This window comes from Mus caroli, unplaced genomic scaffold (genome assembly GCF_978045245.1).
Source record: "Mus caroli unplaced genomic scaffold, Mus_caroli_1 scaffold_16, whole genome shotgun sequence".
Classification (NCBI taxonomy): Eukaryota; Metazoa; Chordata; class Mammalia; order Rodentia; family Muridae; genus Mus; species Mus caroli.
This window is the reverse complement of record NW_028227271.1, coordinates 90754372-90826460: the sequence shown is the minus strand read 5'-3', so window position 1 is coordinate 90826460 and position 72089 is coordinate 90754372.

Genomic DNA, 72089 nt, shown 5'->3' with positions numbered 1-72089 from the left:
CAAGGGGGACAGTGATGGTAAAGAGGATAATGGGAGAGAAAAAGAGAGGAAGACAGGGGGAAGGAGAGAATAAGGGAGATAGAAATATAGAGTGGTAGATTTCTTACATTACGATGGGAATGAATAATATATGTTTGAAAAACATTGTGGGGTAAGACTATATGTTACACTTGTAGGAAACTAATCATGGAATTCAGAGAAGATCTTTTGTTAAAGTTAATATTGATGGAAGTGATGTTTTCCTAACTACTCTTGACTAGGCAGTAGATTAAAGTGTGAATGCATCAGCCCATTTATTCCTTAACAGAATGTAGAGACAGGTAATGTCAGTATTTGCAATATATTCCTGAATAACATATTCCTTATTAGAACGCATATTCGACTCTACAGTTGATAGTTTTTAGGTTCTAGGAGCTATGGTAAGCAGAGTACTGAAAATAGATGACATCTGTTTAATTTTTTACTAAAAATGGTACTTCTAAGTGTACACAGCAGTGAGTTCTCGCAAAAGGAGATTGAGGCTAGAATGTCACTGCATATTTATTTTTAAAAACAAGTAACATTATACAAACTGTCCGTTTATATATTTAGAGTTATATATGTCTGCACACACACACACACACACACACACACACACACACACACATATATATATTTCAACAATTAATGAAAAAGAGACTGCAAATTTGAGAGAGAGAGAGAGAGAGAGAGAGAGGAAGGGTATATGAGGGAGTTGGGAGGGAAGAAAGGGAAACAGAAAATGGTGTAATTATGTTATAATCTCAAAAAGAAATTCAAAATTAAAAGAAGAAAATAAGGAAGAGTTGGAATTGCTTATAGCCCATTGGCAGAGTGCTTGCCTCCCATATCAAACCCCCACACAAGAACCCTCAAACCACCTGGGCTCAATCTCCAGCGATTCAAAATAAAGAAAAACCTAGCAGTCCAATTGCCTTGTAAATAAAGAATATTAATAAGAAAGTCATAGGCATCACCTACAACAGTGTGATGAATGCTGTCAAAAAGAATCCGTCTTACCCAAACCTGTCTCTGTGGTTTCCCACCTTATAGCCTCGAGGGATTAGCTAAGCATCTCTGTTAATCTTATTCTCTTCTTGTAAATTATAAATAGTAACAATGGCATTTAACACTTAGGAGAATCAACCAAAACCTGATATGTAAAGCACGCTGGGTGCCATGCATGTGTGAGTCCTTTCACGAATGTAAGCCTTTCTTGTGTGATGGATCTCTTGCACAGTAAGAGAGTAACTCTAAACACCGACAATGGCAAGTTCTAAATGACTGAGTTCTAAGAGTAAATAGTCAAGTTGCAGATGATAGACACAAAACAATATTTATGAGAGCTATATTCTCACAGAAACATTTATTGTGTGGATACACATAGCTAGCAGGATAGCTTCTCTTCCATGTCATGAAGTGGGGAGGGTTCATGGTCAAAGTTAAGACACTTTGTTTTGATGCAAGCATGTGAATATATGAATAAACTTACTCCTTTGTAAAAGCGAGAAAATACCAAGTTCTGTTGTTCCATTGAGAACAGAAATACATTCTGGAAAGTTTTCAACCATATTCCTGCCAAAAATGGCTTTCATCTTTTTTTCCAAACAAACACCGATGCAGAGTACTACTAAGATCTTTAAAAAAATAAAATGAAGTATAAATATTGTCCTATCACTAACACGATGTGCTTCTTTGGAAGAGTCTTAGGATTTCTCAAGCTCTTTTGTGTTTTCATACGAGTAAAATGGGTATTTTGGGGATAACAGGATATAACAGGGCACTGTCTTTAAATTCCTTCACCTGTGAGAGCAGATGGCTGCAATAAATAACTCCTGGATGAAGAGAGATTCATTCTTTTTTGAGAATATGACCACTGGTAGTTTTCTCATGGCCCAGTGAATGGCCCTCCAGCCATGTTTATATGGATGACACAAAGTGGATTTAAATAAAGGAGACATGAAGTCAAGAGAGGGCATGAATAAGGTGGGAGTTGAAGGGGTAGGGATAGTTAAATTTATTGAATATATGAATAAAATTCTCAAATGTAAAGGAAAAGATATGGAGACATATCCACAGGTATATATAGATGCTTACAATTTGTCGTTTATTTTTCATTGTTTACTATTTACAAATATTTTTCTATTAGTAATATAAGATGTAGTTACACATTTTTCTTAGATATCATAGTTGGATTATTTTACTTGAGATTTTTGTAACATAAATTTGGAAATAGACAATGGTAAAATAGAAAGGAGAAGGTGAATTTCCTGAGAAAGTAACAGTTTATAACAAGGCATAGAGAAAATTGGTTAGGCTTGAGGGAAGACAGTAAGGATGGCATCTTGGATTGTTGGGAATTGGAAGCAATGAGAATGATGTCATGGTTGGCTAAATAAATATTGGAGACTACAGGGGACCTGCTATCTGAGGAGAAATAAAATTACCTCATTGGGAAAAAGTGCTTTTAAAATTAGAGTAATAACATCAAGTAATTTGCTTTCTTTAAAGTATATAGAAAAAATAAAGTTCTGAAAACAAAGTTTTAGAACAGAGAGGAACAGTGAGAGAGGGGCCAGTCAAGGAGGTTGAACAGTTCATAGATAAGTACTTCGCCAGGATGAAAGAAACTCGGTAAGGCTGCCTAACGCAGAAGAAAACCAGACAACAGAAATCATAAAGTTTCCCTAGTGTTATGAGTTTAGAGAGTTGGTGATGTCTAGATGAATATAACTGATCCTCTTCTCAGGTCAATTTATGTAATAACGATTTTGTAATTAATTTCAACCAATCAGTCATTCTTTTAGTTAATCTTGGGTGTAGAAAACCCTCCATAGACTCAAGTGCTGGCACATGTAGTCTCCTCTGTTGTCGCTGTTCTGTGAGGTTTTAGAAGGTTTGGGACTGTGGTCTAGTTAACATATTCAGGTTGCTGGTGGCTGGCTAGAATTCCAGAGGACATTTTGCTTTAAGGTTCTCTACATTATTGCCTGTTCCCATGAAGTGATCACCTCTAGAACTTCTCACCATGCGGCTCCTGTCTGTAAGCATAACAGAGCATCATTAATAGGTCAGGGATTGGTGCTTACCCATAGGATGGGTCTCAAAGTGGATCTGTTATTGGTTGGTTATTTTCTTATTCTGTTCTCCATCCCCGATCCCTGCATTTTTTTTTTTTTTTGTAGACAGGATACATTTTGGGTCAAAAGTATTGTAAATGGGCTAGTGTCCCTTGTACTTCACTAGGATTCCTGCCTGGCTACAGGAGATGGTCTCTTCAGGTTCCATATCCTATACCTGTAATTCTACTAGCCTGGTGTTTCATTGTTCACACTTGCTTTCACCTTTAGAGACTGTTTCAGTATCTTTTCTTGTTGCTGAGAGAAAATGTTCTGATAAAAGTAACGTAAGGAACGGTTTATTTTAGACTACATTTGGAAGGTATTTGTTTGTTTTTTTTTTTTTGATTACTTATCTATTTATTTATTTGTTGTCAGTGCAGTCAGAGTGGCAAAAGATTGAGGCAGCTGGTCACATTATGTCTGCAGCCAGGAAGCAGAGAGTGAGGAATGCTTGTGCTTAGCTCAATTATTTAATAGAGAGTCTAGAATCCCAGACCACGGATGAGTGACCATGGGAATGCCTGAAGACTTATCTCCCACTTTATTATAGATCTTAGGGAGTGAACAATGGAGATTATCACATTGTCACATAGACTAAGCAGGGTATAGAGTAGTTATCTACAAAAAACATGAAACATGAAAGAGTTCTCTTGGTGTCATTTCAACTGAAGGGCCTTAGAATCCAAAAATATTTCTTAAGTGTTATATGTGATCTCAAACAAGGATTCTGTGAGAGGAGCCTTAGTGGTCACAAAGCAACTGAAAACGAATGTTGTAGTTCACACAGGATTCAATTTAATTCTGGAAAAAATTGCATTGAGAAGAGGAAAGTTTTATTCTTGATAAATCTGTTCTCTTTATAAAGGATTCAGAGGAAATTAACTCATCACGCTATTAACTAAAGATCTTCATCTCTTTTGTCAGGCTGTGCCTATCCAACTGAAAAGATCTGACTCCATTATTAGGTGCTGTATTAATGCCAATATTGATGCCAGCATGGCTTTCTCCATGGTCAATTAGATCATTTATTTGGAGATGGGCCATTATTATAAAATAGTAAGAGGCAAATGGAATCGATTGCTCTGTATTGACAAGGTATACTATCTTTTTTGTTATCATTTGAACAGACAGATATCAATTTCACCCAGAAGAGAACTTTGTTTAGGAAAGGCTTTATGCTCTACACTCTCCTTTCAGAAGCATTTATATTTTTCAGAGCATAATTTTGAGTAATGTGGAGATACTATTACATGTAATGGAGTAAGAGGTAAAAATGAAAAAGAAAACTTGAAATTAAAATGCTTTAGGTTATTAAAGGAAAATCTCAAATTACTTAAATTTTAATTAATTTTTAATATTTAGGGTTTGTTATGTCTAGACATTTAGGACTGAAAACTGGGAGCTTGTACTTAAAGGGAATTAAAACTGCTTTATCATATTCTGCAAAAAAAATGCAGGCACAGATAAGATCAATAATGGCAAGAATTGCTGCACAGATGAATTTTTAAAAAGAACAAAAAGATAATGCAGAAAATTAAAGAGAAGACTGACAGTTATCAGAAGTTTGTTCAGAAGACATTGGCACCAATACAAGATCATTTGAACAGTAACTGGTTTAAGGAAAATAATTTAGTATTTTATTTATGATTATTTTAAAACCAAAACATCTGTTTTTTTAAATTTTTATTAGGTATTTTCCTCATTTACATTTCCAATGCTATCCAAAAAGTCCCCCATATCCACCCCCCACTCCCCTACCCACCCACTCCCCCTTTTTGGCCCTGGTGTTCCCCTGTACTGGGGCATATAAAGTTTGCATGTCCAATGGGCCTCTCTTTCCAGTGATGGCCGACTAGGCCATCTTTTGATACATATGCAGCTAGAGTCAAGAGCTCCGGGGTACTGGTTAGTTAATAATGTTGTTCCACCTATAGGGTTGCAGTTCCCTTTAGTTCCTTGGGTACTTTCTCTAGCTCCTCCATTGGGGGCCCTGTGATCCATCCAATAGCTGACAGTGAGCATCCACTTCTGTGTTTGCTAGGCCCCGGCATAGTCTCACAAGAGACAGCTATATCTGTTTTTAAAATTTAAAAAAATCTGTAGCCATCATAACCTGCACATGCCATACTCCAACAACAGCAACCTTCAAGCCTGTGTTCTCACACCCACACCACAACAACTGTAGCTTCCTAACATGTGTCCCTAAATAACAACATCTACAGCCTTCTCACAAGAAGTCCTCACAACCCAACTCCAACCTTCCTAATCTGTGCCCTTTACATCCCAACAGTTATACCCCCTAAACTGTTCTCCCCAAATCTCAACAACTGCAGCCCCCTCACCTGTACTCTCTGTACCCCAACAACCATAACCCTTGTAGCATACACATTCAACACCCCAATAACTGCAGTCTCCTAACCTACACTTCCCATCAGACCTAATTTATGTATCATCATCAGGGAAACAATTTAGCTTAGAATGATAAATGACTCATGCAGTGGTTATGAAATGTCTTTGGAAAATTTTTTTAAGAATTCAAAGATCTAGTAAAACTGTAGAAGAGGCTGTAGAAAAGGAGAATAGAGTGAGTTTTATAAAAACAGATGCATAACAAAATAAAAGACTAGTAACTTTAAAGAACTCAGACCACAAATATTGCCACATTCTTTTTCTTTATTGTTGATGTACCTAAGAACTTTAATTCAGAAATTTAATGAACAGTCACAGGGGGGATTTATGTTTCCAAATATAAAGGAAATTCTTACTAGATTCTACTGTAGAGGCTATGGGATACCAAGGTGCTTAGCCCAGTACTGGGAGGAGAGACACTTGGAAGGGCAACTCTTCCTTAGGAGTCAGTTGTCACCAATATGTTCTTTGGAATACTAGCACTTGCATTCAGTTTCTTTTTCCCTGCCCCCACTTCATAAAATTCAGACCTTCGTTAAGACCTGTTAGCCTTTCTGGAATCTTTCAGCTCCTTATCCAGTTTGTACCTGTGTTTTTTCCCAAATGAAAGCTTACATATCTACTTCTATTGTATTATTATCATCATCACCAAATGCTACTGAGATTCATCAGAATTCAAATGTGAAGATTAGAGATTTTGAGTGAGCTTATGCACAGATTGTGGGTGCTGAGATGAGAGAGTTACACTTAGTCACTCATGGTAAACATTATTGCTGAAAGTTGTACTTGTGATCAAGAAAGTGTCTGGTGATGAATGGTTTGCTAGAGTATGAAGAGCTGGGAACTTTTGGTTTCACAATGCCTATTGTAGCATTCGTGTTTTCTGGTAAGTTATTCTCCAGCACCCTCCCTTATAAAGAGAGGTCACTTCCTCTATAATTGAAGACTTTGCAGAAGCTACACCTGTATAAAGAAACTAGGCATTGATCCTTTTACAAAGTGCTCATTTGTCTGCACTGCCCGAAGTCAGATAATTAGCCCAAGTTGAAGAATAATCATCTTTTATTAGTGAAGAAGAGAAGAAAGTTATATTATGTGGTAGGAAGCTGAAATAATTAACTGGCTTTGCTACATGGAGCCAGAGAATTATTTAAGCCATGGGATTTTGATGGCCAAATCCTGTATAATTCTATAAGGAAATATTCTTAGATTGAGATACTTAACTCTCTTGGGACAAGACATATACTAAAAGATGGACCATACCTACTTTAGAGGTTCTTTTCGATGAGCAAGCAAGATAATGGTAAGCATAGAGTGAAGTAGAAATGTCTGAGTTGCCTAGTTACATATTAGAGGCAAGAATAATGAGGATGGAATGGATACAGGATGAGAAACTGAAGGACTCATTAGATGATGAGATGATGATGTTTGCAAGATCAAACAGGAGATGTCACTCACTGTGGTCATCATCATTTTACTGGGAAGGGGACTTCTAAAATCACACACACACACACACACACACACACACACACACACACACACACACACACACACAATCAACTGGTCCTTACAATTTTCAGTGCAGTCTATTAGAGAGAGCGAGAGAGAGGCAGATGAGTATTCAGAAGACACATAAATGAATTGAACCATGAGATAGGATCTCAGGGGTATTCTAAAGAGTGCTTCGATGAAATCAACAGCTAAGGAAGCTTGGATCATACAGAGCTGTGAATGCATGCAACATGTGAGAAATCCCAAAGGCACAAAAAGGAAGAAGGTAAAGAATAAAAGGATTAGTTCAAAGGAGTAGAGTGTCAGGATGGCTGAGTTATACCTGTCTGCTTTGTTGTTTAGTCTCCCATCAAGATGTTTCATATTTAAAAGTCATTGACATGATTTCTTCATTTGAACAACACTGCATACAGAATCCATTTTCTAACTAAGAATCCAACCATAATAATGGCAGGTAAGTATTAAGATGATTTCTCTCATTTCCTCCTTCAGGGCTTTAGCAGCACTTATTTGGGCTATTACATGCAGAGGAAAAAGAAATAACAAGCCCATTCAAAATCTACCACATACAAGTTAGTAATGACACTTGCAAAACACCCAGTCTCCTTCCAGTCCCCCATGTTAAAGCAGATTGCTATGGAAAGCATCCTTAAAGGATTCTGTTAGATGGAGTCATATGGGGGCTAGCTTGTGAATGTGTATCCTGAAAGTCTGTGTTACCGTTGTACCTCTGTAACAGAATACCTTGGATAAGCAGTTCCTAAGTAGGAAAGGCTTATTTTAGCTTATAGATCTTCATATTGCTGGGCTTTCTTACTTCTGTGCCTGTGGCAGCATTCCTGTAGGGAATGACTGGCAGCAGCAGAACAGTTTACTTCATGGTTGCTGTGCACAGAAGAGTGTGTGTGTGTGTGTGTGTGTGTGTGTGTGTATGGGTGCCTGTGCATTTGAATGTCTGTGTCTTTGATACTATTCAATATCACTCCCCAATGACCTACTGAAGCTCCAACTTCTCAAGGATAATCACCGCTCAAAAGTTCTACAGCCTCACAACTAAACCTCCAACACACAACCTTTAGGGCACATTTTAGAGTCAATTTCACAACTTAAATCAATATTCAGAGTTGATAATCTTGGAAGCTGTGCTTAGGACTTTATTTTGGGGGTTTATTTTTTTTAGAGAAAATAACCTAAGATACAGTGAAAATATTCAACAAGCTAATTTTCACAAAAAGACTCACTGACAGGGGATAATGCTATAATAGTGAATACAGAGGCTTTCATTTAATTAATGCATAAGAAAATGCTAAAATATTTTGGCCATTCTTAGACCAGACATGAAGCACCTTTCAATGTCATACACTAAACTCCCACACATTAAATATAATTTAGTTCCAACAACTCTCACTGTTAAATCCATGGCATGATGGGATCAGATTTAAGTGTCATGACTGATGGATTCTGGGTTTTTGTTGTTTGTTTGTTTTCAGTATTTTCAGGTTTGCTTAATGCCCATTTTTAAGATTTTACCTATTGGGTGCATTCCACAGCCTGATCAATTCAATAGATGATATGCACACTAGAAAGGAAGCTGTACATGATAACTATACTGGAAATCATTTTTTTAGAAGAATTTCATGGAGCCTGCTGTGTAACCAACTATAATAGTGAACTTTGGATCCTTCTACCTCCATCTCACAAATGCTGGAAATAAAGGTGTATGCATATACAACTGAGAAAATACCCTGAGCTTCCTGTAAGTTAGGGAAGTATTATACCAATGTGGGGAAGTTATGAAGTTTTTATAAAATTATAAATTATAAAAGCTTCAGAGGATATAATATATTTCTATGAAAACTCAAAGAGTTGCACACCAGCATCTGCATGGTCCAAAGATGTGTTAAAATATAAGGGTACACTATGGGGCTTATGGTAGGCTTGGATGGATGCTGTCCACCAGACTGCGATTCAGAGGCATGACTATGGTATGTGAATTAGGAGAAAATGTTCTCCCAAGAGCATCTCATGTGGTGTGCAACAACAGAAGAGACATAACACTGCGTCACAGAACAATAAGTTATATTATTCCTTGTCTGAGCATCATACACAGAGTTCATTGGGTATAACCATTATAAAGCTTCCAGTGCCCTTAATTGGAGGCAACTATGCCAGGATAAAATATTTTGTGATCAGATGTCCTGGGATCAAAGAGGACCAGCAGACTACAAAAAGGTATGTTTAGTCTTCATGTTGCTCACTACATCTTGGCCTCACTTATAATGCTATAATTAGGTCTGTGTTGACTGTTGAAATGGGTGAAATGGTCAGATTGATTGATATTTGTGTCTTCACACTTTCTAGTTGAAAACCAAAAGTGGATTGTGATACATTCCACACACTGAAAAACTGGAGGGAAAAGAAGCCTTCCCAATTTGGGAAACTAAGTGGAATATCTATTTATCTATCTATCTATCTATCTATCTATCTATCTATCTATCTATCTATCTATCTTCTATGCTATATTTACATTTTTCATAGAGTAGCACATGATCTTACCATTTGGCTGGAGTATAGAAAGGAAATTAGTGAATATTAGTGAGAAGGGTTAGAGAAATGGCTCAGTGGTTAAGAATGCTTGCTGGGCCTGCAGAGGGCTGGGGTCAGTTCCTAGATTCTACGTTGGGTGGCTCATAACTGCCTGCAACTACTACCCCGGCAGATTCACAGGCATCCACAGACAAATGTATGTGTGCCTGTATATGTACATGCACTTACATACACATATGAACACCATAAACACACAAAATTTAAAAATAACATTCTTTAAAAAGAAACAAGGATATTTAGAGCCTTATGGTTGAACATATGGAATGAGATTGCACACACATTTGTCAAGGCTATTTGTTTTATACATAATGCAAAATATAAAACATATGTAGCATTGATGGGTCACTAAACAACCAAGTAGACAAAAATAACTCAGCCACTTGGTGCCAACCTGCTTCCATTGTCAACTCTCTAAAATTTGGCATGGCCACAATAGTAGAGACAGAGTCCAGGTCTCAAGAGTAGGTTAAATATTACAGTTTACTAAAGATAGTTAAGCTACAACTATTTCTCCCAAATCCCTAAACTTCAAGAATACACCACAACTTTCAACAATAAAAGGATTCTGGGGAATTACCATCCCTAATCTCAAGTTTTACAACAGACCAATAGTGATAAAAACTGCATGGTATTGGTATAGTGACAGACAGGTCGATCAACGGAATAAACTTTAAGATCCAGAAATAAAACCACACATTTATGGACACTTGATCTTTGACAAGGAAGCCAAAAATATACAATGAACAAAAGAATGCATCTTTAATAAATTGTGCTGGTGTAACTGGCGCTTTGTATGTAGAAAACTGAAAATAGATCCAAATCTATCACCTTACACAAAGCTCAAGTCCAAGTGGATCAAGGACCTCAACATAAAACCAGATGCACTTGAATGCAATAGAAGAGAAAGTGGGAAAGAGCCTTCAACTCGGGTTTGTCACAAGGGGGATTTTCCAGAACAGAAATCCAATGGCTCATGCTCTAAGATCAAAAATTGATAAACGGAACCTCATGAAACTGTGAAACTTCTGTAGACAAAAGAAAATTTTGTCAATAAGACAAATCAACAACCTACAGGTTGGTAAAAAATCTTCCTAAGCCCAAATCCAAAATATATAAGGAAATCAAGAAATTAACTTCAAAAAACCAAACAACACAATTTAAAAATAGGGTACTGAGCTAAACAGAGAATTCCCAAGAGAAGAATCTCAACTGGCTGAAAAGCACTTAAAAAGATGCTCAAAGCCCTTATCCGTGAGAGAATTGCAAATCAAAACTACCCTGAGATTCCACATTACACCATCCAGAAGGGCGAAGATCAAAAATTCAAGTGAAAGCACATGATGTGGAGGATGTGGAGAAAGAAGAACACTCTTCCATTGCTGGTGGAATTGAAAACTAGTACAACCACTCTGGAAATCAATCTGGAAGTTCCTCAGAAAATTGGAAATAGATCTACCTGAAGACCCAGCTATATCACTCTTGGGCATATACCCAAAAGATGGCCCATCATCCCACAAGGGCACATGATCCAATGTATTCATAGCAGCCTTATTTGTGATAGCCAGAAGCTGGAAATAATCTGGATGCCCATCAACTGAAGAATGGATATAGAAAATGTGGTTCATTTACACAATGGAATACTCTTCAGCTATTAAGAAAGAGGATATCATGAGTTTTGCAGGCAAATGGATGAAACTAAAAAAATATCCTGTGTTAGGTAACCCAGACTCAAAAGTACATAGTACATATTCACTAATATGTGGATATTAGCCAAAAATACAGAATACCTAGGATACAACCCACAGACTGCAAGAAGGTTAACAAACAGAAAGGCCCAAGTGAGGATGCTTCGATCCTACTTAGACAGGGGAAGAAAATAATCAGGGGAGGCAGGGGGAGGGAGGGGTTACCAACCCACATTCAAAATTTCTGACCCAGAATTACTCCTATCTAAAAGAACTTCAGGGACAAAATTGAAGAAGAGACTGAAGGAAATGCAGTCCAGTGTCTGCCCCAACTTAGGATCCATCTTATGGGTGCGGGACACTAAGGCCTGACACTCTTATTGATGTTATGGTGTGCTAAAAGACATGAACCCAGCGTTTCTGTCTTCTGAGACAGATGTGGATACTTACACCCCACCATTGGACTGAAGTTGGGAATCCTTACGTTTGAATTAGGAAAAGGATTAAAGAAGCTGAAAGGAAGGGTGACTCCATAGAAAGACCAGCAGTCTCAACTAATGAAGATCCTTTGGAGCTCCCAGAAACTGAGCCATCAACCAGGTACCTTACATGGGCTTGTCTAAGGCCCCCAGCATATATATATATATATATATAGCAAAGGACTGCCTGGTCTGGCCTTAGTGGGAAAAGACATGCCTAATCCTTGAGAGACTTGAGACCTCTGGGAAGGATTGCAGGGGTGTGGTGGGGGAGAGGCTGACGGTGATGAGAGTATCCCATTGAAGACGGGAGGAGGAAATAGACAAGGAGCTGTGTGAGGGGGACCACGAAGGGGGCAACAGCTGGATTGTAAAAAATATATAAAAATAAATAAAAATTCTAGTGTGACATCATTTCATAAAGAGATCAAAGAGCACTTTCAAGTCAAGTGACTACAATGAGCTCTTTTCAGGGACAGTAGTAACTTATTATCAAAGTCAGATATCTATTCTATAATACATTTAAATTTTTTCCTTCATGGTCTTAGTTAATATCATAATGGTGGGTCCCTAATGGGAATTATTTGCCTTCATTTTTAAGAGCTTTTCTTCACTATTCTCTGCAACTCTTGATTTTCCCCCTAGAAGTAGAGTTACTAGACAGAAGTGTTCCAACAAAATACATGTTACCATATTTTGTCTAGTCATTCTAGACCTCTTGAGACAAGAGATCAGCAGGACAGAGGACATGTATATGACATACATAATATTTCACTATGCTGCAAAAATTACTGGCTAACTAGTGAGATGCTAACATGCTAACCTCATGCAGTAGGATTGGGGCAGGACATGTGTGGAATTCCAGTGATGCATGTGAGCATCTAAAGTCATGCACTTGTTCCCTTGTCAATATGAAAGCATGTGTATGAATATGAATACCTCTGCTTGGAGATGGCATGATTACCAAATATACAGTCGACTCCACTGAGAATGAAGACTTTCATCATCCCACAGGATGTACCAATAAACTTCTCAGGTGTTCACCTGATCAGAAGAGAATTTTCAAATGCATATGAGAGGAGATAGTTAATATATCAATTGTGGCCCTTAGTTCAATTGCAATAAAACTACTCCTTCTAACTCACTAGTCAGAAAGAGAGGCTCTTTCGTAGGAAAAAGGTTTCATCCTAGTATCTGTGATGAGAAGATATATATAACGCATGATGCATGAGATGGCCATAAAATTGTTCCTCGAAGAGTTACAACTGTTGAACAAGTGATCAATGACATAATGTTTTGAGCATAGAAATCTATCTCCATAATGATGCTAAGGCTGCCATTTCTAATGCTTTTCCTTGGAAAGTTGATCATTCCTACAAGGCATATGAGATGCAATATCGCTATACAGTATGCAGAGAGAGAAAGCGATTGTAGTCTTACAGTCCATTTGAAGTCATGATGTCAATGATCTAAAGAAAGTTCCACACAGAGCCTCACATTAGTTCTGCTGTGGTGATAGAACCTTTAACACACAGATCTCTATGGGTCACTCCCCATATTTAAGCCATAGCTCAATTAATTTTAATCTTGGCTTATGTACCTCTAAGAACTTGCAGTGACTTGCATTGGGTGAAAACACAAATTAGTGTGTAGAGTTAATGTGAATAGACTGTATAGTGAACCAAGATTGATTTGTAATTTTCATGACTCTACAAGTAGTTTTGCTTCTTGTATACAACAGTTGACAGACTGGCTCTCTTCCATCTACTAATGATAACTGACTATGTTTTTCATGCACTCAGTAACTTTCCAATTTTTTCTTGCTCTAAATAAGCCAGTATGACTTAACCATGAAGAGAATGGGATGTATAATTTCCCTACAAAACCATAAACATAGCTCCAAACATATGCCTAATGGTGGAATAGTTCTGAGCCAAGGGAATACATCAGAAAGTGAAAGAGGAATATGTAGAGAAATAAAGACAATGAAAGTCAGAAGTCCCACCTATTTTAACATCCTGAAATGCTTAATTTGCTTAGTCTTTTAATTGTGTTTAAATCTAAAAATAAAGTAACTCCAGAAAATGGTTTTTGCATGGATATTAGCGAAGCAATTACAGAGTACCTCATCCAAAAGTTTGTTGAAGAAATGGAGGAGAGATATTCTTCATAATGCATCTCATAATGCATAGACTTATACATTCATGTTTATACTATCAGCATCCTTATTTGATTAAATATTCCATAGCATCTATTATATCTGCTTTCAGATAAATGATGCCCAGAAATATTGGTAGATCTGAAATGAAAAGACATTTGAAGAGAGTGTGTGTACAGAAGCATGGGACAGAAGTGTACCTGACACAGCAAACTAGTATTATAAAGACACAGGACCAAATACCTAAAGCTAAGGCCTTCTGGTTCTGTGTCTGTTAGAACAACATCATTTCACAAGTGGTTTTGCTGATCGCATTACTACAAATAGCCAAATGGCCCAAATGAATATCACACTTTGTTGTCATAATACTGTAGATCATTCAGGGAACAGAAGCCTGTTTCTGTATTTCAGTAGAAACTCAGGAGGCTCTCTGATATTCTGTTTGATCACAGCTTCTAGTGAGGTACAAGGCAAATTCCTGGCCTTTGTATATTTTTGACACACAGAGAAAGAAACGTCTCTCTGAGTTTATCCCATTCACTAGTCCTCATGCACATGTGCCTTACAGGGGCTGGAAAAGGATGTTAGTTGTCAGAATTCCTATTAAATATAGGAATAGATAAAGTATAAAGGGGAAATGATGACATATGCCAAAATTAAGGGGACAAGAATCTTTTCAGAATGTGTTCCAAAGAATCCAAACAGTTTTGTGACATTTTAGACAGGAAAACTCATTTTTATACTGAAGTAATGTAGGGTTCTGCAAACCTTCATATCAGTTGATAAAGAAAAATATTACTTTCATAGGTTCACACAAGAAGTTCAAGTATTTCATCTCGGCTTCGATTTTTTAAGCCATTTTCCTGCAAACTGGCAAATTTCTGCCTCCAGCAAACTGATGAAAATTCATGGGTGTTTTCATTCCTCCAGTTTAGGGCAGAATAGTAAAACTTTTGCCTTAGATCAAACTTCTGAATATTTGAGGGGAGGAAAAAACCCCACATCACTTCTCAAATGTGAATACCCAAAGTGAAATGTGGCTGTTTCTTACATTTTTAGATTCCTGGAAGTTTTCCACCAACTTCTATAACAGTCACTCTGCAGGCTTCCGCTATAAATGTTGCAGGAACTATCTGGGGAAATATTCTATTGAGAGGCAAGGCAGGATTATCTAGCAGATAGAGCGTGGAATTTGGACTTAGACAACCATCTGAGACCTGCACCTGCCTCCTTCAGTGCCTTATGGTACAGCTCTGTATAAATGATTCAGATTCACTTTGCTTATATTTTTCCCTGTGGCAATAGAGGAAAATGGGCTAAACGTTAGTCCCTTCTTGTCTCTCAGAGTATTCTAGGAAGGTAAACATAACACTGTTTATAAAAAAAGAATGAGATGGGCCAGATCAACATTGTAGAATCCTGGGACTGAGCCCTGTGCAGCAAGCCCCTCACATCTGCATGCTTACAGGTATACCTAGGACACAAAGTCAGTAATAGGAACTATAAATACTAATTCTAGCATATATCTTTTCTTCAGCACCTGGGCATATTAATGTCTTTCTCACAAATTCAGTGAAGGGAGACAACAATCCATGACAACCAGTCAGCTGACATCTATCAACATCTATCATAAGCAAATTGCATCAAGTGCTGTAGGCTTAGATTTTTCAAAACCTACTTCAAAAGTTCTATTTTTAAAATTAGATATTTTCTTTATTTACATTTCAAATATTATCCCCTTTCCTAGTTTCCCCTCTGAAAATTCCCCCTCCCCCCTGCTCCCCAACCCACCCACTCCTACTTCCTGGCCCAGGCATTCCCCTATACTGGGACATAGAACCTTCACAGGACCAAGGGCCTCTCCTCCCATTGAGCACCTACTAGGCCATAATCAGCTACATATGCAGCTAGAGCCATGAGTCTTTGGTGTGTTTTCTTTGATTGGTGGTTTAGTCTCAGGGAGCTTTAGGGTTACTGGTTAGTTCATATTGTTGTTCCTCCTAAGGGGCTGCAAACCCCTTCAGCTCTTTGGTTACTTTCTCTAGCTCCTTCATTGGGGACTCTGTGCTCCATCTAATGGATGACTGTGAACATCCACTTCTGTATTAGTCAGGCATGAGCAGAGCCTCTCAGAAGGCAGCTATATCAGTCTCCTATCAGCAAGCCCTTGTTGGTATCTGCAATAGTGTCTGGGTTTGGTGGTTGTTTATGGGATGGATCCCCAGGTGGGGCAGTTTCTGGATGGTCATGCCTCCAGTCTCTGCTCTGAACTTTGTCTCTGTAACTCCTTCCATGGTTATTTTGTTCTATGGTTCTTAAATGCTTTACCCTCTCATCTAGCCTACCACCCACAAGAGGTAGTGGAAAGGAAAGGTTAATAGAGCAAAGGAGGATGTGGATCTGATTAAAAAATAGTTCTTTGGAGCAAATCCAATCTATATTGTCAGCATATCAGTACTTTACTTCACACAAATAAGTAGGCGCAGCTTGATCCACTTGCAAACACCATTCACAAATCAGCAATGGCAGTTAGATCCAGAAGAAACGGAGAGGCTCTATCAATCATCCTGAGTGCCTGGAAGTGGCAAGAAGCCACTGGAATACCATCAGAAGTTTTGTGGTGCATTTCTTGCTATAAAGTCATGACGAATGAAGACCAGCAAAGAATTGTAAAGTGTATCAACACCATAAAGCATCATCAGTGAAGACCAGTGACAGCAAAGCCCAACAATGACCATCAAAGAATGGTAAGGTGCACCATCATACTCTGTCTGTTGGGTTATATTTATACTCTTTGCAAACATCATGTGTTCCCCCTCAAGCAGCTGCCCTAGCAAAACATCACATGCTCCCTTTCCAGATTGCTTCCAGTAAAAAAACACCACATGTCTGTTCTGAGGAAAACATCCTACCACATGTCTGCTTCAGCAAAAAAACATCACCTTATAATACAGTTTCCAGAAAACATCACATGGCATAACTGGTTCCCCAAAGAAACCAGAAATTTCATCTTCATGATGCATGTCAGTCATCTTTTGAGAACCTACTGGAAGTGTAGTGATTAATTTAATAAAGCACACTTGCTGTTCTCTAAAACACTCATGCATGTGTATTGATCATGTAATTATGCAGGAGATGTGCATGAATAGCAAAAGATCATATATTAGTCATACATGACAGGGGACAGATAATAATTATGAGTTTAAAGGAAGACATCTGTGACTGAGGACTAAAGAATGTTTGTTACATTTTTGTGGAATTAGAACACACACACACACAACCCCAATACAAAAGGCAAAAGGAACACACACACACACACACACACACACACACACACACACACACACACAGCACGTGTGAGTGATGCAAGCTTTAAACTATAAAGTCATATCTGTTTAGTCCATTTTCTCTATATAAGAAAATACTTGATGCTAGAGATCTTACTGGTTGGAAAATCCTAGTAGGCATCGCTGGTGATTATTCCTTACCTCCATCACAGTAATGCAGAATGGTGGAGACAAAATATGCCCTGTGTAGAAGAGACCAGGTTTCAGGAAAACATATCTTTATAACAAATCACTCTCTTTAAAGAAATAGGATCCATCCCATAATCAGCCTCCAAACACTGACACCATTGCACACACTAGCTAGATTTTGCTGAAAGGACCCTGAAATAGCTGTCTCTTGTGAGGCTATGCCGGGGCCTAGCAAACACAGAAGTGGATGCTCACAGTCAGCTATTGGATGGATCACAGGGCCCCCAACGGAGGAGCTAGAGAAAGTACCCAAGGAGCTAAAGGGGTCTGCAACCCTATAGGTGGAACAACAATATGAACTAACCAGTACCCCCCGAAGCTCAGGTCTCTAGCTGCATATGTATCAGAAGATGGTCTAGATGGCCATCAGTGGAAAGAGAGACCCATTGGTCTTGCAAACTTTATATGCCTCAGTACAGAGGAATGCCAGGGCCAAGAAGTGGGAGTGGGTGGATAGGGGAGTGGCGGGGGAGGGTATGGGGGACTTTTGGGATAGCATTGGAAATGTAAATGAAGAAAATACCTAATTAAAAATAAAATAAAAAATACAAAAATAAAAAAAATTTGACCATATTTATCATTTAAAAATATTTATCATAAAAATATGATAAAAATCTAAAGATGGTATTGCATGTAGTGTTGAGGAGTGAAACTACTGGAGGTAGACAAATATGCTGATACCATAATGGGACTCAAAGTTCCCCATTTAATTTTCCCTGAGCATCTTTTTCTTCATTACAAAGATAGAAGCTATGCAATTTTATTTTTAAATTCTCTTAAAAACTAGTACCCTTGAAAGTTATATATTTTCTATTGCTAGAGGAGGCAGCCTCATGCTCTTGGATTTTGTCAGAATCCATGGTTATTTTTTGTCATTAAGCTCAATATCTCAATTTTATGGACCTTGGATCCCTCAGTTTCAACAAACCAGATGGTGATATGATGCTTTCAAAATGAGCTCTAACTGTAATTCTCAATTTAATCATAGCTAAACCGGGCATTCCCAAGCTCTATTAAATTTAATACTCAACTTGACTTATGCCTATATACATTGCCTTAGATGAATATACTGGTTTGGGGTTTAGGAACTTGCACAACAGTAGTGAGCAATGTATTTATCAAATCTACAGAGGTGTGCTGCCAAAGGAGTACCAAAGGTGTCCTTTGGCTTACATGTGGTACTCCATCTCTTAAATAAGTATTTATTTATATATACAACCAAGCAGATTGACAAAATCAAATTGTCAGGTCAACTTATGGAACATATTTATTGATTTTTAATGAAGTGTCTAATATACTATTGGTTTATTCAAAAAATTCAAGTTCCTTTGAACAGTCATGTTTTAATATGTCTCAGAGACAGTATTCTGAATTGCAAGTGTGCTATATTTCATAAACGATGTGGTTGGTATTAGTATATCAAAAAGTAAAAGGTAACTATCTTGAAAGCAAGGATTTTTTTTAAAGTAAACTTGGTTTTAAGTAGCTAATATTATGGTAAAGATTAAATAATTATGGCAAGAACTAAATGTTTTAATATGATTGAATATATTCATTTTTTCAATTTGAAGAATTATATTGGATTTCTATAACATGTTTTTATGGTCTAATCAACACTATAACATGCAAATACTTAAGCTTTGTAGTTTGTATTCCACATATAATAGAAAAGATACAAGAATATCTTTAAAAATTCTGTTTAATGCTATACATACAAATATTTAATGTCAAACATGAGAGATACTTTATTCATTTTACTGATCTGTCAGCATTCAGTGTGTATTTAACTTACAATGAGACTAAAGTCCATCTGGCCACATTTACAGTGTGACATAGCCACACCTTGCTAATGGCTGAAGCAGTGTCTGTTTAGGAAGCATAAGTAAGAAACACAGATATGGCCACTGCCTTCATGGGGGTTTATACTCTAGTATATACAGCAAAAGTACAAAAATGTATGGCATAAATTTGAAATGTATTTTATAAAACTAATATTTATGAATAAGTTCCTTGCATTTAAATATTTTTATTTTATATATGCTTTATATAATATGGTTTTCTATGTGAGAAAAGTAAATACTTTTAAATATATATACTCTAAATTTATACAACTTTGTACTCTGTTTCCATTCCTTTATCTCTGTCCTTGCCATTAATACCACATCAGGATTATACTTTAAATTTGAAGTTGAGTATGTTCTAGGAGTATAATATTTTTTAAAAAATCAGTTTTACATTTGTTAAAAATTAAAATTGGCTTATATGAAAGAAAAGTTATCAAAGAAAATGTCTTTGGTTTAAAGGAAGTTGAATACTTTCCATGTGCCCTTTATAGTGTTATAATATTTGTTATTTCTTCTGACATATGTCTGCAAAGGCTTCTATATTGCACAGCAGACCTCCATTAGTTTTATTTTAGGACTTTATTTTTTCTGAACCCTTGCAATTATGCTTTATTTATCTAAAGAGGTGACTCGACTATAGTATATTGATTTGAAGAAGTAGAATAAAACAGGAAAGGAAGAGTGATAAAAGTTGGCAGATACATTACTTAGTTGATTCCATAGAGCTCAGATTTAATTGGTAATTTGCTGAGGGTGGCTATTTATTGAGATTTGAAATATGCAAGAAAGCATGGATGAAATAAAAGTTTAGTGATCATTCATTTAACAAGTTATGCCGGGCAGTGGTGGCACACACCTTTAATCCTAGCACTTGGGAGTTCGGGGCCAGCCTGGTCTACAGAGTGAGTTCCAGGACAGTCAGGGCTACACAAAGAAACCCTGTCTCGAAAAAAAAAAATGTAGGCCGGGCGTGGTGGCGCACGCCTTTAATCCCAGCACTCGGGAGGCAGAGGCAGGCGGATTTCTGAGTTCGAGGCCAACCTGGTCTACAAAGTGAGTGCCAGGACAGCCAGGGCTACACAGAGAAACCCTGTCCCGAAAAACCAAAAAAAAGAAAAAGAAAAAAAATGTTATACACCTCTCACTACATTCATTCTTAAAATAAGTTACCTTAGAATTTCAGACAAAGTTATATAGACTGAAGACTTGCTCTGAGAGAATCCACTCTATACTGGAAGTCTCTGTTTGAGTAGAGCTGGGCTGGGCTAGGAAACTCTTTTCATTTAGAAAAGCAACATAAGTAAAGAGAAGAGTGGACATTGGCAAGACATTGGGAGAAGAGAGCAAATAGCTTCAGTTGGAGGCCAAGTGGAAATGTAAGAAGCATGAGATAATGGAGTCTTAGAATATCAAACTTGATCAAAACGTGATATGGTGCCAATATTGTCAGCATCAGGGAAGTGACTCAATGAAAATGGCATCGTTGGATGTTTCATCTAGCAGAGGTGATGAGATTGATTTAAAGACACTGCAGGGAAATATCAAGGAAGTTGAGCTGAGAGACCAGATCCAATATTAGATTTGGAAGACTTAACAGGACTTCTTAAAATGGGAGACTCATGGACTTGTGGGTTTTTGTTTGTTTGTTTGTTTTTTGCTTGTTTTTGTTTTGTTTTGTTTTGTTTTGTTTTTTGCCACAGTGGATGCCAATGAGTAAGGGAACACTGAGGGAGAACAGAATAAATACATTACTAAGCTTGGGCTCAGGGATGTTTGTGGGAAGTGAGGTGGCAATAGAAGGGGAACATGAGGGTTCTTCCATGACACTGTATACAAAGCTGCGATACTACTGTGGTAGCGAGTTTTGTCAAGTTCTCTGTTGTCCAATATAAACTACACTGCAGTTTCATTTTATATTATTATTCTTAGAAGTCATTCCTCAAAGCAAAAGTAAATGGAAAGCTGGTTGAAAAATTACTATGTGAACTAGGGCAATGCTTCCATCTCCTTTCTGAGAGCTCCGGATTTGGGCCTGAATTATTTAGGAAGTGATGAAAGAAAACAGAATTTATGTTTACTTTATTTTGACATATGGTTTACATTCTGAAAACTTTGCCCTAGGATGGCGTTGCATGAAATTATGATGATAAAATTGGGCATTGCCCAAGGAAAAGCACAAAATTCGGAACAGTAATAGACTTTATAAATCATGTAATTACATGAATAGAAAAACAATAGTTTTCCTGAGTTACTATCAGGTTCTAAGTCTGTTGAGAACATTGGATATATATATATATATATATATATATATATATATATATATATATATATATAAACTGTTATATATATTACATATATATAAACTGTTCTTGTAGATAAGTTAGGTGTTCAGTTGGGAACATGATCATCAAGTAAAGGCACACATATGCATATGCAATTATTAATTATGTAACTCATTGTTACTGGTTGTGTTTTGTCCCGTAAACATTCATATATTCAAGTCTCATTTTCTAATGTCTCAAGGCATGATATATTAAATCGGCTTATGGTGAATGTGAAGAGTTCAAAGGGTCATACTGGAGTAATTGCACCCCAACTTGCCACAGCTCATCTCCTTATGAAATGGAGACGTTTGAACATACAAAGGCAAGTGCCATCAGAGATGAAGGCAGATACCACAGTGATGTTTCTGTTAGAAAAATGATGACCAAAATTTCCAGTAAAGGAGCAGAAACTAAACATATTTTTCCTCATGAACCTCAGAAGAAATCTCCCCTGCTAACCTCTGGACCTCAGAGTGTTAACCCCCCACAAAGGTTAGACAGTGCATTCTGTTGTTTAAATTTCACACACAGTGATATTTGTTGTAGAAATTCTAGCAAACTACTGAAGTAATAGAAAAGGAAGATTATGGAAAATAGTGGAAGCAACTATAGTAATAAAGAATTATGTCATATCCACAAGAGCATTACGTTAGTCTGAAATATTCAGAATGAGAGAATAGAACCATGTGAGTTGTATAGGCTATGAAATGTAAAGAGTATATACGAAGGCCCCAAGCCAAGGATGGACTTGGCCTATATATGGTATGGAAAAGAGAAGGCACATGCTTTGGTGCATAGCCCATGAAGTAGAGGATGATCCTCTTAGATCTTGGAAAATAACTTCTCTTTTATCTTACATTTGAAAGCGTTATCTCTGCATTTTAAGCAGGGGTAATATAAATCAATTTACATTTGAGATGTATTGTAAGTACTAGGTAATGAATGGTGCATGGGAAAAAATAATTTCAAACCTTAGCCACAGTCCAGGTTATGGGACACAGCTAGATTGAGAAAAGTAGACTGCAGGTAAATTGAGAAAATATTTAATGTTGTAAGGTGGAAGAAATACATTGAGCTTTATAAAAATAGCCTTCTGCTTTAATCTAAAACTTCATGTGTGAGATACCACTTATTAGGAACGTAAGAAAAATACTATGAGAAAAAAATCAGAAAAATAATAAATGGCATTTTGACGGACAGATTAAATTTGACATGTGTGTGTGTTGACAATCAAGGATAGACACGCAATTAGGAAGTTATTGCTTCAAAGCAAGTTGTGAGGAAAGATGGAGCAATGAAAGTTAACTCCATATCCATCAGTAGCTATCAACACAGTTTAAGACTATAAGACTCCAGATCCTGCAGCCAGTGTTTCTGCAGGTTCTATCACCAAAGCCAATCTTGGATTAAAAGCTAAGGAAGTGCTGGCTTGAGTTGAACTGACAGTAACTTTGCAAGTGCCTTATCGCAAACAGCAAGGTAGAGACACAACAGTGACACCATGTCAAATGCACAGAACTATAGTTAAGAGACTTGGAGTCTATTTTAGCTTTGCCACTAATTAGCTCAATCATGTCTCAGGATAATGAGTGTGCAGTATCCAATGAACTCTAAGATACCTATTAGTTTCAAAGTTTGATGACTCTCTAGTAATTGGGCTTTGGGGGTACATAGTCTAATAACATTCTTTTCCATGGGCACAAGGAGGTACACATGAAGGTCCTTGTTAGAATCGTATACATCTTGTTGTGTAAACTCCTCTCATAGTTTTAGCTTTGCTCTTCAAGGTTCCAGGGGTATGTGATCAAGTTAGTTTCAAAGATATTAATGGAAATATCTAGAAATAACCCATAAATTTAAGTTGTCTTTCTGAATAATTCTGAGTAGACTGACTATTATTATTATTATTATTATTATTATTATTATTGCTGGTCTCTCATCTTTTTGTACAGTGTATCTATGATGAATGTGGAACCTGCCCTGTGACTAGAGGGGAGATGGGAGAGATAAGAAATGAGAGATATACCAAACCCATTTTCTAATCCTACCATTTTGTTTTGTAATTACACTTGTACCTTACACATTTTGTTATTTTCTTCTATATATTTATAAACTATTAGTATATCATAGGTATGTTTACTGAATATATACATATATACATGCATGCATACATACATAAATACATGTGTGTGTGTATGATTTCGGATTTACTGCTGGCCACAATTACCAGCTATCACTATGATCTTTGATCACATCCCCTGAAGATATGAGTGATGACTATATATACTCATATCATAAACATGAGATACTCTATGGCAAAAATTTACCCTTAAAATGTAGAATGAAGTTTAAAATAACACATCTTCTATAAATGTACATATGTGCAAAAACATCTAAAGAGAAGGAAGGATGAAATTTTGGTCAATTACTGGGAAAGAGAAGGAAACAGAAAAGAATGATTCATGAGGAAAGCTTCTAAGAGGTTGAGCCTGAAGGCCCCTGTTTATAACACAAGGGGGATTGGGAGTTTAAAGTTAAACTTTTTATTTTATTTTATTTTTATTTTTTATTTTATAAATCTATTTATTTTTTATACTCCATATTCCATTCTCCAACACCCCATCCACCTTCCAACTGCTCCACATCCTACACTTCTTTCTCAAACCCCTGTCTTCACATGGGTGCCCCCTCAACCCCACCTGACCTCTAAACTCCCGAGGGCCTCCAATCTCTTGAGAGTTAGGTGTGTCATCTCTGAATGAACACAGACCCAGCAGTCCTCTACTGTATGTGTGTTGGGAGCCTCATATCAGCTGGTGTATGCTGTCTGTTTGGTGGTCCAATGTTTTAAGAGATCTCAGGGGTCCAGAATAACTGAGACTGCTGGTCCTCCTACATGGTCACCCTTCTCCTCACCTTCTTCCATAATTCAACAACAGGGGTCAGCTACTTATGTCCCTTGGTTGGGTACAAATATCTGCATCTGACTCTTTCAGCTGCTTGTTGGGTCTTCTGCAGGGCTGTTATGATAGGTCCCTTTTTGTGAGTGTTCCACAGCCTCAGTAAAAGTGTCAGACCTTGGGACCTCCCCTTGAGCTGGATCCCACTTTGGGCCTATAGCTGGAACTTCTTTTCCTCCGGCCCTTCTCCATTTCTATCCCTGTAATTCTTTCAGACAGGAACAATTATGGGTCAGAGTTGTAACTGTGGGATGGCAACCCCATCCCTCATTTGATGCCCTGCCTTCCTGCTGGAGGTGGGCTCTATAAGTTCCCTCTCCCTAATGTCAGGCATTTCATCTAAGGTCCCTCCCTTTGAGTCCTTACAGTCTCTCACCTCCCAGGTCTCTGGTGCATTCTGGAGGGTCCCCCAACCTCCTATTTTCTGAGGTTGCCTGTTTCCATTCTTTCTGCTGGCCCTCAGGCCTTCAGTCCTTTTCCCTCACCCAATACCAGATCAGGTTCTCATCTAACCCCCACTGTCTTCCGGACCCAGTCCCCTTTCTCTCCCAGGTACTTCCCTCCCTCCCCACTTGTGATTTTTTCTTTCTTTTTTCTCCCAAGTGGTACTGAGACTTCCTCACTTGGGCAATTCAGCTTGTTGACCATTTTGAGTTCTGTGGACTGCATCTTGGGTATTCTGTCCTTTTTTTTTTTTTTTTTTTTTTTTTTTGGCTTATATCCACTTAGTAGTGAATACATACCATGCATGTCCTTTTGGGTCTGAGTTAACACACTCAGGATGATATTTTCTAGTTCCACCTGTAAAACTCACAATGTCCTCACATTTTTAATAGCTGAGTAGTATTCCATTGTGTAAAGGAACCAATTTTTCTGTATCCATTTTTCTGTTGATGGTAACTTGATCTTTGACAAAGATGCCAAAAATATACAATGGAAAAAAGAAAGCATCTTCAATAAATGGTGCTGGTCTAACTGGTTGTCTGTATGTAGAAGAATGAAAATAGACCCATATTTGTCACCTTGTAAAATGCTCAAGTCCAAGAGGATCAAGTACCTCAACATAAAACCAGATACACTGAATCTAGTAGGAGACAAAGTGGGAAAGAGCCTTGAACTCATTAGCACAGGGGGAAATCTCCTAAACAGAATTGCAATGTCTCATGATCAGGAATTGATAAGTGGGACCTCATGAAACGTGAAAGCTTCTTTAAGGCAAAGGACATAGTCAATAAGACAAATCGGCAACCTTCAGATTGATAATAAATCTTTACTAACCCCACATCCGATAGAGGGATAATACTCAAAATATATAAAGAACTCAAGAAGTTAATCACACGCACGCACGCGCACACACACACACACACACACACACACAACCGAAATAACACAATAAAAAATGGGGTATAGAACTAAACTGAGAATTCACAACTGAAGAATCTCAAATGCCTGAGAAGCACCTAAAGAAATGTTCAAAGTCCTTAGTGATCAGAGGAATGCAAATCATAATGACCAAGATTCCACCTTACACCTGTGAGAATGGCTAAGATCAAATCCTCAGGTGACAACGCATGTTGGAGAGGACCTGGAGAAAGAGAAACACTCCTCCATTGCTGGTGGGATTGCAAACTGGTACAACTACTCTGGAAATCAATCTGGAGGTTCCTCAGAAAATTGGAAATAGATCTACCTGAAGACCCAGCTATACCACTCTTGGGAAGGTGCTGCACCATGACACAGGGGCACATGTTCCACTATGTTCATAGCCTTGAACTCACTGTGATAGCCAGAAGCTGGAAACAACCTAAAGTTAAACTTCTAATTTCCTAAGTAGTTTCAGAGAAGCCTTAGCTGAAAATTGAGACCTTGTGGTAAAAGACAAGGTTTGCTCTGTATATAGCAGGAATAGATAAGGTTTATACATTATTCCTTGTAGGTTTATATTTACATGAATTTTATTTCTCTATACATGAGCTAGGACCTGCATTTTTCATTTTAAATTGTTGAGGCCAAAAAAGATTTTCATTTCAACATTATGAATATTTTAATACCACATCATTAATTTCCTAAAGTCAGGGACGATATAGCCTATATTAACTCTGTATTCATCATTCCGTTTTGAATGCTTTCTTCAGCTTTATTTAACCATCTATGACTCTTGTCCTTCAGTTGTGCTGGGCAATCTCACATTCATGTTTATTTTAGAAAAAACAACACTGTTTTAAAAAGAACACTAAGTATTCCAATAACATGCCTCAGTTCCCTAAATGTTCAGCCCTCGTTCCAGACCTCAGAGCTGGTCAATGCTGGTCAACAGAAAAGAGAAGATTTGAAACTCCATTGCACTACTTGAAAGTGTGTTCTTGCTAAGCCATGATTGACAAGCATCTTGGCGTAAATTCCACCTCAACCTTATTTTCAAACTTTCTTCCAAAGTGGGACGCTCATTCAGTTAGCATATAGTCTAAATATACCGAACATAGCGTTCATGTACTTTGCACATAAGTGGTGTGAAAATTTCAGAAATATACAGTAAGTGAAGGAAATATCTATCTTTAGGGAATAAGGAGATGGCTTAGTGGGTAGCATGCTTGCATTGCAAGCCTGTCAACCTGAGTTGGATTCCCAAGTCCTGGGCAAAAGCCAGAGTCAATAGTGCAGTGGTCTGTAATCCAGAGCACCTCTATTTGGCAAGAAGAGACAGAGACAGGACATTACCAGAAGCTCAAAGAGCAGGGACAATGTCCTCACCAAACAAGGTGGAAGTGTGCTCTATTGTCCTCTAATGTCAACATGCATGACTTGATACATATAGGGCCTAAGTCCACTACCTCCCACAGAAAGATGTACACATAAAAACACACATTTTCATATATACACATACATGGCAGACTTAGGAAATTGTGTTCTAGATACCGGCAAATGACTCTCCTTGATGCCTTGGCTCTGCGTTTTCTGAATATTTTGTGAGGCATGACAATGTTGTTTCTTTCTACCAATGCTTCACACTGTGTTGCTGTTGTCAATGCTAAAAGGAAAATTGTGTTATATTTATGGGTTTAGCTTTTCATTACTATGGGATGAAGAATTTACTGGTTGATTTTTCTAAAGAAGAAAAGATTGAAGACAACTTCGAGAAAATAACTGTAAAATATGTAACAAGATGTCCATAATGCAGCTATACCATCAATAAATATTCGTATCATTCTTCTTGTTTTATCAAGTCCATTGTCCCTATTCTTCACCTTAAAATTTTTGTGCTATATTTAAAGGATGAGCCCAAAGCATGGAAAGCTGTTGTTTTCAAATTTTATTAATGTTTTCAAACTCATCTCCCTGTTTGTCTGCTGACAGCCTGCCAAAATCACCCTCCAGTGAATTGTAACATGATTGGGGTAGCAATCACGGGACCCAAAATGAGTTGCGGATAATTAGTAGATCAGATCTTTGTCACAGCAGATAGTTGCTTCCCACACATCTCTATTTTTAAGCCTGTGTGTCATACAATGTGTGTGCATTGTCTGCTTCTGAGTGAGGCACACATCTTTGCACTGCATATAATACAGCTGAGTTGAATGAGAAATTTCATTCTTTTATCATTTTGTCTTGTGACTGGATAACACATGAGGTCTGCAAAATTGACAAACAGTTGAAATCACCCCTGGATTTAAACAGCACCAGAGAGAGAAGGATTTTCCTATTTTTCTACTAAGTGAGGCAACTCAGCCATCACAGACTGTTTTCTAATAAATGCAGGAAACAAAAATCTCTTTAGATGATCAAATTCGCTTTCATGCTAATTAGCTCTGACTAATTTGATTGGCAAGCCTAGCAGGTCAGGAGATTAGTTTTTGAGTGGTACAAAATGGGAAAGCTCTTTTCAGTGAAGATAGGAAGTGATAAGTTGAGGGCAAAAATAAAAATTTCATTCTAGGGTGTTGAAAAGTCTAAGGTTATCTGCTAATAGGCTTTCAAGGGAATCAACCAGAGGTTCATAGGTAACAATATCTAGTAATCTGTTCCTTTTAGAATACTACGTAATACTACAGCCTTCACTCATCATCTCTTACTTCATTTTTCCCTTAATTCGACAGCCCATCGAGAGAATGTGTAAGGAGTCTAATAGAAGATTATGGGGTGCTAAGGTGTGCTTCATCATGAAAGGAACTTTACTATTCTTATTCTTTGTAGTGTGAGTCAATATATTGGTACATACCAGTAAAATTAGCGTGTGGGTGGAAGAAGGTTGAAGACCAAAAGGTCAGAGGTTCAAGTACATCCTCAATTACATAATGAGTTGGAGCCCAGCCTGGGCTACATAAGACTTTGTCTCAAAGACATAGTTTTATGGTTTCAAGTCTAAGAGGATCATACAAGAATTGCACAAGAAGTGGACTGATGCTATAACTGAAATAAAAATGAAAGAATCAGGACATCAGCCTTATATATTTTTTAAAAGTGCATTTTTTAAATTAGGTATTTTCTTCATTTATATTTCTAATGCTTTCCCAAAAGTCCGCCATACCCCCCCTACCCACCCACTCCCACTTCTTGGCCCTGGCGTTCCCCGATACTGAGGCATATAAAGTTTGCATGACCAATGGGCCTCTCTTTCCACTGATGGCCGTCCAGGCCATCTTCTGATACATATGCAGCTAGAGACACGAACACCAGGGGTATTGGTTAGTTCATAATGTTGTTCCACCTATAGGGCTGCAGACCCCTTTAGCTCCTTGGGTACTTTTTCTAGCTCCTCCATTGGGGGCCCTGTGATCCATACAATAGCTGACTGTGAGTATCCACTTCTGTGTTTGCCAGGCATGGGCAATGGCCTCACAGGAGACAGCTATATCAGGGTCCTTTCAGCAAAATCTTGCTGGCATATGCAATGGTGTCAGCGTTTGGAGGCTGATTATAGGATGGATCCCTGGATGTGGCAGTCTCTAGATGGTCCATCTTTTCGACTCAGCTCAAAACTTTGTCTCTGTAACTCCTTCCATGGGTGTTTTGTTCCCAATTCTAAGAAGGGGCAAAGTGCCCACACTTTGCTCTTCATCCTTGTTGAGGGGCATCTGGGTTCTTTCCAGCTTCTGGCTATTATAAATAAGGCTGCTATGAGCATAGTGGAGCATGTGTCCTTCTAACCAGTTGGAACATCTTCTGGGTATATACCCAGGAGAGGTATTGCTGGATCCTCCGGTAGTACTATGTCCAATTTTCTGAGGAACCGCAGACTGATTTCCAGAGTGGTTGTACAAGCTTGCAATCCCACCAACAATGGAGGAATGTTCCTCTTTCTCCACATCCTCAGCAGCATCTGCTGTCACCTGAATTTTTGATCTTAGCCATTCTGACTGGTGTGAAGTGGAATCTCAGGGTTGTTTTGATTTGCATTTCCCTGATGATTAAGGATGCTGAACATTTTTTCAGGTGCTTCTCAGCCATTCGGTATTCCTCAGGTGAGAATTCTTTATTTAGCTCTGAGCCCCATTTTTAAAGGGGTTATTTGATTTTCTGGAGTCCACCTTCTTGATTTCTATAAATATATATATCCAATATATATATATATTGGATATTAGTCCCCTATCTGATTTAGGATTGGTAAAGATCCTTTCCCAATCTGTTGATGGCCTTTTTGTCTTATTGTCAATGTCTTTTGCCTTACAGAAGCTTTGCACTTTTATGAGGTCCCATTTGTTGATTCTCGATCTTACAGCACAAGCCATTGCTGTTCTATTCAGGAAATTTCCCCCTGTGCCCATGTTGGGAACAAAATAAGAGGGGAAGGGGGCCCTGGGAGGCCCTGGGGAAGAACTGAAGGAAAAATATGCCCACACCCTGCCAGAGTTTCCCTATTCTCTGGTCAGGTGTGGGAAGGCTGCTAACTACCCTATCCACTCATCCCTGGGTGCCATTCCTCTATCCCACTCTTCAGGGGTTGGTCAAGGGGCAGTCCTGCCTGGGGAGGCCCCCGGAGCTACTTTGCTTAAAGCCACCAGTGTTGTGGGAGACTGGGAAGAGGGAAGAAGTTCCCAACACTGACCAGAGTGTGCAGTGGAACTTGAAGGAGCAGAGCAGAGACTATGGTTTTAGAGCTTTATTATAGAAATGCAGGGGAAAGAGAGAAGGTAGAAAGGAGGGCGAGAGAGAGAGAGAGAGAGAGAGAAGAAGAAGAAGAAGAAGAAGAAGAAGAAGAAGAAGAAGAAGAAGAAGAAGAAGAAGAAGAAGAAGAAGAAGACGACGACGACAAAGAGAAAGGGAAGAGGAGAGAGAAGCGAGAGAAGAGAGAGGTGAGAGGACAAAGGAATAAGAGAGAGTGAGGTGCAGGCTGAGCACCCCCTTTTTATGGTCTTCACTGTTGCTAGGTAACTGGGGAGGAGTTTAGCCTGACGGTCACAAGCTTGGGCCATTGCTTACATGACTACTGACTATGCTTCTCTTGTGGGGGCTGTGGGAGGTGGTACCTTATGCAGGGGCCAGAGTTCCAACAGCATGAGGGAACGCCTACCATGTCATGTAGGTGAATTATGACCATGGGGGTTCAGACCTCAGCTCGACTGGAGACAAGCCTGCAACTTCCTACATGCCCATATCTTTGAGGTTTTCCCCCACTTTCTCCTCTATAAGTTTCAGTGTCTGGTTTTATGTGGAGTTTCTTGATCCACTTAGATTTGACCTTAGTACAAGGAGATAAGAATGGATCAATTCACATTCTTCTACATGATAACTGCCAGTTATGCCAGTACCACTTGTTGAAAATGCTGTCTTTTTTCCACTGGATGGTTTTAGCTCCCTTGTCAAAGATCAAGTGACCATAGGTGTGTGGGTTCATTTCTGGATCTTCAATTCTATTCAATTGGTCTACTTCTCTGTCACTATACCAGTACCATGCAGTTTTTTTTTTTTTTTTTTTTTATCACAATTGCTCTGTAGTACCACTTTAGGTCCGGCATGGTGATTCTACCAGAAGTTCTTTTATCCTTGAGAAGAGATTTTGCTATCCTAGGTTTTTTGTTGTTCCAGATGAATTTGCAAATTGTCCTTTCTAATTTGTTGAAGAATTGAGTTGGAATTTTGATGGGGATTGCATTGAATCTGTAGATTGCTTTTGGCAAGATAGCCACTTTTACTATATTGGTCCTGCCAATCCATGATCATGGTAGATCTTTCCATCTTCTGAGATCTTTGATTTCTTTCTTCAGAGACTTGAAGTTCTTATCATACAGATCTTTCACTTCCTTAGAGTCACACCAAGGTATTTTATATTATTTGTGACTATTGTGAAGGGTGTTATTTCCCTAATTTCTTTCTCATCCTGTTTATCCTTTGTGTACAGAAATGCCATTGACTTGTTTGAGTTAATTTTATATCCAGCTACTTCACCAAAGCTGTTTAACAGGTTTAGGAGTTCTCTGGTGGAATTTTTAGGGTCACTTATATATACTATCATATCATCTGCAAAGAGTGATATTTTGACTTCTTCCTTTCCAATTTGTATCCCCTTGATCTCCTTTTGTTTTTGAATTGCTCTGGCTAGGACTTCAAGTACTATATTGAATAGGTAGGGAGAAAGTGTGCAGCCTTGTCTAGTCCTGGATTTTAGTGGATTGGTTCCAGCTTCTCCCCAATTACTTTGATGTTGGCTACTGGTTTGCTGTAGATTGCTTTTATAATGTTTGGGTATGGGCCTCAAATTCCTGATCTTTCCAAGACTTTTATCATGAACAGGTGTTGGATTTTTCAAATGCTTTCTCAGCATCTAAGGAGATGATCATGTGGTTTTTGTCTTTGATTTTATTTATATACTGGATTACGTTGATGGATTTCCATATATTAAACCATCCTTGCATCACTGGAAAGAAACCTACTTGGTCATGATGGATGATTGTTTTGATGTGTTCTTGGATTCGGTTAGCGAGAATTTTATTGAGTATTTTTGCATCGATATTCATAAGTGAAATTGGTCTGAAGTTCTCTATCTAAGTTGGATCTTTCTGTGGTTTAGGTATCAGAGTAATTGTGGCTTCATAGAATGAATTGGGTAGAGTACATTCTGCTTCTATTTTGTGGAATAGTTTGTGAAGAACTGGAATTAGATCTTCTTTGAAGGTCTGATAGAACTCTACACTAAACCCATCTGGTCCTGGGCTTTTTTTTTTTTTTTTTTTTTTTTTGGTTGGGAGACAATTAATGATTGCTTCTATTTCTTTAGGGGATATAAAACTGTTTAGGTCATTAATCTGATCATGATTTAACTTTGGTACCTGGTATCTGTTGGGAATTTTTGCCATTTTATCCAGGTTTTCCAGTTTTGTTGAGTATAGCCTTTTGTAGAAGGATCTGATGGTGTTTTGGATTTCTTCAGGATCTGTTGTTATGTCTCCCTTTTCATTTCTGATTTTGTTCATTAGGATTCTGTCCCTGTGCCCTCTAGTGAGTATGGCTAAGGGTTTATGTATCTTGTTGATTTTCTCAAAGAACCAGCTCCTCATTTGGTTGATTTTTTGAATAGTTCTTCTTGTTTCCACTTAGTTGATTTTGCCCCTGAGTTTTATTATTTCCTGCAGTCTACTCCTCTTGGGTGAATTTGCTTCCTTTTGTTCTAGAGCTTTTAGGTGAGTTGTCAAACTGCTAGTGTCTGCTTTCTCTAGTTCCTTTTTGGAGGCACTCAGAGCTATGAGTTTTCCCTCTTAGAAATGCTTTCATTGTCTCTCATAAGTTTGGGTATGTTGAGGCTTCATGTTCATTAAACTCTAAAAAGTCTTTAATTTCTTTCTTTATTTCTTCCTTGACCATGGTATCATTGAGGAGAATGTTGTTCAGTTTCCAGTGAATGTTGGCATTCTCTTATTGAAGTTGTTTGAAGATCAGCCTTAGTCCATGGTGCTCTAATAGAATGCATGGGACAATTTCAATATATTTGTATCTGTTGAGGCCTGTTTTGTTACCAATTATATGGTCAGTTTTGGAGAAGGTACCATGAGATGCTGAGAAGAAGGTATATCCTTTTGTTTTAGATGTTCTGTAGATATCTGTTAAATCCATTTGTTTCATAACTTCTGTTAGTTTCACTGTGTCCTTGTTTAGTTTCTATTTCCACGATCTGTCCATTGATGAAAGTGGTGTGTTGAAGTCTCCCACTATTATTGTGTGAGGTGCAATATGTGCTTTGAGCTTTACTAAAGTTTCTTTAATGAATGTGGCTGACCTTGAATTTGGAACATAGATATTCAGAATTGAGAGTTTCTCTTGGAAGATTTTACCTTTGGTGAGTATGAAGTGCCCCTCCTTGTATTTTTTGATAACTTTGGTTTGGAAGTTGATTTTATTATGTATTATCATGGCTACTCCAGCTTGTTTCTTTAGACTGTTTACTTGGAAAATTGTTTTCCAGCCTTTTACTCTGTGGTTGTATCTGTCTTTTTCCTGAGATGGGTTTCCTGTAAGTAGCAAAATTTGGGTCCTGTTTGTGTAACCAGTCTGTTAGTCTATGTCTTTTTATTGTGGAATTGAGTCCATTGATATTAAGAGATATTAAGGATAAGTAATTGTTGCTTCCTGTTATTTTTGTTGTTAGAGATGGCATTTTGTTCTTGTGGCTTCTTTTAGGTTTGTTGAAGGATTTCTTTCTTGCCTTTTCTAGGGCATAGTTTCTGTCCTTGTATTGTTTGTTTTTTTCTGTTATTATCCTTTAAAGTGCTGGATTCGTGGAAAGATATTGTGTGAATTTGATTTTATCATGGAATACTTTGGTTTCTCCATCTATGGTAATTGAGAGTTTGGCTGGGTATCTTAGCTTGGGCTGGCATTTGTGTTCTCTTAGTGTCTGTATAACATCTGTCCAGGATCTTCTGGCTTTCATAGTCTCTGATGAGAAGTCTGGTGTAATTCTGATAGGCCTGCCTTTATATGTTACTTGACCTTTTTCCCTTACTTCTTTTAATATTCTGTCTGTATTTAGTGCATTTGTTGTTCTGATTATTATGTGTCAGGAGGAATTTCTTTTCTGGTCCAGTCTATTTGGAGTTCTGTAGGCTTCTTGTATGTTCATGGGGATCTCTTTCTTTAGGTTTGGGAAGTTTTCTTCTATAATTTTATTGAAGATATTTGCTGGCCCTTTAAGTTGAAAAATCTTCATTCTCATCTACTCCTATTATCAGTAGATTTGGTCTTCTCATTGTGTCCTGGATTTCCTGGATGTTTTGAGTTAGGATCTTTTTGCACTTTGCTTTTTCTCTGATTGTTGTGCCCATGTTCTCTATGGAATTTTCTGCACCTGAGATTCTCTCTTCCATCTCTTGTAATCTGTTGCTGATGCTCACATTTTTAGTTACAGATTTCTTTCCTAGGTTTTCTATCTCCAGAGTTGTCTCACTTTGGGTTTTCTTTATTGTTTCTACTTCCTTTTTTAAGTCTTGTACAGTTTTGTTCAATTCCATCACCTGTTTGTTTGTGTTTTCTGTTTTTCTTTAAGAACTTCTCCATCTTTAGCAGTGTTCTCCTGTATTTATTTAAGTGAGTTATTAAAGTCCTTCTTGATGTCCTCTACCATCATCATGAGATATGCTTTTAAATCTGAGTCTATCTTTTTGGGTGTGTTGGGGTATCCAGGACTGGCTAAGGTGGGAGTGCTGGATTCTGATGATGGTAGTGGTCTTGGTTTATGTTAGTAAGATTCTTACGTTTGCCTTTTGCCATCTGGTAATCTCTGGAGTTAGTTGTTATAGTTGTCTCTGGTTGGAGTTTGTTCCTTCCGTGATTCTGTTAACCTCTGTCAGCAGACCTGGGAGTCTAGCTCTCTCCTGAATTTCAGTGGTCAGAGTACTCTCTGCAGGCAAGCTCTTCTCTTGCATGGACGGTGTACAAATATCTGGTGTTTGGACCTGCCTCCTGGCAGAAGATGAAGGCCTGAAGCAGGGCCTGCCCCAGAAGCTGTGTTGCTTCTGCCTGTCCCAGAAGCTGCGTAGCTTCTGTAGTCCACACTCTCACCTGTGCAGACTAGTCACTGTGGGATCCAGGAACCAAGATGTCTTCCCCACATGCTCCAGCCTAAAAAGTGCATTTTATAAGTGAAAGTTTCACTTGGAGAAAGCTTACCATCTTTAAAACATAGGTTATTAATCAGTATAATGGGTAAAAAGGGCTTTTCTATCTAACCTAATTTTTGTTATCTATAACAAGATTGTAGATCTAGGATTAATCTAATGATTTTCCAACATGTCCTCAATGTTTATGGTATTATTGAGATCACTTAGGCATTGATGCTTTAGAGAGAAGACATATCTTAAGTCAGGTTTAATATACTAAATATAAATAGGTACCCACTGTATTAAATATTCTGTCTTGATAAATCCTCAATAAACAAATCATGTAGTAACTCTTATCTTCATAGACCTTATAATTCAATGAGTCAAAAATTATGTAGTATATTAATAAGTAATATTAATAAGTAATATTAATAATTATATAGTAATTTAATAATAATATTAAACATTACAAAATGAGAGAAATGGATTTTAAAGTGTATTTTTATTATATATGTGTATATTCATGTAAATGCATACATGTGCATGACTGATTGTTCTTATATGTTCAGCACATATGTGAAAGTGACCATAAAAGATAAAAGAAGGAATCAGTTCTCCTGGAACTAGAGTAAGAAGCACTTGTTAGATACTCCATGGGTACTGGGACCAGGACAAAATTAAGTCTCCAGATGTAAGAACAGACACTATTATAACTGAGGTTTTGTTTTACCATGTCTTCACGCCATTCCACACTTGCATAATTACTGGTTAGTTGTCCATAGTTGGGAAGCAGGACAGAAGTTAAAGAGGTGCTTTCCTGGATGCTAGGGTGGTCTCATTGATCTCATTGCTCAGTAGTAAGAGGGAGGGACTGTGTGATGTGGCAGCTGGGTTGTGCAGAAGGCAAAGAAGGGCTGTGTTTAGTCATAAGAAGAAGAGTGATCAACTGCTACCTCATATCTGGCCAACTGAACAAATGAAGAATAAAGAGGAATTTTCTTTCCAAGTTGTAATGGATCTCATGAAACTACTCAGAAAATCTCCTATCATTCATTACCTACAGAAAAACGTTGCATGACACATACTCTTTTTTTTTTTTATTTTCTGAGTGATTCTCTCTCTTTTTTTTATTCGATGTTTTCTTCATTTACATTCAAATGTCATATTCTTTACTATCAGTTGAGTGGGATAGGTGGGTTCTGTCCTAGGTATAAATAAGAGCAAACTATGGTCAGTCAAATCTAAGATCGTAAAATTCCATAACCTAGTTCCTCCCTACATAACATACATAGGAAATAGATAATTTGTAAGTAGCAAAAAACTTAACAGCAGTGAAAATCTATAAAATACAAATTAAAACAAAAAATGAAGTCATCTTTAGAAAAGACTCTTGCATGAGTTAATGCGAAACAAATAAATAGATTTGTGTTGTTTTGTTTTATAGGATAATAAGATTTTCCTCACACATTAATAATTATCTCAGTTGACTCAATTTTCCTGGTAATGGGATCTATTGTTAGAGATTATTTTTTCCTTTAATGGTGAAAGCTTTCTCACATAAACATACTATTGCTTACCAGCAACACTTGTGGATTAGAGTCAATCATAGTTCTTTGGAATAGTAGACACAGGTATTCATGTGGTTTTGGTTTCTAAGATCCTAAGGGATACTTGCAAACAGCCATCCCTAGGCCTGATATGTAGATCACTTTTGAACTATAGGAATTCACTGTTGCACACGTAGATTATTTTTTATGTGTATGTAAGCCAGAAATGTATGTTAAATATGGAGGCCCCTATCTGAAATTCAAGCACATTTGTTGTGCAGCATTTGTTTATGCATTATCAATGGCTATTCTTCATAGCAAAGTAATTGCAAAAGAGGCTATGCATCTTGAAAGGTCTAAAACACTTACAATCTGACTCTCTGCACAAAGTGTTTGCTAATATTATCTTATACTACGATCTTGCCGAAAAAACCATGAGGACTTGATAGCCAAAAAAATAGGCATCCTCTTAGCAAAGAGCATCTATAGGTTTTTAAACATTCCCGATAGTCAGGACATTTGCTTCATCTCGAGGATTACATCAGTTTCAGTGCTGCTTTCCCCAGATACTATTTTTACAGTCAAATCCTGACTATAATTAAAAACATTTTTACTGAGTAATTTTAAGTAAGGCACAACCAAAGATCCAGTTTCTACTCCCACCTCTCATTTGAAGGGAAATATGTAAAATACTCTTTATTCCAGAAAGTTAATCTATATAAATGAAATTTTAGATCCAAAAATATAAAGTATTTTGCTTTAGGATTTTTATATTCACATGCTGTTTATATTAAGGACATAAAATAGTTTTAAATGTTCAAGGTTTAATAAATTATTGTCACTTTTATGGCATAATTGTTATGAATTATGGGGCATAGTGTATACATGACAAAGAGTTTACTATAGATATAAGGAGAAGAATCATATTAAACAGAATGCATTTTCATGCAACCAATTTTTTGGATTGTAATTAATATTTATTTTTTCATTCTTAGGAACTATATTGACCCTTCTGCTAAAAGACAAGACCACAATAAGAGTTTGATATTTGCCTTCCTGGGAGAGAATGGCCAGTTCTCTTGAAAAACAAAAGTTTAATTCTTCAGGTTTTATGACACTTAAAACATTTTTTAAAAGTTCTCAGGAATGATAATGCTAAATAGAAACACTCTTGGTACATAAGAACTAGATATTGTGGTAGATTTTTTTTTTAAATTTAGATTTACTGTTTTTTCTTTGTGATTAGTTGAATCCAAGGATACATACACCACAGATAGAGAGGGTCAACTGTATGTACCCCTTTGAGGAAGAAGAGAGGGATCAGAAATGGCTGAGTATCCTGTTTGTCAGGGAAATCATTGTAGCACTGAGCAGAGATATCATGTAGACTAGGCTCTGAATAGGTTTTGAGTTTATGCATAGGGGACAACTTAGCAACAGAACATCAGGAATTAAAGAGTGAAAACTTCTATGATGATACCTATGACAATAGAAGCACAGGAGTGGACTCATGAGGATGGGCTATACCTAGACACTGCTGAGAACTCCATTCCTGCTGCCAGTCAACCTGGGTGCAAACTGAAAGTCTCCCTAATATGACCTCATAACATCCACCTACACACATGCACACATACAGAACACAGGCACACACACATGCACACACACACACACACACACACACACACACATATACAGAGAGAGACAGAGAGAGACAGAGTGAGAGATATTTAAGTACTGAGTGAACTGAAGCATAGTTGAGCAAATTTGATAGGGATTACATCAGTCACCTTAAAATGGAAAACTTTAGTTTCTTTTCCACTGCAAGTATGAGCATGGAGATTTGTGAATGAGCACAATAATAAAGGAATGCCTTCACATATGCGCTTTTAAGTGGTATCATTAAATTTTAAACTGCATATATTTTATATATGTGTTAAAAAGCAAGCATATTTACACAAATGTGAAGGTCAGTCATCTTAGGTGGTGAGTATGTGGGTGACTCCTAGGTCATCCATTTGTATGTGTTCTCTAAATATGCTCAAACAAATGTGTGTCAGCTTGGCAATGAGAAGGGAAATTTAGTGTCAGGACAGATGTATTTGTGCTTTCGCTCACTCTGTGCTCACTGAAGCTTGTTAATCTAAAAACCATTCCACCTTCAAGTGTTAATGAGCTAATAAGTCATTTTGAGGTGAACTACTTTTCAAAATTGCTGAAGTCACACCTCTAGCTGCAATCTTGTCCTGTCTATTGGGAGGGAGGACGTGACCATCCTTTGCTGCAACCTAGCAAATGTAAACAAGAAAACGTATGCTTGTCACCTCCACAGTCTCTTATAATGGAGAGTCAAGAGGAAGACTCTTAGTTTATTAAATGACCGGTTTGAGTCTGCTGAGTTTTATACTCGGGGACTTAATAGAACATAAAAGTATGACAGAGATCAAAATCACCTCCACTCCTACCCAGACATCTTTCTCCGTGTGTACATAGTTTTAAATGAACTTGGTTAAGAGTGCCTTGAAAGCTAAAATAAAAACCAAGGTATTAACTATAGGTAAGATGCTTGCGGTGAGCTGTGGTTAGACTAACACAAAAATGTACCCATTTCCTTTAGTGCCATGCTTACACCTAACTATGATGTTAGAAATAACATACTGGATATTAAGAAATGCCAGTTAATGAGACATTTAGTGTTTGATTGATTACACAGTGGTATCACATATCCATATGGACAAACCTTTATGTGAATAAACTTGCATTCCCCTCACAAGAGTCAGGAAACAGGTAATGAGAATAATAATTTAATTTAGGGCTTTTTTTTAGGGTTTTGCTTAAGATTTCTCTTCATATTGTCGAAAATTACATTTCATGCTTTGTCCTATTTCCTCTTTGCTATTTCCTAAGTATTCTTTTTCATTCCTATTATATTTTTCCATTAAGTTTTGGCTGTAACATGAATGTGGCTATTTTATTACAATCACACATATAAGATGAAATTAATGATCATTAAAACCAAAAATACATGCTGGGGTTAAAATATCAAATCATTAAGAAATGCTGCATCTCTTAGAGATTAGAGACATGATATAAAAAGGTTTTAAGCAGCAAACAGTAAAAATTTGACCTAACCTGGCTATAGTTATTGATTATGCCAGACAACATGTTTCAAACATGGTGTAAACAGATATGTTAGATCTTTAATATGCATTATTCTATGAGGAAATTTTGGATGGAACTCATAGTTCATTATATAGAGAATGTAGCATAGTCTGGATGTTCTATTGTGGCAGATCTCATATAGAGCACTGAAAAAGTAAACACAATAGAACAAAAGTTGAAGCATGAGACAATTCCCTCTGCTTTAAGGCTGTTTACAGTGAACAAACTATTCCGCCTTTAGACTCACATTCACACTAGAATACATAAACTCAGTTCTTTTTCTTCTCAGGCCTCTGTATTAGAATAAAGCTATAGTATCACATCACTTGCTTCTCCAGGTTGAAAGTTGTAGGTCTCATCTTCCATAATTGAATGAGCCAATTCTGTATAATCAAATATTTTTATATCTTATCCCTCTATCTATCATCTATCTATCTATCATCTATCTATCTATCTATCTATCTATCTATCTATCTATCTATCTATCATCTATCTATCTATCTATCTATCATCTATCTATCTATCACCTATCTTTCTGTATCTATCTATGCGTGATCCATTAGTTACCTATGCTATATGATTATATTTTTTTCTCTGGACAACATTGGTCAATACATTAACAAGATAGATTTGTCATCTCAAAAAACAAGCGAAATAAGGGTCAAATCATGTTGCTTAACCCTTGATGTACAAAGAACTCAAGGAAATGTTGGTTTTAATCCTGACACGTAAACATCTGGGAAGTTTTAACTCTTATTGTTATAGCAACCAGAAAAGACAGAAACAATGAAACTCAGTTGGACCTTCCATATTTCTGTCTTAATGCATATTAGACAAATATCTAACCTGGAATATGGAGGAATGAATGACCAAATTGAAGACCTGTCTCGTGGAAACAGAATTCACTTGGGCCACAAATTCTGACCACTTTCTGAAATGTCAAAATGGTTAAGATAGAGAGAAAATATCTGAGAACTTTACTTTTAAGAGAAATGTATGTTTTACTTCTCGAAATTATGAGTTCCTCCTATTGAAGGTTAATGAAAATTGGTGTCCAAGATCTCAAAGGAAAGGAATGATAACCATCAATGAACAGAACGATATCTTTGTATGCTACATCATACCCCTCAGAGGATCTTTACAAATTTTTTATCTCAGCAGTGTTAAGCTCATTTTTCATGCTTCTAATTTACCAACTTTTCCTGGTCTTCCTGTGTCGCTAAATGATGGAAAAAGAACCCAAAACCAAAGTAAAAAACAAAATGGAATTTATATTTGGGAGTGCCAACCCATAAAAAGAATGATACTTTTTGAGGAATAGATTATATAATATTTTCTCTTTGCTATAAATTAACATCATATCAATAGGAATTCAGTTTGATAGTGGAAGATTACAGTACAAAGACCTTCAAAGTGCATATTTTCCCGGAGAAAGAACATTTCTGTGAACTTAGAATCATAAAGGAAGAAAAATGGAAGTGAATTCAGAGAGGCCCATGACTGCACAAAATGTTGAGAATACATAGCCTAAAACATTATATTTACACTATATCTGTAATGCTCAAAGAACCACAACAGCTTAGTAGGAAGAAAATGAATGATCTAAATATAGGGGAAAGGACTGTGAAATGATATCTTTTAAGCACACACAACCATGGCAAGGATAAACTTAAGTCAGTTGTGCTTCCTTGCACTGGACCTACATAAGGTTGGGAAGGCTAAGAATAAGCTATGGATAAAGAAGGACTGATCTGGTCTTAGTGATCACTGCTTAAGTATTTACAGCTATGATATTTGGGGAGAGGAGATTGTATAATATTCACTTTTTCCTCCACTGATGAACTCACTAACTCCCGTTGTATACTTTCAAACTCAAAATTCATATAGATGAACGTATTTAAACTCAGTGGGACACAATTATGTCATGAATATGGGAAAGATATTTGTAGGGAAGATGTGGACTGGAAATGGAGGAGAAAAAGAAGAGAAAGCATGGATGACCTGGGCATCCCAACAGAGACATGAATGGAGTCCCCCAGAGTTGTAAATGACAAGATCATGTCACTATGTACAAATTTGGGACAGTTCTACTAGACTGTAGATTTAAAATTAGTGAACATAAAGTCTCAAGTGAAAGATTGGCTTTTCTCATTTCCTAATGTCCAATGCATTGTGCATACCTATTGACAAAACACAAACTTTCATTATTTTAAGAGGGAAAACATAAAAATGAATCAGACATCAGTATGAAATAAAACAGAAAGATAATAAAAGATAAAGAATGATTGACCCAGAAATTGAAAACATCTTTTATCTCTTTGTGAAGGACCCTGGGTATTTAAGAGTGTCACATACTTTCAAAACAATGTCCAAGAATGGAGTCCTGTGAGGAGAATTCTGAGTGGTTGTGAGAAACCAAGACTTATGATCTCAGTTTTTTGAAAAACACAGAATTTTTATTGAATTATGCTTTTGTGCCCTTTCTAGGTATAGCAGATTAGAATGGGTTTACTTTAGATCTTTCATTACAGGAGGCTATTGTTATTTGTTTATATGCTTCTGTGAAAAAACATGTTTTTTTTTGTTTGTTTGTTTGGTGTGTGAGTGTGAGTGTATGTGTAGCTTGTCCTTGTGGCTGTGTACATCTTGAAATCATGAGAACTTTATTTAGTTGACTTTTCTTAATACTCAGAGTATAAATTGTCTGATGGTATGAATAACATCAGCTATTGCATGAGAGTGTAGTGTGCTTCATTTTTAGGCTGCATTTTCACAGAGTCTGCAACGTTTAGAGTGGTAAACATTGCATAATATTATGCGTCGGTAATTAGTTTGTGTAAACACAGAGAAAACAAGAAAAAATAAAGAAAAACATCAAAGAATGTTTCCAAACATAACAACATACAACGAGTCAGAAGGCTGGATACTGCCAAAGAATCATTGAATGGTCCTGTAACAACTTCCCAAGCTGAATTATAAGATAAAAAGTTAATGAAAAAAATTAAAATAGTTTATAATACTGAATAATTTTTACTGAAGGTTAAATTAGATTTGTTCAAAATATGCACCATATATTTAAAGATTATCACTGAAGTTTTCAGAAGTATAATTGCCATGCTGAGAGAAAAGGAAAAGAAAGTGTAATGATATTAAATGTTTGCTTTAGAAAAAGAGGGCAAAACTAGGCAGTGGTAGCAGATGCCTTTGATCCCAGAACTTAGAAGGCAGAGACAGGATGGTCTCTAAGTTTGGGGCCAGTGTCATCTACAGCATGAGTTTCAAGAGAGCCAGGGCTAAACAATGAAATCTGTCTTCTAAGAGACAAAACAAGAAACAAACCAAACAAGACAAAAAACAAACAAAACAAAACAACAAAACAGCAATAACAAAAACAAAGAGGAATAAAAGGATATAAAAAGAAATGCTACTCTGAGAAAACAACTGTAAATAAATTATTAAACTACATCCTTGCAATGTTAGAGGCAATGCTATAAATACAATTAAAAGGTAAGGAATGGTTAGAATCGAACAGCTTGTCAGATGGATGAAAAATCCAGGCCAGATATATAAAGCCCATTTTATAGAGTCAGATTGAAAGCACAGGAAAAAGAGAAAACTTTACTATTTCCACCTGACTAAAATAATCCAGAAGTAACTTTATTATCTTCACATGGTAGCTTCAAACTGAGGAAATTTATCAACATAAAATATAAGTTAAGAAACAAGTTGTTGAAGAAGCTGTAATTACATAGAAGACACATAGCCACAAAACCAGCTGCATTGCATGTAGTCCGGTACTTATCGCATGCTATATAAAGGTGCTATGATCGTTTGAAACCCACTATTTTTCTTCATCAGAAACCGACAGAACAAACATGGAGAATAGCAAAGAAATTAACAGTAAAAGTCAATTTTATCCAATTAACATGTGTAAGCTAACCTATTAAACAACAGCACCTGCTGAAGTCTGAGTGGGACATTTTCTATATGGATAGTATTTAGTTAGCTAATAGTGCAAACACATTTTGCCAACCTTAGAAAAATTAAAGTGTATTCTCAGATGTCAGTAGAGTTAAACTAGAGAGGAAAACAGAACAGTTTTTGATAATATTTTAATTTAAAATTGAATATATTTGTTAACCATGTGCACATCCAAGAAAGTATCTCGGTAGTAAATTAAAAAAAAATATTTTGTTTAAACTAAAATAGCACATATAATTTAGAGCATATAAGAGGGGGATTCAGGAAGATCAAGGAGACATGGCCAGCTGTGTTTACATAAAACATTTGAAGTCAGTCAGATCCATGTGAAAACCATCACATAAAGAAAAAGTGTGTATCAAAGTGTGGGAGATGCAGCAAGATCAGGACTCTGAGAGAAGTTTGTAGTATAGGTGTTTATTTCTGAGAAGAAATACTTAAGATCAGTACACAAACTTCCAATTAAGAAGCTACAAGTAATGCTAGGGTAATTTGAGAATTAAGAATGATTTGTTGATAAAACAATAAATTGAATAAAAAGATAAAAGAAAGAAATCAAGACATGGAAGAGTTTTTGTGTGTGTTTTGTTTGTGGGTTTGGCAGCAAGGTAATAAATGAATGTTTCCAGTTAATTGGCTAAGATCGAAAGTTGGGCAATCATACAAGTAAGCAGTGCTAGAATTCAAAGACTAGTCCCAGTACTGGTCTCATCGACATTTAGAGGTGATGAAAGGCTAGATATATAGATTAGTGCAGCAAGTTGACTAGAGTACAGGAGGCCTGAAGAACAGGGTGCAACACTGAACAACAAAAGGATTATATAGGGAGTTAGAGAAAGGACCCGAGGAGCTGAAGGGGTTTGCAGCCCCATAGGAAGAACAACAATATGAACCAACCAGTAGCCCCCAGAGCTCCCAGGGACTAAACCACCAAACAAAGAGCACACATGGAGGGACCCATGGCTCCAGCTGCATATGTAACAGAGGAAGGCCTTGTCAGTCATCAGTGGGAAGGGAGGATCTTGGTTCTGTGAAGGCTTTATGCCCTAGTGTAGGAGACTGCCAGGACAGGGAGGAAGGCAGGAGTGGGTGGATGGGTGGCAGAACAACCTTACAAAAGCAAGGGAAAGAGGATGGAATACAGGGTTTTCAGAGAGGAAACCAGGAAAGGAGGTAACATTTGGAATATAAATAAAGAAGAAATTTATTTATGATATAAATAATAAATTTTACGTATAAACTAATTGGATTGCTTAAACAGGCTAATTCCTTCAAATATGCAAACTACAAAAACGAATAGTAAATCCAAGCATTCCCACATATCAAAAAGAAATTGAATCAATATAAAGAAAGAGCTAGCCAAGATGAATTCAATGGATAATTTCAAAATTTAAGGAAGATGTAATCTATGTGTGTGTTTGTATGTGTGTGTATTCTTTTGTGCCTATGTGTGCATGTGTGTGTTTCTGAAAACTGAAGCAGAGGAATTACCATCTAATTTACTCAGTGAAGCTAATATTACATTCTCCCCAAACTAAGCAAGCACATTATAAAAAAAGAAATCTATAATTTACTCTTTCATGAATACTGGTATAAATATTCTTAAGAAAGTCTTTGAAATTACTTTTAAAAATGTACATAAACATTTCATTTCCATAGGTAAGTGGAATTTATCAAGGGATCTAGAATCCAGGGTGTGACAAATGCTTCTGGTAGGCTTCTATCAGAGTTTTAAGTACATTTAGAATTGGAAGTTAGATATCCTTTAACCAAAACATCAGGTATATGTTTTGAAAATATTTTCCCATCATCTGCATTTTGCCCCTCATCTTCTTTCTTTGCCCAGTAGCCTCATTTTAAAATTCCTGTTATACACCATTCTGAATTGTCACTATGCATAACTCACAGCTGAGAAAGACAAGTTATGCCCCACATTTTGGAGTGTGGGTAATATACATAATTTTTGAAATTTATCTGAACTAACAGATATTTTAGTATACTTGAACTTTTTGAAATAGTGTATGGAACTAAGTATATGTTCTAAATCTTAAGGGTTGTGAGTAGCAGAAAATAAAATAAAAGGTATATAGCTTACAAGTAATAAGAATAATATGAAAACACAGCAAAGCCAAGAAAGTAAAACATCAGACTAAAACTCTTTTTTCAGAAAATAGATTTACAGAATATTAAAAATAGAACACAAGTAAAATTACATGAATAGCATGAAGGCATTCATTAAATAAAAATATTGAGTCACATACTGTTCTTAAAATGTAGAAAGTTTAAGAATGCCTTTAAAATGCATAAACAAAAGTCACTGCCATGTAAAAACCACACTGCAGGTTTAAATACATCCATCAAATTGAATCAAAAGGGTAGAATAATATATAACCGGCATGTATTAATCAAAAGAAAGAAATTGAAGAATGTTGTTATCTGAAAAATGTGGAATTCAAAGCAAATGCTTTCTATGAAGAAAAGAAATATTCCCTTTTGATAAAAATAATAGTATGTCAAGGTGCAATGATATTCATGAACTTTTTGTAGGAATATGGTTACAGTATATGGAAGAAAACATTTATCAAAATCAAAAGAAATCAACAGTATCAAATGCTTTTAATCCTGTGTTAAGGCTGGAGAAATGAACTGTGTGAATAGGTTAGGAGTAGAATGATTATGTAACATGCACAAGTCCTTGGGTTCAATTTCTAGCACTATAACCAACCAAACAAAGACCAACCAAGAAACAAGCCAAATGGAAGAAAGAAATGATAGGAGTTAAACTGCTATGCAAAAGTTGTAAAATTTGATGTATATTTAACAAGCTCATGGTATGTATGTGTATTTATATATATATATATTATATTATATATAATATTTATATATTTATGTATATATATGTATGTCTGTGGATATATATGAATATAATAAAATTAATATTTTTCTTCAAACAAAAATATTCACTGTGCACTAGAGTAGAATATAATTCTGGTTGTTCACTCAGCAATTCCAGCTTCATACTACCAGGTCTTGCTTTCTAGCTAAATAGAAATAGAGACTTTCCATTTAAAGAAGAAAATGAAAGGAGTTTGAGAGGGTAGAGGCATGGAGTTCCTTGTAGAAACACAAGCTGGTCATGTGAAGGCAGGATGGAGTTAATGAAGCTGTTGCTTAAAGTTGGAAGACTGTGGATGTTTTTGTGCTAATGAGATAAAACTAGATAAGGCAAAAGTCAAAAGTCAACAAATACTTAAAAGTACTTAGTTTCATTGGTTCCTGGACTCCGCGGAGGGCAGTCTGCACAGGTGAGAGTGTGGAATACAGAGGCCAGCAGTCTCTGGGACAGGCGAGAGTCACAGAGCCTCTGAGGCAGTGCCATTTTCAGCTCCAGACAACCGGCCACCTTACTGGTCAGAGCACAGGTGTCTGCCCAGCCTGAGAGGCTTCTGCCTCAGGTTCTGCAGGAGCCAGCTTGGGTTCCAGGACTCTGCGGAGGGCAGTCTGCACAGGTGAGAGTGTGGACTACTGAAACAACGGCTTCTGTGACAGGCCAAAGCAACACAGCCTCTGGGAAAGATCCTGTTTTGGGCCTTCATCTTCGGCCAGGAGGAGGTCCAAACACCAGATAACTGTGCACCTTCCCTGAATAAGGAGAGCTTGCCTGCAGAGACTGCTCTGACCACTGAAACTCAGAGGAGAGAGCCTGTCTCCCAGGTCTGCTCATAGAGGGTAACAAAATCACCAGAGGACCAATCTCTAAACAGAGACAACTATAACAACTAACTCCAGAGATTACCAGATGGCGAAAGGTAAACATAAGAATCTTACTAACAGAAACCAGGACCACTCACCATCATCAGAACCCAGCACTCCCACTTCGCCCAGTCCAGGGCACCCAAACACACCTGAAAAGCTAGACCTGGATTTAAAAGCATATCTCATGATGATAGTAGAGGACATCAAGAAGGACTTAAATAACTCACTTAAAGAAATACAGGAGAACACTGCTAAACAATTAGAAGACATTAAAGAGGAAACACAAAAATCCCTTTAAAGAATTGCAGGAAAACATAACCAAACAGGTAGAAGACATTAAAGAGGAAACACAAAATCCCTTAAAGAATTGCAGGAAAACACAACCAAATAGGTGATGGAATTGAATAAAACCATCCAAGACCTAAAAAGGGAAGTAGACACAATAAAGAAAACCCAAAGTGAGGCAACACTGGAGATAGAAACCCTAGGAAAGAAATCTGGAACCATAGATGCGAGCATCAGCAACAGAATATAAGAGATGGAAGAGAGAATCTCAGGTGCAGAAGATTCCATAGAGAACATCGGCACAACAATCAAAGAAAATGGAAAATGCAAAAAGATCCTAACTCAAAACATGCAGGAAATCCAGGAAACAATGAGAAGACCAAACCTACGGATAATAGGAGTGGATGAGAATGAAGATTTTCAACTCAAAGGACCAGCAAACATCTTCAACAAAATTATTGAAGAAAACTTCCCAAATCTAAAGAAAGAGATGCCCATGAACATACAAGAAGCCTAGAGAAATCCAAATAGACTGGACCAGAAAAGAAATTCCTCCCAACACATAATAATCAGAACAACAAATGTACTAAATAAAGATAGAATACTAAAAGCAGTAAAGGAAAAAAGTCAAGTAACATATAAAGGCAAGCCTATCAGAATTACACCAGACTTTTCACCAGAGACTATGAAAGCCAGAAGAGCCTGGACAAATGTTATACAGACACTAAGAGAACATAAATTCCAGCCCAGACTACTATACCCAGCCAAACTCTCAATTACCATAGATGGAGAAACCAAAGTATTCCAAGACAAAACCAAATTCACCCATTATCTCTCCATGAATCCAGCCCGTCAAAGGATAATAACAGAAAAAAAAAAAAAACAATACAAGGACAGGAACCATGCCCTAGAAAAAACAAGAAGGTAATCCCTCAACAAACCTCAAAGAAGACAGCCACAAGAACAGAATGCCAACTTTAACAACAAAAATAACAGGAAGCAACAATTACTTTTCCTTAATACCTCTTAATGGACTCAACTCCCCAATAAAAAGACATAGACTAACAAACTGGCTACACAAACAAGACCCAACATTTTGCTGCTTACAGGAAACTCATCTCAGAGAAAAAGATAGACACTACCTCAGAACGAAAGGCTGGAAAACAATTTTCCAAGCAAATGGTATGAGGAAACAAGCTGGAGTAGCCATTTTAATATCTAACAAAATCGACTTCCAACCCAAAATAATCAAAAAAGACAAGGAGGGGCACTTCATACTCATCAAAGGTAAAATCCTCTCAATTCTGAATATATATGCTCCAAATACAAGGGCAGCCACATTCATTAAAGAAACTTTAGTAAAGCTCAAAGCACACATTGCACCTCACACAATAATAGTGGGAGACTTCAACACACCACTTTCACCAATGGACAGATCATGGAAACAGAAACTAAACAGGGACACAGTGAAATTAACAGAAGTGATGAAACAAATGGACTTAACAGATATTTACAGAACATTTTATCCTAAGACAAAAGGAAATACCTTCTTCTCAGCACCCCATGGTACCTTCTCCAAAATTGACCACATAATTGGTCACAAAACAAGCCTCAACATATACAAAAATATTGAAATTTTCCCATGCATCCTATCAGATCACCATGGACTAAGGCTGATCTTCAATAACAACATAACTAATAGAAAGCCAACATTCACGTGGAAACTGAACAACACTCTTCTCAATGATACCTTGGTCAAGGAAGGAATAAAGAAAGAAATTAAGGACTTTTTGGAGATTAATCAAAATGAAGCCACAACATACCCAAACTTATGGGACACAATGAAAGCATTCCTAAGAGGAAAACTCATAGCTCTGAGTGCCTCCAAAAGAAACTAGAAAGAGCACACATTAGCAGCTTGACAACACACCTAAATGCTCTAGAACAAAAGGAAGCAAATTCACCCAAGAGGATAGTAGAAGCCAGGAAATAATCAAACTCAGGGGTGAAATCAACCAAGTGGAAACAAGAACGATTCAAAGAATAAACCAATCAAGGAGCTGGTGCTTTGAGAAAATCAACAAGCTAGATAAACCCTTAGACAGATTCACTAGAGGGCACAGGGAAAGCATTCTAATTAACAAAACCAGAAATGAAAAAGGAGACATAACAACAGATCCTGAAGAAATCCAAAACACCATCAGATCCTTCTACAAAAGGCTATACTCAACAAAACTGGAGAACCTGGATGAAATGGAGAAGTTCCTAGACAGATACTAGGTACAAAAGTTGAATCAAGATCAATAGTTTCCCAACCAAAAAAAGCCCAGGACCAGATGGGTTTAGTGCAGAGTTCTATCAGACCTTCAAAGAAGATCTAATCCCAGGTCTTCACAAACTATTCCACAAAATAAAAACAGAAGGTACTCTACCTAACTCATTCTATGAAGCCACAATTACTCTGATACCTAAACCACAAAAAGACCCAACAAAGATAGAAAACTTCAGACCAATATCCCTTATGAATATTGATGCAAAAATCCTCAATAAAGTTCTTGCTAACTGAATCCAAGAACACATCATAACAATCATCCATCCTGACCAAGTAGGTTTCATCCCAGGGATGCAGGGATGGTTCAATATACGGAAATCCATCAACGTAATCCAGTATATAAACAAACTCAAAGACAAAAACCACATGATCATCTCCTTAGATGCTGAGAAAGCATTTGAAAAATCCAACACCCATTCATGATAAAAGTCTTGGAAAGATCAGGAATTCAAGGCCCATACCTAAACATGATAAAAGCAATCTACAGCAAACCAGTAGCCAACATCAAACTAAATGGTGAGAAGCTTGAAGCAATCCCTCTAAAATCAGAGACTAGACAAGGCTGTCCACTTTCTCCATACCTATTCAACATTGTACTTGAAGTCCTAGCCAGAGCAATTCGACAACAAAAGGAGATCGAGGGGATACAAATTGGAAAAGATGAAGTCAAAATATCACTTTTTGCAGATGATATGATAGTATATATAAGTGACCCTAAAAATTCCACCAGACAACTCCTAAACCTGATAAACAGCTTCGGTGAAGTAGCTGGATATAAAATTAACTCAAACAAATCAATGGCCTTTCTCTACACAAAGAATAAACAGGCTGAGAAAGAAATTAGGGAAATAACACCCTTCACAATAGTCACAAATAATATAAGATACCTTGGCGTGACTCTAACTAAGGAAGTGAAAGATCTGTATAATAAAAACTTCAAGTCTCTGAAGAAAGAAATTCTAGAAGATCTCAGAAGATGGAAAGATCTCCCATGCTCATGGATTGGCAGGATCAACATTGTAAAAATGGCTATCTTGCCAAAAGCAATCTACAGATTCAATGCAATCCCCATCAAAATTCCAACTCAGTTCTTCAACGAATTAGAAAGTGCAATCTGCAAATTCATCTGGAATAACAAAAAACCTAGGATAGCAAAACTCTTCTCAAGGATAAAAGAACCTCTGGTGGAATCACCATGCCGGACCTAAAGCTTTACTACAGAGCAATTGTGATAAAAACTGCATGGTACTGGTATAGTGACAGACACGTAGACCAATGGAATAAAATTGAAGACCCAGAAATGAACCCACACACCTATGGTCACTTGATCTTTGACAAGGGAGCTAAAACCATCCAGTGGAAGAAAGACAGCATTTTCAACAAATGGTGCTGGCCCCACTGGTTGTTATCATGTAGAAGAATGTGAATTGATCCATTCCTATCTCCTTGTACTAAGGTCAAGTCTAAGTGGATCAAGGAACTTCACATAAACCAGAGACACTGAAACTTATAGAGGAGAAAGTGGGGAAAAGCCTTGAAGATATGGGCACAAGGGAAAAATTCTTGAGTAGAACAGCAATGGTTTGTGCTGTAAGATCGAGAATTGACAAGTGGGACCTCATGAAACTGCAAAGCTTCTGCAAGGCAAAAGACACCATCAATAAGACAAAAATACCACCAACAGATTGGGGAAGTATCTTTACCTATCCTAAATCAGATAAGGGACTAATATCCAATATATATAAAGAACTCAAGAAGGTGGACTCCAGAAAATCAAATAACCCCATTAAAAAATGGGGCTCAGAACTGAACAAAGAATTCTCACCTGAGGAATACTGAATGGCAGAGAAGCACCTGAAAAAATGTTCAACATCCTTAATTATCAGGGAAATGCAAATCAAAACAACCCTGAGATTCCACCTCACACCAGTCAGAATGGCTAAGATCAAAAATTCAGGTGACAGCAGATGCTGCCGAGGATGTGGAGAAAGAGGAACACTCCTCCATTGTTGGTGGGATTGCAAGCTTGTACAAACACTCTGGAAATCAGTCTGGCGGTTCCTCAGAAAATTGGACATAGTACTACCCGAGGATCCAGCAATACCTCTCCTGGGCATATATCCAGAAGATGTCCCAACCGGTGAGAAGGACACATGCTCTACTATGTTCATAGCAGCCTTATTTATAATAGCCAGAAGCTGGAAAGAACCCAGATGCCCCTCAACAGAGGAATGGATACAGAAAATATGGTACATTTACACAATGGAGTACTACTCAGCTATTAAAAAGAATGAATTTATGAAATTCCTAGCCAAATGGATGGACCTGGAGGGCATCATCTTGAGTGAGGTAACACACTCACAAAGGAACTCACACAACATGTATTCACTGATAAGTGGATATTAGCCCAAAACTTAGGATACCCAAGATATAAGATACAATTTGCTAAACGCATGAAACTCAAGAAGAGTGAAGACCAAAGTGTGGACACTATGCCCCTTCTTAAAATTGGGAACAAAACACCCATGGAAGGAGTTACAGAGACAAAGTTTGGAGCTGTGATGAAAGGATGGACCATCTAGAGACTGCTATATGCAGGGATCCATCCCATAATCAGCTTCCAAACGCTGACACCATTGCATACACTAGCAAGATTTTGCTGAAAGGACCCAGATATAGCTGTCTCTTGTGAGACTATGCCAGGGCCTAGCAAACACAGAAGTGGATGCTCACAGTCAGCTATTGGATGGATCACAGGGCTCCCAATGGAGAAGCTAGAGAAAGTACCTAAGGAGTTAAAGGGATCTGCAACCCTATAGGGGGAACAACATGATGAACTAACCAGTACCCCGGAGCTCTTGTCTCTAGCTGCATATGTATTGAAAGATGGCCTAGTCGGCCATCACTGGAAAGAGAGGCCCATTGGACTTGCAAACTTTATATGCCCCAGTACAGGGGAATGCCATGGCCAGAGGAATGGGAATGGGTGGGTAGGCAAGTGGGGGGAGTATGGGGGACTTTTGGGACAGCATTGGAAATGTAATTGAGGAAAATACGTAATTAAAAAAAATATACGGAAATCCATCAACGTAATCCAGTATATAAACAAACTCAAAGACAAAAACCACATGATCATCTCCTTAGATGCTGAGAAAGCATTTGACAAAATCCCACACCCATTCATGATAAAAGTCTTGGAAAGATCAGGAATTCAAGGCCCATACCTAAACATGATAAAAGCAATCTACAGCAAACCAGTAGCCAACATCAAAGTAAATGGTGAGAAGCTTGAATCAATCCCACTAAAATCAGGGAGTAGACAAGGCTGTCCACTCTCTCCCTACCTATTCAATATTGTACTTGAAGTCCTAGCCAGAGCAATTAGACAACAAAAGGAGATCAAGGGGATACAAATTGGAAAGGAAGAAGTCAAAATATCACTTTTTGCAGATGATATGATAGTATATATAAGTGACCCTAAAAATTCCACCAGAGAACTCCTAAGCCTGATAAACAGCTTCAGTGAAGTAGCTGGATATAAAATTAACTCAAACAAGTCAATGGCCTTTCTGTACACAAAGGATAAACAGGCTGAGAAAGAAATTAGGGAAACAACACCTTTCTCAATAGTCACAAATAATATAACATACCTTGGCGTGACTCCAACTAAGGAATTGAAAGAGCTGTATGATAAGAACTTCAAGTCTCTGAAGAAAGAAATTCTAGAAGATCTCAGAAGATGGAAAGATCTCCCATGCTCATGAATTGGCAGGATCAACATTGTAAAAATGGCTATCTTGCCAAAAGCAATCTACAGATTCAATGCAATCCCCATCAAAATTCCAACTCAATTCTTCAACGTATTAGAAAGGGCAATCAGCAGATTCATCTGGAATAACAAAAAACCTAGGATAGCAAAAACTCTTCTCAAGGATAAAAGAACCTCTGCTGGAATCACCATGCCGGACCTAAAGCTTTACTACAGAGCAATTGTGATAAAAACTGCATGGTATTGGTATAGTGACAGACAAGTAGACCAATGGAACAAAATTGAAGACCCAGAGATGAACCCTCACACCTATTTTCACTTGATCTTTGACAAGGGAGCTAAAACCATCCAGTGAAAAAAGACAGCATTTTCAAAAAATGGTGCTGGCACAACTGGTGGTTATCATGTAGAAAAATGGGAATTGATCCATTTCTCCTTTTACTAAGGTCAAATCTAAGTGGATTAAGGAACTACACATAAAACCAGAGACACTGAAACTTATAGAGGAGAAACATCATGAGCGTAATCACCTACTTTCTGACTGGGTTTAAGTTCTGGTCCACATGATGAAACCCATACCTGGCACTATTTTTAGCCAAGAAATTATGGCTCCACAAGTCAGAGGCCAGAGAGAAGAGCCTCCTACAATTATTCTGCTAAATGTGCATTGTACTAAACTGTCTACTAATGACTCATTAGCATATGCATAGATTAATGCACCAATGAATGCTTAACTGAGAAGATGCTATTTGCTATAGATGATGTTCAACAAAGATACCTACAACTGTCCGGGATTCAGAGAATAAGAGAAGTCAGCATGATCAGCACTAAATTGAATGTCTACCATGAGTCACCTCCTCCAAGATTCAAGAGCCTATTTTGGAAGAAGGTGCATAAAAGATTGTAATAATCAGAGATAGTAAATGACTATAAGGATACAGCATGCTCCAGTTATAACATGGTAGCTGCATACACATACTACCAGTGGCTATGGAAGCATGCATGGGCCTGTGAAATAAACATCAGAACAAATTGCTACATGTAGAGGGGAGGCAAGTTGTAGGTATCTTTGTTGAACATCATCTATTGCAAACAGCATCTTCTCAGTTAAGCATTCTCATGATGTTTGACCCACTATTATACCAGCGTGCATGTCTTGCAAAGCCAATATTTATTTTAGCTCACACAGTTTGCATCTAGGTAAAAGTGATACTTTTCTGTTCTATAATATGAACAGCACCTTTCCTCACTATCAAAGCAGGAATCAAGCTTCCAGGTCAATACTAGTTTAATACCTCTGTGTCATATGACTCAGTATGTGGTTTCTTTAGCAATAGGCTCTTGCTTCCAAAATATAAACATCTACAAAACAAAGAACTCAGCTAAAAATGGGACACAGAACTAAACAGAGAGTTTTCAAAGATGAAGTTTTAAATGTCTGTGAGACAGTTTTAAAAATGTTTAACATTCTTAGACATCAACGGAAACTACTTTGGAATTTCATGTGACCTATGTCAGGATGATTAATGAATGGATGATGATGATGATGATGATGGTGGTGGTGGTGATGATGATGAGAAATGCTGTGTGGATGTGGGAAAACAGGAACACTTGGTCAGTGAGAGTGAGCATGAAAACTGGTGCAGCCATTATGATAATCAGTGTGAATTTTCCGACAAATGACAGACATAGTGCTAACAATGGGTTTCTTCTCTTGGAGTTACTGGCCAGTGAGCTGACACAGACTCCAAAAACTAGTGGCTATTGATTATCTAAAATGTTAACTGTTGAGGATTTGTGGAAAGAATCTTCTAAGAATGGTTTTTGTGGGAGATGAGGACAAATATAAGGAGGCTGGGAGAGGAAAGAAGAGAGAGAAGTAGGATGAAGGAAGAGGGAGAGGAGATATCAGAGGAGGTGGTTGAGGATGACAGGAATAAAATTAATAGTGGAACTAGCTACAACAGTTAGATTAATTTTTTATGATTAAGTTCTGATTGTTGAAATCTCAGGCTTGGCACTATAACGAAGCAGCCTAACAAAGCCTGCGTGAGTCAACAGAGACATTTCATACTGACTGGGCTTCCTTTCTTTCTTTTTTATGTTATCTTAGTTAGCACACTATATCTACATCGTTTTATTTATTTATTTATTTATTTATTTATTTATTTATTTATTCATTCATTCATTTATTTATTTATTTATTCATTTATTTATTTATTCGTTCATTCGTTTGTTTGTTTATTATAGTCCAGATTTTATTCTCCCCACCCCTGATCCACCTTCCTACTTTTTTACATCCCAAACCTCCTCCTTATTCTTTTATCTCTACAAGGATGTCCTACTTCTCACCCCTCCACCCCACCTGACCTCTAAACTCCCTGTTGCTTCCAGTCTCTTGGGGGATATGTGCACCATCTCTGAATGAACAAAGACCCAACAGTCCTCTGCTATATATGTGTTGAGGTCCTCATATCAGCTGGTGTATGATGCCTGATTGGTGGTTCAGTGTTTGAGAGATCTCAGGGGTCCAGATTAATTGAGACTGCTAGTACTCCTATGGGGTTGCCCTCCTCCTCAGTTTCTTTCAGCAGAAAGAATGGAAACAGGCAACCACCAGAGGTAGGAAGTTGGGGGGACCCAACAGAATGTATCAGAGACCTGGGAGTTGAGAGACTCTCAGGACTCACAGAGGGTGGGAGGACCTTAGATGAAATGCCAGACAGTACGGAGAGGTAACTTATAGAGCCCACATCCAACAGTATGACAGGGCATAAAATAGGGAGGGGGTTACCATCCCACAGTCAAAATTCTCACCCATAATTATTCCTGTCTGAAAGAACTACAGGGATGGAAATGGTGAGGAGCCTGAGGAAAAGAAGGTCCAGCAACAGGTGCAAAGTGAGATCCAGCTCAAGGGGAGGTCCCAAGGCCTGCCACTATTACTGAGGCTATAGAGCACTCACAAAAAGAGACCTACTATGACTGCACTCCAGAAGACCCAACAAGCAGCTGAAAGAGTCATATGTAGATATTTGCACCCATCCAAAGAACAGAAGCTGTTGACCCCTGTGGTTGAATTAGGGAAGGCTGAAAGGAGCTGACTAGACTTTCTTATGCTTAGCTTTACACAGCCTGTTTATCTCTCATGTAAAAACTCCCCCCATCTCACCTCTTTTCTGCTGACTGGAAAGCTTTGAATCTTGCTTCTTTGAAATAGAATAAAGTTTAAGGAATGGACAAGACTCACCTTTTGCATTTGACCAGCTGGTGTTAAAATTATCCTAGAGCTATAGTTAGATGTCTCTTGAAGTCTTTCATGGGTGAACAATGAAGTAGGAAGTGCAGAAAAAGAAGAGAAAGGTGATAACATTGAAAAAGGAATTTGAATTGAAAGTGAATTGAGATAAAAAGAGCTGACTGGATAGTGTTTGCCACCGCTCCCACCTAAGAGGTTCTAGATGTCATCCAGCACCCAGAGAAGGGCACTTTGATCTTACAAATCAGGGGGATTAAATGTGACAGTAAGGTTAAAAATTGCCCCCCAAAACATTAGAGGGTTTCCTGGGGATATTTTGGAGCATCATTCCAATTAATACATGTTAATAAAAGTGAAAGCCAGTACTAGGACTGTATAAACGATAAGATGATGTCATTCATTAAAATGTATAAAGATGAGTAAAAGCATAAAAGCACATTCATTTTGCTAAACTTTGAAATGAAGAGAATTGTAAATATTCTTTAAACTCTGCTTGGCAAGTACTTTATACAGAAAGAAAATACGTGAATTTTTAATATAATTCTGGACAAAGTATCATAGACAATATCTTTTTCTGTGAATTTGAAGATGATTTTAAGGGGATCTTTGTGGATTGGGAGAGTGGGGAAATCAATGATCTTGAAAGAATTCTAGTTTTGCCATTAAATAATTGAAGATTTGTGTGTGTGTGTGTGTGTGTGTGTTTGTGTGTGTGTGTGGCTACAGTTGGTAGGTGACTTTATATGGGCACACACCACTGTGAAAAGCTACATTGTGTGAAATTAACAATTTAAGTTCTTTGTGATATAAAGGCTATTTTATCTAATAATATTGGAGGGAAAGAAGGTCAGAAATACTGATTAATTGAATTTAAATCAAAGGGGCTCATTTAGTACAGCACGAGATGAGGGTTCAAGAGGCACATGTCTGAAGTCCATCACGGCTGCTGTGCATGGCAGCCAGCTGTTCATGACAACCAGACTGCTCACATCCATGTTGCTCAAAGGGTTCTTCTCATGAGTTGACCATGAAAATCAAGCTTACTGCATTATCACAGTAGATGACTTTCTGAACAGAACACCAATAGGACAGCACTAGGGTCAAAGAACTAAATGGGATCTTATGAAACTGAAAAGCTTCTCTAAGCTAAAAGATGCTTTCAAGCAAACGTAATGGCAACCTATATAATGGGAAGATTTTTTTTTTTTACCAACTCCACAACCAAATTAGGACTAATATCCAAAATATATAAAGAACTCAAGAATCTACATTTCAACAAATCAAATAATTCAGTTGAAAAATGGGGGAACAGACCTAAACAGAGACTTCTCAATAAAGAAAACTCTAATGGCTGAGAAACACTTAGAGATATGTTCAACATCCTTGGTCATCCAGGAAATGTAATTCAAAACTTATACCTGCCTGAATGACTAAGATCAATAATACAAGTGACAGGTCATCTTGGCAAGAATTTCGAGCAAGAGGAACAATTGTCCATTGCTAGTTGGAGTATAAATTTGTACAGCTCCTACAGAACCTATGGTAATTAATATGGTGGTTCTTTAGAACATTGGAAATCAATCTGCCTTATGATCCACCTTTACCACACTTGAACAAATATCCAATGAATGCTCCAGTCTATAGCAAGGACACTTGCTCAATCATGTTAATTGTGCATTTATTCGTAACAGCAAGAAACTGGAAACAAGATAAATGCCCCTCAACAAAAGAATCTATAGAAATGTGGATCCATAATGAGATCTTATGCCCTCTTCCGGGGTATCTGGGAGAGTGGGGAACAGTACAGCTACAGTGTACTTACATATAATAAATAAATAAATCTTAAAAAAAAAAGAAATGTGGTACATTTATGCAATGGAGTATTACTCATATGTTAAAAAAATTACATCATGAAATTACAGGCAAGGAGATAGAAATAGAAAAATAAAAAACAACATTCTGAGTTAGGTAACCAAGATTCACAAAGATAGGTATGCATTCACTTATATCCGTAACACTTATTATCTGTTACATAAGTGATAACTAAACTACAATATGCAGGCACAGAGAGGTAGATTAAGAGAAGTGGGTTAGCTGGGACATATAAATTTCCCTGGGAGGGAAATGTAGAGTATATTCTAGAGGTGGACTAGGCGAGGAAGGGATGATATTTTGGGGGGAGGGTCCATTTTGTAGAGGAGATAGTGTGGAAAGAGATCTGGGCTTAGGAAAACTTTTTGGAGGTGATGTGGAAACCTACTTCAGTGGTAACATGTCCCGAGCTAATTTCTCACCAGCAAGAACACACTCGGACAACCGGATTCTTCTGCAGCAAAGCTTTATTGCTTCATCAGGAGGAAGACCCTGAACCCCGGAAAATGGTGCTGCTTATATACACCTTAGCGTGGTGTGTCAGCACCTGATTTGTTGCTCGTTCATCGCCTCATTGCTATGCCCCGGGATGGGTAGTGACTTGGCACGAATTCACTCTTGCACCTGCACACTCTACTTGTTTACCAGTTAGGCACAGCAGAAGCTGGCGCCATCTTGTAATGGCGATTGCTCACGGCTCTCCACAGTAACATCCTGAAATCTATAAAGGTGATTATAAAAGGGCTCCTAGTAATGATACAGGGTCTCAACTGGCCATCTCTTGTCACCAGGCCAGGTTTTCAGTGGTGAGGCTAGGTTTCCTTCAGTTGATTTGTTTGCTAAGGCGGGGGTGGGGGGGTCATCATATGGAAATCCTCAAAAGCTTTGTTGTTAAGACAAGCATTGTTCTCTCCAAGCTGACAGTGGGCACTAGAGGTAAGAAAAACCCCACATAATTCACAGGAAGAAGTGGAGCTGGTTGGTACTTCCATGGAGTCTTTATCCTTACATTCGCATCTTTGGTGGAAGAAGGTACTCTACAGGCCACTAAAAAACAATCAGCAATCAGTAACAAAACCTTTGACTACAATCTGTTCTGCCTGCAAAACATTCTAGGGCAATGGTGACATACAACTTTGTGGGTAGCAACCAATGTCTGATTTGACTTAGGCTTACTTCATGAGGAGAAACCCATATCTGATTCAAGGATGAGAGACTTGATAGCCAGATAGCCCAGAGAACCAAATAGCCTAGGGTAAAACCAAATGTAATGGGTCTAAGAAAATTATCAAAAACAAACGACTCCTGAAGATACTCTGCTATATTCATAGATCAGTGCTTTATCCTCTCATCAATAGAGGTTTCCTCTGGCAGCAGATGGAAACAGATGCAGTGACTCATATCCAGACTTTAAGGGAAGAGAGAATTGAAATGAGAGGTCTCCATCAAATCCTTTCTCTCAGAGTCCAGGAAGTCCTGTGGAAGAGCAGGCAGGAATATTTTTTTTTGATTCTTTTTTTTTTCCTTTTTTTTTTTTATTAGGTATTTTCCTCATTTACATTTCCAATGCTATCCAAAAAGTCCCCAATACACCTCCCCCACTCCCCTACCTACCCACTCCCACTTTTTGGCCCTGGCATTCCCCTGTACTGGGGCATATAAAGTTTGCGTGTCCAATGGGCCTCTCTTTCCAGTGATGGCGACTAGGCCATCTTTCAATACATATGCAGCTAGAGTCAAGAGCTCTGGGGTACTGGTTAGTTCATAATGTTGTTCCACCTATAGGGTTGCAGATCCCTTTAGATCCTTGGGTACTTTCTCTAGCTCCTCCATTGGGGGCCCTGTGATCCATCCAATAGCTGACTGTGAGTATCCACTTCTGTGTTTGCTAGGCCCTGGCATAGTCTCACAAGAGACAGCTATATCTGGGTCCTTTCAGCAAAATCTTGCTAGTGTATGCAATGGTGTCAGCATTTGGAAGCTGATTATGGGATGGAAATCTGGAACCATAGATGCGAGCATCAGCAACAGAATACAAGAGATGGAATATTTTAAGAGTCAGAGGGGACATAGGATACCAGCAGAACAAGGCTCTCTGAATCAAAAACGTCAGGAGCATCTGAGCTCACAGTGACCAGAGCAGCAAGCAAAGGGAATCCATGAGTCCACACTGGATCTCTCTAGCTTAGTGTCTTTCCTGTACTCCTGACGGTGAGAACAGGAGGGTCTCTTACCTTACTGCCCACACTTGGGAGTCTTTTCCTCCTGTTGGGTTGCCATGCCCAACTTCTAGACCATAGTTTTGTTTTATCTTATTACATTTTATTTTGTCATGTCTAGTTATAATAGGACTCCTAGTAATGATACAGGGTCTCAACTGGCCATCTCTTGTCACCAGGCCAGGTTTTCAGTGGTGAGGCTAGGTTGCTTTCAATTGATCTAGTAGATTCTAGAGGTGGATTCTGCATGGTAGGGATGATATTTTTTTTGGGGGGGGGGTCAGTTTTATGGAGAAGATAGTGTGGAAAAAGAGTTGGGCTTGGGAAACCTTTTGGGGGGTGATGAGGAAACCTATAACAGTGGAAACATCCTGAAGTGCTATCTCTTAATAACCTATTCTTTTCTGATGAGAGACAGAAAGGGGGTGTATCTGGAGAAAAGAAGAGGTGGGGAGGAACTTGGAGGAGTAGAGGGAGGGGAATCTAAATCAGGGTATATTGTGTTAGAGAAGAATCAATTTTCAATAAAATAAAAATTGAGAAGGAGAGCAACTCTATAGGAAGACCAGCAGTCTCAACTAACCTGGACCCCTGAGATGACTCGGACACTGAGTCACCACAAGGCAGCATACACCAGCTGATATGAGGCCCCCAACACATATAGAGCAGAGGACTGCCTGGTCTTGACTCAGTGAAAAAAGATGCACCTAACCCTCAAGAGACTTGAAGCCCCAGGGAGCAGTAAGGTCTGGTGGGGTTGGCTGGGGGTGGGGACATCCTCTTGGAGACAGAGGTGAGGGTAGGGAGGAGGTATGGGATGAAGAATAGTCAGAGGGCAGACCTGGAGGGCAATAAAGACTGGACTGTAAAAAAAGATTAAAGAATAAAAAAATTAAAAAATGAAATCAGGTTCACCTTATAGATTAAACCTAATTGAAATAGATAAGTAGATACTGAAGTATCTATTTTCGTAAACTCTGTAAAGACCATTATTTAATTCGTTATGTTAATAAGGTCATGGCTGAGAGTAAAAAGCCAAAAAAAAAAAAAAAGTAAAATTAAATTGTTTTGGAAACATGAATTGACCAATGAGTTTTATTTATTTGGTGAAACTAAAAGATATTTAAATATAAATTTAAATTTCTTTCCAAAAGTCAAAAATAGTGTATATGTATATTGAAAAACAATAATTTTAAATCATGACCAGATTATATAAGCATTAGTAATTAGCACAAGAAAATAGCTTTACTTGATACATATCCTTTTCTTTTTCTTGTTTTAATTATATCTATTTCCAATAAGAAGCAATGTTTTTTCATTATATTAAATGGAGATCAATAGTTTAAAAATCATTCACATATGCACTTGTGTATAAAATTCTCAGTAAAAATATGCTACATTTGCTAAAATTCTTGGTATGTTTATGTTGTGCAATAAATGTTATTACTGAATCATATTTAATTTTACAAATATTTTATTTGTAATAAGTTCCCTTGTATTAATTTCTTCCAGGGAAACTGTCATTGAAATAAAAACCTTACCTAGCATTTTTCTCATTTTCAAGATTTTTGCTGTTTATTTGAATGTAAGAGACTTTAAAATTCATGGAATCTGGTTTGTTATTACTTTTATATACACAATCACTTTATCCAAATGAAGAACTGGACTTAAACAGAGAGCTCATAAGAAATTATATGAGGCTTGAGAGAGAGGTGTGAGGGGAGGAAGAAAGGAGAGAGAGTAAGAGACCCTTATATATTCCCTAAAATTTGGATAATCATTATGTTAGTAAAATATAAACATTCAAGAATAATCTATAATTTTTAAACCAAATTTACAATATCACTCATGATAGCACCATGAACTGAGTGGTCGTCTATTTAAAATATCTATGCTAGTTATAAGAAGCTATGATATTTCAACTCCTGAAAAGATTCTTATGCTAGTTGAACAAATCAATTATAGTTATGATTTTGTTTTTAGTAGAAGAAAATTATATATTTATTTATAAGAATTGTTCTATCTAATGAAAATTTAGAATATACAGCACAGAGTGATAAGCAGTCACACTGGAACCCTTGCTTATTAAATTGTGAATTATTATTGTAGATTTGTTAAAAATAGACACTGTGTTTTGAACTGTCTTATTCAGCTCAGTTTGCTTTCTAGTTTTTGTATACTTATATCATTCTGGGCTGGAGAGGAGTGAGCACATGTCAGTAAACATTTTGTCAATGCTTCATGATCATAACAATATTTCATGAGAATTGGGAATTTTGTACTTAATTTTTGGGCTTATGCTCTCAGTTTTTTTTTTTTTCTTTTTCAGATCACATTGCTGCCAGACTTCATTAAAACTCATTACATTCTATTCCAACATGAACATGAAAGCTCCAAAAGTTACAAAGATTTATGCCAACTAATAAATGAAAAGGAATTTGTAGCACTAGGGTTCAACATCTTTTACATGAAGTGTACAAAGGTTCTATTTGTACTTGCTCGACTGTGTATACCTCATGTACTACTGAAAACTAAATTACCACTTCTCCTCATGACCAGCTGTGGCCCTGATAGTGTTGGTCACTCTGAAGTCCAGTAATTCCCCATGAGCACCTGATGCTAAAATATTTTTGTAGCCTCTGAACTGTCAGGTCCTAATTTACTCCATTTTAGCAACCTTTTATACTTGGTCTGAAACATGGGTATTTGTTTATGCCTGGAATGGTGCAAGCAAGGGCAGCTGATATCTTGCTATCTTTCTTTAGATTTAATAACATGTTAACATGAGACAACTTCTCAAAACAATATGTAGTCAAAAGTGATGGACTTGCAAGGAAAAAGAGCAGCTTTAGTGAAAAACAGTAACAGAGCCGGGCGTGGTGGCGCACGCCTTTAATCCCAGCCCCTGGGAGGCAGAGGCAGGTGGATTTCTGAGTTCGAGGCCAGCCTGGTTTACAGATTGAGTTTCAGGACAGCCAGAGCTATACAGAGAAACCCTGTCTCGAAAAACAAAAAAACAAAAACAAAAAAACAAAACAAAAAAACCAAAAACCAAACAGTAACAGGATGCATGATTTAGAATGAAGATTAGAGGATAGTATGATGAAGTGCTCCTCAAGAAATGTAAGATCTTTTCCCAAATGCAAAGGGTAGAATTGAGGTAAAACTCTGGGAAGGATAGGAATGTATTTGTTATACAAAATAGTACATTGCACAATGGAGATCTGCCATGCACCTCCATACATCACAGAGAACAAGTTCAAAATAAATTTTAAAGACAACATAAATAATAAAATAGTCAGAAACACTGAGAAATATGGAAGCTGCTTCTCGAGCCTTAAAACCTAGCATGAATGGCGCTTAGGACATATCTCAGCAGACAACATAGCCTTTGCCATGAAAACTTGACCACTTGAGTGTGATGTAGTAGGCCTATGTAGTCCAAGCACTTCTTCAGTGAGATGGAAGGTAGAGATAGGAGATTTATCAGGAAGCTTGCAGGCTACCTGGCCTGGTGTATACAGTGAAGCCAAACTGCCCCATCTGGGGATCCATTCCATACACAGTCACGAAACCCAGACACTGTCGTGAATGCCAAGAAGTGCTTGCTGACAGGAGCCTGATAGAGCTGTCTCCTGAGAGGTTCAGCCAGAGCCTGACAAATACAGAGGCAGATGCTCGCAGCCAACCATTGGCCTGAGCACGGGGTCCCCAATGGAGGAGTTAGAGAAAGAACTGAAGGAGCTGAAGGGGTTTGCAACCTCAGGAAAAACAACAATATCAACTAACCAGAGCTCCAAGACCTCCCAGGGACTAAACTACCAACCAAGCAGCACACATGGAGGGACCCATGGCTCCAGCTGCATATGTAGCAGAGGATGGCCTTGTTTGGCATCAATTGGAGGAGAGGCCCTTGGTTCTGTGAAGGCTCAATGCTCCAGTGTAGGAGAATGGGAGGGTGAGGGTGGGAAGACAGGAGTGGGTGGGTGGGGGAGCAGTGGTAAGGGGGGATGATATAGGGCATTTCTGGGGGAGGGGAGGATGTGATGGAGGGTTCAGAGGGGGAAACTGGGAAAGGAAAGGTGGTAACATTTGAAATGTAAATACAGAAAATAGTCAATAAAGAAAAACAAACAAACAAACAAAAACAAAACAAAGAAAACTAGAGCAAATCTGCTTTACCAGAGTGGGCAGTGATAAGGGACTCTCAATCTGGCACATGACTACACTCAACCACAGATCTAAACAAGTACGTGCGCGCACGCACACACACACACACACAAATATAATTTATAATTTTTCTTTTTCGAGAGAGGGTTTCTCTGTATAGCCCTGGCTGTCCTGGACCTCACTTTGTAGACCAGGCTGGCCTCGAACTCAGAAATCCGCCTGCCTCTGCCTCCGGAGTGCTGGGATTAAAGACGTGTGCCACCACGCCCGGTTTATAATTTTTTTAAAAAAGAAAGAGACTAAGTTACCAAATGTTGTAGACATGCATTAAAAGAAGAGTGAAGCCCCAGTTATTAACCATTAAGGTACTGTATGCACAGATATATTTTTAATTAATTAATTAATTAATTTTACATTCCATATTTTATCTCCCCCACCAGTTCACACTCCTACTGCTCCACATCCCACACACAACCCTTGTCTCCATGAGGATGTCTCCACCCCCTACCCCACTCAACCTCTAAACACCCTGGGGCCTCCAGTCTCTGAGGGCCAGGTGCATCATCCCAGAATGAACACAGACCGGGCAGTCCTCTATTGCATGTGTGCTGGTAGCCCCACATCAGCTGGTGTATGCTGCTTGTTAGGTGGTCTAGTGTTTGAGAGATCCCAGGGGTCCAGATTAACTGAGACTGCTGGTTCTCCTACAGGGCCACCCTCCTCCTCAGCCTCCCCCAGTCTCTCCCCAACTCAACAACAGAGGTTAGTTGCCTCTGTCCTTTGGCTGGGTGCAACCACCTGCCTCCAACTTTCCAAGCTGCCTTCTAGGTCCTCCAGCAGGTCATGCTAGGTCCCTTTTCAGGAACATTTCATAGCCTCAGTAATAGTGTCAGGCCTTTGGGTCTCCCCTTGAGTTGTATCCCACTTTGGGCCTGTCTCTGGACTTTTTTTTTCCTTAGGCTCTTCTCCATTTCTATCCCTGCAATTCGTTCAGACAGGAATAACTATGGGTCATAGTTGTGACTATGGGATGGCAATCTCTTCCCTCACCTGATGCCTCATCTTCCCACTGGAGGTGGGCTTTACCTGTTCCCCCTCCCCACTGCCAGGCACCTCATCTCAAGGTCTCCCTTGATATCAAAGGTCTCTGGTACATTCTGGAGGGTTTCCCCCAACCTCCTGTTTCCCGGGGTTGCCTGTTTCCATTCTTTCTGCTGGCCCACAGGGCTCCACTCCTTTTCTCTCACCCAATACCAGACCATGTTCCACTCTCCCCCTCACCCCCCCCCGTCCACTTTCCCTCCCAGATCCCTCCCTCCATCCCTCCCCATTTGTTTTTTTTCTTTTTTATCACTATTTTTTAATTAGGTATTTTCTTCATTTACATTTCCAATGCTACCCCAAAAGTCCCCCAAACCCTCCCCCACCACTCCCCTTCCTCCCACTCCCACTTCTTGGTCCTGACTTTCCCCTGTACTGAGGCATATAAAGTTTGCAAGACCAATGGGCCTCTCTTTCCACTGATGGCCGACTAGGTCATCTTCTGATACATATGCAGCTAGAGACATGAGCTCCGGGGGGTACTGGTTAGTTCATATTGATGTTCCACCTCCCCATTTGTGATTGCTTTCTTGTCCCTCCCAAGTGGGAGGGTTCCTCACTCAGGCCCTTCAGCTTGTTGACCTTTTTGAATTTTGTGGGTTGTATCTCGAGTATTCTGTAATTTATCTTTTTTCGCTAATATCCGTGTATTAGTGAGTACATACCATGCATGCATGTCCTTTTTGGGTCTGAGTTACCTCTCTTAGGATAATATTTTCTGGTTCCATCCATTTGCCTGTAAAACTCAAGATGTTCTCGTTCTTAATAGCTGAATAGTATTCCATCGTGTAATTGAACCCTAAACAGTCATTAACTATTAAGGTACTGGATGCACTGATATTTTTTAATGAAATTTCATGTTCAAAATATCAAGGAAATCAGAATATATAATTATATATGCTAGATCATGAAGATTTACCACATATTAAATAATTTGATGAAAATATCAAATTACTTTGATGATTTGGTTAGAGATCGAGGCACTTGTTTTAATCTTCTCTTTTTTGATTCATTGCTATGTAATGCACGGCACTCAGAATCAGATTAAACATTAGGTTACCATTTTACTTTCATATGTAAAGGATCATTATTGCTATTTTGATAAGCATAGATATTAGAGAAGATATGCAACTTCATGTTTTCTCTGTCATACTTTGGTTGTAAAACAGTGGATCCACTTTTCCATGTTTTTACAAATGTTCTCTAAGATCTCTTGTCTTGTATAAGTTTTAACAGACAGGAGGGATGAAATAGCATCCCCAAACCTATGGCTGAAGAAACTTTGGTTATTTCTGCCCCTCTTTATTTCTTCAACTTAGATTTGGTTTTCTTATGACAACATGCCTGAGCTGGTACTTGATTTGTGTGAAAGTGTCCTGGCAAATAGGAGTTGAGTTAATCATCTACTAATCTCATAGATAAGAGAGACTAGTCAATATCATATAACTAAATACCTGGCTTAAGAGTGAGCACAGTCTAGACAAGTGGAGCTGTCTAGACTCGTGGAAGTACTATTGAGCAATCCTCACTCTTTATCATGCTGAGCCATAGAGTCTGCAGTGAGAACAAATCCCTAAGACAAAAATCGATACTTGACAGAAGGTGTTGTGATTATATATATGTTTAATAGAAACTTGAATTTTGTGGTGCTGATTTTGTGACTTTTGGAAATGTTTCAAGCTGTTACCCAGGACTAGAAGCTTGGTAAAGGGACTGTAATTGGAACCTGGAAAAAATGATGATGCACATAAAGTTCTCACAAAATAATTGACCAGATCATTGCCTGCAGTAACTTGGAAGATGGAAAGGGTGTCTAATGAACTTTTGGATTGGCCTAAGGAGATCTCTAGGCAGAATGTTGAGAGAGTCAGCTGGATTTTCCTAATTGTGTAGAGTGTGTCAAGAAAGTGATGAATTAATGAAAAGCTGTCCAATTCCTAAGCAGAATTTAAGTGGGGATATAAGAGAGCTACACTTAATGGATTAAAAACTAAAACAGTTATAATTTTTAGTCCCTCAAGTCAAAATAAGATTGTCAAAATCAAGTGTAGCCCAAGAGCATAGACTGAAATGGCTCATACTCTTTGTACAACTTGCAGAAGTATTAAGCAGTTTGTCTCACATACTTTGGCTGACAAAATGGGTTGTAGCAATAAGCGGTATTGCTCATGGAGGTCTGATATGTTATAAATGAGTATGGTTTAAAAGAATATGTGAAAAAGTATGAATATAAATCAAATTGTGGAAACTCCACAAAAGTCTTCAAGGGACCCCAGAGATTGGGATTATGTAAAGTACAGAAGACAACGGAACTCTGTCCATACATGATTGCAAAGGTTGCTAATGGAAATACTCAATGGGGTTTAATTTTTTGAGCTCTTCAAAATGGAGAAGGAGAGGTTGAAAGGAATTTTGTTGAGCTCTTCAAAATGGAGAAGGAGAGGTTGAAAGGAAAACATGTGTGATTAGGGAATCATGGAAAACAATGGACTCAAGAACCTGACCTAGAAAGTAGAGTGCAGGCAGTGTCCTGGCACATTCTCTTCTTCCTGAAGTAGGTCACCTAGTTATTCCTGTCCAGATGGTCTTCAGAGATTTTAAGGCAGTTAGGTTTCTATGTGTCTCACATTCTGAGTCTTTATAAAGGAAATCCTATTCAATGGTACTTTTTCCCACATTTTTTCACCCTTGTAATCTAGGCAGTAATGGCAGGGTACACATACCTTGTCTTAGTCCCTGAGTCACTCAGCAAAAGTGTTGTCTCTGAAGAGCTTTATATAAATTTCTGGATCAAAAGGTAGTGGACTTTGATGGTAATACTCTACTTTGATAAGTCTTAGATAACTAGCAGGGTGTGGCTATAAATGATAGATATGTAAGGTCTGTCTAATATTGGAATAAGAATTGGGAATCTATTTGCTGTAAACATGGCTGTTCAAGGGTGTGTTTGGTATTTGTCAACTTTACACAAACCTAGATTATCTGGGAAATGTTAATCACAACTGAGAAATTTCCTCTGTTAAATTGACCTATAGACAAGTCTGTGGGTATTATTGCTTAATTAATGTTTAAAGTGAAAGGGGTTAGCCCATTGCAGGTAGTGCCAGTCCTAAGATCCTGATTTGGTTTTAAAAATAAACAAGCCTTGAAGACTAAGCCAGTACCATTTTCTCGCAGCTTCTGCTTCAATTTCTGCTTCTAGGTTTCTGCCTTGTGTTCTTAGTCATGGCTTCTTTCAGTGAACTGTGAGTAGGATTTGTAAGTCAAGTAAACCCTTTCTGCTCTACGTTGCTTTTGGTCATGACTTTATCGTAGCAATAGAGACTAGACAGACACCAAGGCTCTTATGGAACTGTATGTTTTCTGATGTGACTTTGAGTTCTTCTCATTGAGATTCTTTACCACTGCTTGAACTATGGTATGTATTGTGACATGAATGCTATAATCTGAATTGTTGGATTAGACAGGCCCGTCACACTTCTGGTTTCTGTTATACTGTTTTCTCATCATGACAGTACTCCAGGATGGTTGGTTATGGAAGCACATAAAGGAGCAGTTGTCTGCCCATACCTACTACTACTGTATGTTTTATCTGTCAAAGTAGAAGAATGATGTCTTATAGTTACTGCTGATAAATAGGATTATGTGTGTTCCAGGAGGGGTTAAAAAAGGTAGTTAGTTAAGTTGGCATGTTTAGACTGTTATAAAAATACCATAGACAATATAGCTTATAGATTATCATTTTATTTTTCACAGTTTTGGAGAATGAGAAGAAAAAGATCAAGGTATGAGTATGCTTGGCATCTTTTGAGGATCCATTTCTATATCCATGGTCTTTTTGAGTCTTTGCATGGTAAGAAAGGTTATCCATTAGATCCTCTCTTATAGGATTTTAATTCTATTAAGGGAGTCCATTTTCATGGCCTAATCACTTCTCATTAGCTCTGTCTACTAATAATTTAATATTGGATGTTAAAATTTCTACCTAAAAATTTGGAAGACAGGGGCTACACATGCAGTCATTAATCCCCTTTGACCCACAAAGGTCCACAACTATTGTTATACTCTCTTTGCTTTATGAATCCAAGTGTCTTAGTGACAGTTTCTATTCCTGCCCAATACATCATGACCAAGAACCAAGTTGGGGAGGAAAGGATTTATTCATCTTACACTTCCATACTGCTGTTCTTCACCAAAGGAAGTGAGGATTGGAACTCACACAGGGTAGGAACTTGGAGGCAGGTGTGGATGCAGAAGCCATGGAGGAATGCTGCTTTGGTAGCTTGCTTCCCCTGGCTTGCTCAGCTTGCTTTCTTTTAGAACCCAGGACTACCAGCCCAGGGATGGCACCACTCACAATGCGTTGAGCCCTCACACCCTTGATCACTAATTGAGAAAATGCCTTACAGATGAATCTTATGGAGGCATTTCCTCAAGGGAGGCTCCTTTCTTTGTAATATCTCCAGCTATGTTAAGTTGACACATAAAACCAGCTAGTACAATTGATCCCTTGTCAACCTGATACATAATCACATTACTGTTTAGCCTCATTCCTTACTTTCTTATTCATCCCCAAGATCTAAATAACTTTAAAAGTCCCACGGTCTTTTCAAATCCTTACCAATTTCTGTCTTAGTTAGGGTGTTACTGCTGTGAACAGACACCATGTCCAAGGCAACTTCTTCTTTAATTGGGGCTGGCTTAAAGGTTCAGAGATTCAGTCTATTATCAGCAAGGCAAGAGGGCAGCATCCAGACAGGTATGGTGCAGGTAGAGCTGAGAGTTCTACATCTTCATCTGAAGGCTGCTAGCAGAATACTGGCTTCCAGGCAGCTAGGAGAGGGTCTTAAAGCACACACCTGCAGTGGCATGCATACTCCAACAGGGCCAAGCCTACTCCAACAGGGCCACGCCTTCTAATAATGCCCACTCCCTGGGTCAAGTATATACAAATCATC